The 72089-nt window shown below is 36.2% G+C and overlaps 1 protein-coding gene and 1 pseudogene across 1 annotated transcript; both read right to left on the bottom strand.

The window, feature by feature from the left end:
• Window positions 1-48072: 48072 nt before the first annotated feature.
• On the bottom strand, window positions 48073-48786 carry LOC139182690 (nucleosome assembly protein 1-like 1). Its single transcript, XM_070787676.1, has one exon. It carries the CDS (start codon window positions 48784-48786, stop codon window positions 48238-48240), a length of 549 nt encoding a protein of 182 aa, XP_070643777.1. The 3' UTR covers window positions 48073-48237.
• On the bottom strand, window positions 48073-49413 carry LOC109558083 (nucleosome assembly protein 1-like 1 pseudogene; annotated as a pseudogene).
• Window positions 49414-72089: the final 22676 nt, after the last annotated feature.

Raw genomic sequence — 72089 nt, 5'->3', positions numbered from 1 at the left:
AGGGCACTCTCTTTCAAGAACTTCTCCCTTTGCCATTCAGGGCATAACTTTCTCTTTTTTATACTACCACTTTAGCTGCTCCTTACTCTCCTTGGCAAGCTAAGCTTCTCCCCCACGTCATTAAGTGTAGGAGTTTCTCAAGGTTTGGCCCTATGCCTTGCTTTCTTCTAATTCTATACTCTCTAGCTAAGTAATTTTATCCCAGTTCATGTTTTCAATTACAAAACATTTATAGCCCTAGGCAAGACCTGTGAGCTTCACTGCTTACTTAAATCTATCCTTTGATATAACAAAGGCATAATTAAGCAAAATGTTCAAAAGTGAACTCATAATTTTTCTCCCCAAATTTGATCTATTTCTAGATTTTCCTAATTTAACTGAGAATCTCCAAGCTACTTATGCAAATCATAAACCTGAGTCCTCTTCACTTCCTTTATATTTAATTCAGTACCAGATATATTGACTGGTAAATAAATTGTTTATTTACCCTTTACCTATCTCAAGACTATCTTTTTATCTCCATCACCTTCCTTGGTCAAATTATACCATCTCTAGTCTGAAACAACCTGATAACTGGACTTCCTCCCTATTCTCCAAGGGTCTTCAAACTACTGCTCATAAGTCAAATCTACACTGTTGCCTATTTCTGTATGGCCTTATGAGCAAAGAATGTTTTTTTCATATTTAAGTGGTTTTATAAAATCAAAAGAAAGAGTAATATCTGTGGCACTGAAAGTCCAATTTCAGTGTTTATCAAGCATTAACAGAACCCATGTATTCTTGAGCTTCCCTTGTGGCTCAGCAGGTAAAGAATCCACCCACAATGTGGAAGACCTGGGTTCAATCCCTGGGTTGGGAAGATCCCGTGGAGAAGGGGAAAAGCCCCACTCCAGTATTCTGTCTTGGAGAATTCCATGGACTGTATAGTCCATGGGATTGGAAAGAGTTGGACAAGACTGAGTGACTTTCACTTTCACTTTCTACAGAACACATACACACTCACTTGGTTATGTAGTGTCTGTTGCTGCACTTTTGCTATGCTGGTAGATTTGATAACAGAAATAGAGAGCATAAATGATGCTCTCATCACTTCACATAGTATAAAGTGCAGTAATCCAGTCACAATAGCATTCCGAGTACCATGTTATTTTTTTGTTACCATGCCTACCCATCATGGCTAAATAAAAGAAGAATAAAAATGTGGACTTTGAATGCCATACTTTAAAGGTATGAGGGAGTGGATTACTTTCAAAGCACAATGGATGTGGCAAAGCATTCTGCTTATTATACAAAGTGTTATCTGTTCAGTTCAGTTCAGTCGCTCAGTCATGTTCGACTCTTTGTGACCCCATGAATTGCAGCATGCCAGGCCTCCCTGTCCATCACCAACTCCTGGAGTCTACTCAAACTCATGTCCATCGAGTCGGTGATGCCATCCAGCCATCTCATCCTCTGTCGTCCCCTTCTCCTCCTGCCCACTATCCCTCCCAGAATCACAGTCTTTTCCAATGAGTTAACTCTTCGCATGTGGTGGCCAAAGTACTGGAGTTTCAGCTTTAGCATCAGTCCTTCCAATGAACACCCAGGAGTGTTCTCCTTTAGAATGGACTGGTTGGATCTCCTTGCAGTCCAAGGAACTCTCAAGAATCTTCTCCAACACCACAGTTCAAAAGCATCAATTCTTTGGCACTCAGCTTTCTTCACAGTCCAACTCTCACATCCATACATAACCACTGGAAAAACCATAGCCTTGACTAGAGGAACCTTTTTTGGCAAAGTAATGTCTCTGCTTTTGAATATGCTATCTAGGTTGGTCATAACTTTCCTTCCAAGGAGTAAACATCTTTTAATTTCATGGCTGCAGTCACCATCTGCAGTGATTTTGGAGCCAAAAAAATAAAGTCTGACACTGTTTACACTGTTTCCCCATCTATTTCCCATGAAGTGATGGGACCAGATGCCATGATCTTCGTTTTCTGAATGTTGAGCTTTAAGCCAACTTTTTCACTCTCCACTTTCACTTTCATCAAGAGGCTTTTGAGTTCCTCTTCACTTTCTCCCATAAGGGTGGTGTCATCTGTATATCTGAGGTTATTGATATTTCTCCCAGCAATCTTGATTCCAGCTTGGCTGATAAAAAAAATACAATATATAAAAGAAGTATAAGGCTAAGTATTCATCTCTATATTCCCATTTGACAAAAAACAATGGTCAGAAAAAATGGTAAATGTGTAACAAAATATCTCATCATGACAGCTTTTATTCACAAAGATAAAAATGAAGCTGCCACCAAAATAAGATTCTGAGTGGCTCACTTGTCAAATAAGCAAGGAAAACTATTCACTGATGTTGACTTATTAAACCTTTTAACAATTAAAAGGGAACCTTTCCTTCCAAAAATGAGTACATTCTTCTCAGTAGTATATTTATGTTAAAATTTGTAACCAATTATTAGTATTATTATATTTTAAAATTTAATTTCTTAATAAAAATTTATACAAACTTGTTTCCTTCATTGTTACATAAGCCCAACATAAATACTATTTTTGATCTTACCTTTTAGACTTTAAAACCCAACTTATTTACTATCTGACCCTTCACAGCATCTACTGATACCTATTCTACCTTTGTTGCCTTCAAATCTTTCTCTCCCCTCAAACAGATGGATCTTTTTAAAACACCTATCTGCATATAATATTTCAAAGAATTCCTGCTGCCTTTAGGGGAAAGATCAACATTCTTAAAATGCCTGTATCACCTTTCAGTATTCATTTTGTGTCATAATACTTAGTGATGTCTCATTTTCTGCCACTAAATTTTCAGTTCTTGCCTTGTTCTGTACTGTCTCAAGGCTTTTTACATGTAGTTCCTTCTACATGAAGATACTCTTCCCTCTCTTGTTTATTTACTGATATCAGAGTTTTGATCTAAAGTAAATTATCAGTTCCTTAGAGAAACTTCCCTAAAAGTCTGACTTGATCAATGCCTACACACAAATGCACACACATGCACACACACACATTATGGGCTTTCATAATATGAAAATATCCTTTGAACATTAAGGGTAGTAAAAGTAAATTACTCTGAGGCATTTTCACAAACAAGAGTTTAAATTTATGTATTAAGTTGTCAAGACCCATTATATATATTTTTTTCTGTCCTGCCTTGCTCTTCTTGATGTAAGTCTTTTTAAGAATCTGTATTTCACCTATAGGGATTGTGGGAAAGAGCTCAAGAGGGAGTGGATATGTATACTTATGGCTGATTCACATTGTTGTACAGCAGAAACAAACACAATATTGTAAAGTGATTATCTGCCAAATAAAAAAATAAATCAATATAAATTTGCAAGCCACCCAAGATGGACAGTCATGGTGGAGAGTTCTGATAAACAGGGGTCCACTGGATAAGGGAACGGAAAACCACATTGCATTCTTGCCTTGAGAACCCCATAAACAGTATGAAAAGGCAAAAAGATATGACACAGAAAAGTGAACCCCACAGGTCAGTAGGTACCCAATATGCTGCTGAAGAAGAGCAGAGAAATAGCTTCAGAAAGAATGGAGAGGCTGAGTCAAAGTGGAAACAATGTCCAGATGTGGATGTGTCTGGTGGTGAAGGTAAAGCCCAATACTGTAAAAAAACAATTATGGATAGTAACCTGGAATGTTAAGTCCATGAATCAAGATAAACTGGAACTGACCAAACAGGAGATAGCAGGAGTGAACATCGACATTTTAGGAATTATTGAACTAAAATGTATGGGAATAAGCAAATTTAATTCAGATGACCATTGTATATGATACTGTGGGCAAGAATCCCTTAGAGGAAATGGAGTAGCCCTCATAGTCAACAAAAGAGTCCAAATGCAGTACTTGGGTGCAATCTCAAAAAATGACAGAATGATCTTGGTTGGTTTCCAAGGAAAACTATTTACAATCAAAGAAACCCAAATCTATGCCCCGACCACTAATGCTGAAGAAGCTGAAATAAAACAGTTTCATGAAGACCTAAAAGAAAATTAGAGATATCAAGGGAATATTTCATGCAAAGATGGCCACAATAAAGGATAGAAACAGTATGCACCTAAAAGAAGCAGAATACATCAAGAAGAGGTGGCAACAATACACAGAAGAACTATACAAAAAGATCTTAATTACACAGATAAGCAGGATGGTGTGATCACTCATCTACAGCCAGACATCCTGGAGTGCAAAGTCAAATGGGTCTTAGGAAGCATCACTATGAACAAGGCTAGAGGAGGTGATGGAATTCCAGCTGAGCTATTTCAAATCCTAAAAGATGATGCTGTGAAAGTGCTGCACTCAATATACCAGCAAATTTGGAAAACTGAGCAGTGGCCAAAGGACAGGAAAAGGTCAGTTTTCATTCTAATCCAAAAGAAGGTCAATGCCAAAGAATGTTCAAAGTACCACAAAATTGCATTCATTTCACATGCTAGCAAAGTAATGCTCAAAATTCTCCAAGCTGGGCTTCAACAGTACATGAACCAAGAAATCCCAGATATTCAAGCTCGATTTATAAAAGGCAGAGGAAACAGATCAAATTGCCAACATCCGATGGATCATCAAAAAAGCAAGAGAGTTCCAGAAAAACATCTACTTCTGCTTCACTGACAATGTATGTGTTAGTATACTGTAACCTAACTCTACACCTAAAGCAAAGAGTATCTTTTAAAGGGAGTGAAATATTTTGGATATTCTTAGAAAGCCATGAATCACTAAGGCTATTGAATTAGAGGTAGAAATAGTATTCTTAAATTTGGAAAAGTCACTATTATTGATAGGCAACACTTTTTAAAAGTATGTACCAAAAAATCATAGCTAATGAATTTAATATAAACAAAAACTATTCTGTAACAAATTAATTTCTTTCAATGTTTTGTATTTTCTTTTTCATTTTATGGAATGATGTGTCAATTACAATTAGATCATAAAAAGAAACAGTAATAACCCAATGTAGAACTTCTTTCAAATTGAAATAGATGTTACATATCCCTTCCAAAAAGGACAATAAACAATCTCAAAGTGTGCTGGTAGATGAAACCTACAGGGAATATTAATAGATTTAACCATTGCATGGTTATTTATTATAATGTTTACTAAAAAGTATCTTATAGCCATATTAATAGAAGTGAAACTTAACTGAATAATTCTCTAATTCTCCTTGATCCCTCCAGCTCAAGAAAGATTTTTTTACACCTTATTTTGGCATGAAGAATATAAAGGAGAAAGAGTTCCGGTATCAGTATTGACAATATGTCAATTTTTGGTTCAAGTTAATTGGTTGCACTCATCTAGGGACTCGTGGTTAGACTCGGTTTCAGAAGATAAGCTGGTTTTTCTTTTGAATAGATTTGAACATACCCTTGGAATTCAGACATAAGAGCAAACTAGGCAAAAATAGCAGATGAATCATTCAGCCAACCCACAGAATTTTGAGAAATAAAACAGTGTTGTTTTAAGCAACCAAATTTTTGAGTGATTTATTTTGCAGAAGTGGACAATTGAAATAAGAGGCATACAAAGAGTTGGATTAAGAATTAGAAATACAACCAAGTGTCTATTAGTGTAGGAACATTCATAGAGATACAAAATCAGGAGAGAGAAAATGGAATCAGGCATAGGCCTTGTGCTCGAGATTGAACCAGAGAAGAAATACTGCTGCAAGTGATAGCAAAGAGAGATAAGAAAGTCTTCCTCAGTGATCAGTGTGAAGAAAGAGAGGGAAACAATAGAATGGGAAAGAATAGAGATCTCTTCAAGAAAATGAGAGATACCAAGGGAATATTTTATGCAAAGATGGGCACAATAAAGGACAGAAAAGTTATGGACCTAACAGAAGCAGAAGATATTAAGAATGGGTGGCAAGAATACACAGAAGAACTGTACAAAAAAGATCTTCATGACCCAGATAATCAGGATGGTATGATTCCTCACCTAGAGCCAGACATCCTGGAATGTGAAGTCAGTGGGCCTTAGGAAGTATCACTATGAACAAAGCTAGTGGAGGTGATGGAATTCCAGTGGAGCTATTTCAAATCCTAAAAGATGATGCTGTGAAAGTGCTGCACTCAATATGTCAGCAAATTTGGAAAACTCAGCAGTGGCCACAGAACTAGAAAAGCTCAGTATTGATTCTAATCCCAAAGAAAGGCAATGCCAAAGAATGCTCAGACTACCACACAATTGCACTCATCTCACACGCTACCAAAGTAATGCTCAAAATTCTCCAAGCTAAGTTTCAACAGTACATGAACCATGAACTTCCTGATGTTCAAGCTGGATTTAGAAAAGGCAGAGGAACAAGAGATCAAATTGCCAACATACGCTGGATCATAGAAAAGGTAAGAGAGTTCCAGAAAAAACACCCACTTCTTTATTGACTACACCAAAGCCTTTGACTGTGTAGATTGCAATGAACTGTGGAAAATTCTTCAAGAGATGGGAATTACCAGACCACCTGACCTGCCTCCTGAGAAATCTGTATGCAGGTCAAGAAGAAACAGTTAGAACTGGACATGGAACAGCTGCCTGGTTCCATATCAGGAAAGGAGTACATTAAGGCGTATATTGTCACCCTGCTTGTTTAACTTATATGCAGAGTACATTATATGGAATCCCAGGCTGGATAAAGCACAAGCTGGAATCAAGACTGCCGGGAGAAATATCAATAACCTCAGATATGCAGATGACACCACCCTTATGGCAGAAAGTGAAGAGGAACGAAAAAGTCTCTTGATGAAAGTGAAAGAGGAGAGTGAAAAAGCTGGCTTAAAGCTCAACATTCAGAAAACTAAATCATGGCAACTGGTCTCATCACTTCATGCGAATAGATGGGGAAACAATGGAAACAGTGGCTGACTTTATTTTTGGAGGCTCTAAAATCACTTCAGACGGTGACTGCTGCCATGAAATTAAAAGATGCTTACTCCTTGGAAGAAAAGCTATGACCTTCCCAGACAGCATACTAAAAAGCAGAGATATTACTTTGCCAACTAAGGTTCGTCTAGTCAAGGCTATGGTTTTTCCAGTAGTCATGTATGGATGAGAGAGTTGGACTATTTAGAAAGCTGAGCACCAAAGAATTGATGCTTTTGAACTGTGACGTTGGAGAAGACTCTTGAGAGTCCCCTGGACTGCAAGGAGATCCAACGAGTCCATCCTAAAGGAAATCAGTCCTGAATATTCATTGGAGGGACAGCTGCTGAAGCTGAAACTCCATTACTTTGGCCACCTGATAGGAAGAGCTGACTCATTTGAAAAGACCCTGATGCTGGGAAAGATTGGAGGGAGGAGAAGAGGATGACAGAGGATGAGATGGTTGGATGGCACCACTGATGTGATGGACATGAGTTTGAGTAAGCTCTCGGATTTGGTGATGAACAGAAATCTTGGTGTGCTGCAGTCCACGGGGTCGCAAAGAGTCAGACAGGACTGAGTGACTGAACTGAACTGAATTCATGTAAAAATACATAAAAAGTTCATTTTATGAAACCAGATCAGGATGTATACTGAAATTTCTTCCTGCAGGGAATTATTTCTTAACTAGTGCCTGAAAAATGTGAAGAGGTTGGTCACATGAAGCAAAATGAAGAAGGAAAAAGACATGATATGTGTAAAGGCACACAGGCAGAAGACAGTTTTTGCCTTAGGAAATGCTGCACATATGTGTGTATGTGTGTGCTCAATCATGTCCAACTTTTTGCAGCCCCATGGACTGTAGCCGGCCAGTCTCCCCTTCCTTGGAAATATATAGCATGTAATGGAAAGTGATTCCTTTGAATATGGAGAAATAACAGGAACCACATCTTAAAGAGATTTGTATGTCAATTTAAAGAGTTTGGGTCTTACCTTGAGGGAATAGAACTGTCAAAGATTATAAGTGGAATAGCATTGATAAATGGTAAATGATAGATAGCAAATAATCAGTGCTATTGATCTATTTGTACCTTAACAAGATTACCAACTCAATGAAGGGAAAATTGTTGAATCGGTCTGGAGATAAGAAGACAATGAGGAGGTAGATGCAAAAATCTGGAGAAAAAGTTAATGGGGAAGTAACTTCAAATAGTGATAATGGGATTTGGATGCAATACCAGATTTAAAATCCAGAGATTTTGGTGATAATCAGAGTTGGAAGGTGTGACAAAATGACTCAATAAGTCATGCATATCACAAAGTTTTTTGAAAGGTAGATGGCAACAAATTTATTACATATAAAGGTGTTTGTGATGTCCTACAAAATAGTAGATGATAATTAGAGGTTCAGAATTCTTTGCCTCATTGTTTGACTGCCTCTGCTCCCTAGTTTACTTTAACACAAAAGTTAAAGTAGTTTAGTGGGTAAAAAAACAGTCCAGGTTAGAATAACTAAATTTAATATTATATGTGACTATTTCAGTAAAGTAAATATATTAGTCTGAATTCTAGTCAGAGTGTTTGAGTTTGTATATATACTTGAGTATCATCAGAATATATGTTGTAATTGTAGTCAAGAGATAGATGAGATTGCTCAGAATATGAAGCGAGAGAATATGAAGAGTTTGAAGAAAAGGAAACCTTAAATAGCCTTGAAACACATCAGATCAGATCAGTCGCTCAGTCGTGTCCAACTCTTTGCGACCCCATGAATCACAGCACACCAGGCCTCCCTGTCCATCGCCAACTCCTGGAGTTCACTCAGACTCACGTCCATCGAGTCAGTGATGCCATCCAGCCATCTCATCCTCTGTCGTCCCCTTCTCCTCCTGCCCCCAATCTCTCCCAGCATCAGAATCTTTTCCAATGAGTCAACTCTTCGCATGAGGTGGCCAAAGTACTGGAGTTTCAGCTTTAGCATCATTCCTTCCAAAGAAATCCCAGGGCTGATTTATACATGGACAAAATAAATAGAAGAAAAATATATGTCAAAAAAAGAACATAGAGAAAGAGTTGGAAAGGCAGGACAATCAGAAGGAGGATCACAGGGATGGGGGAAAACCACCAGCAGAATGCAGTGTCATAGGAATCAAAGGATGAAAGTGTTGCAGAAGAATAGAATGCTACTCAATGTTCCAAATGCTAAAGGGAGATTCTGCGAGATGAGGGCCAAATACGGTACTGTATTTAACAATGAGTATGACTGGTACATATGGTGACACGTCTCAGTGGCGTGATTCGTCAAAATGCACACTGAACTTTGTCCAAGAATAAACGGAGGGGCTGGAGTGGTAAAAGTGCTGTAGAGAATTGTTTAAAGATGTCAGGGCAGTTGGAGGAGGAGTGAGACACTTTATAAAAGGTCAAAAGGAAGACAAAGGAAAGAGACAGCAGTCAGGAGTGGATTTTATTAACATGGGTGGGGAGCTTAAGAGACTACTAAAAACTTAATAGAAGGGAACCAGCAGAAAAGAAGAAAAAACATAAGAAAAAAGGATATCAACTCTATAGCAAGATGTCTGAAGAGGGCAAAAAAGTCGAATTCAGAATAAAATTGAACTGAATGGAAGTACATGAAAGCAAGTTTGCATCTTCCTTTATGAAAAGAGAGAAAAAAGAAGTAGATTAGAAAGAACCATCTGTCTACATATATCAATAGAAGAATATTTCTTCCTCATTGCTTTTGCTGCTAAGTCGCTTCAGCCGTGTCCGACTCTGTGTGACCCCATAGACGGAAACCCACAAGGCTCCCCCGTCCCTGGGATTCTCCAGGCAAGAACATTTATTTTCCCCCAAATACAGTTGAATTTATCTGATAAGACAAAAAATTTAACTGACTAGAAGATTTGAGATGAGACTGGAGAACATTTTAAATAGCCAAGTTGGCAATGAAAGAAAATTTGACTAAAGGAATTTTGAAGGATTACCATAAAGGATGAGTCAAGTGAAAGTTAGAGTTAATATGCCATCTTATGTAATTCTAACAATACTCATTAGCCCAGGTGTAGTGGGAAATATAAGCTATTGGATTTATCTCATGTTGAGTTTTCCTGGGTAAAAGGATAGAATAACAACAAGGCAAGTTATCTAAGGATATTATCATGGAGAGGTTGAAAGATGGGTTCTAATGCTATATAGAGAAGTAAAGAGGTGAATAATTGAGAGAAAATAAATCAGTGGATGTGTACCCTTGGTGATGCTGGTGAGACAGTACAGTAGTAAGGATAACTGAGTAAAAGAAGTGAAAAGAACATCAGAGTGAGATGTCCAAGATTAATAGTGCAGAAGTGGAATTGTTCTGGTTGCTGAAAGAAGCGCTGGCTGCAGCCATGGGAGGGTGTGGGTGGAAGTAAATTTTAAAGTCACAAGGCTTTAGGTTCCAAGATTTACACTAGATAATGTAGAGGGGTTGTGCTTGTGGAATGCTGGCTGGGCCATAATGTGAATATTGAAGTAACCTAAGAGACAGTGGTAGGATTTGTTATTGGGAGAAACACAGAGTGATGTATTCAAGTCCCCAAGGCTTGAGGGAGAGTGATTAGTATACTTGGTAAGGAGCCAAATGTCCTGAGCTCCAAATGAGCAAGGGAATTTCCAGAGAGAATTGGAATAATTGTAGGAATCAGCTTGGAGAATGAGAAGAATGCTGAATTCCCACTTGGTGAACCAGAGATATGAGATGTGTGGGTGAATGACTAACATCAGCTTGAGGCATGCTGTGATTGTCCTACAAATAAACAAAGTTCAGTTAAAGCAAGAGGTAGAGAAATGTCACAAAATAAATGGAAAAGAAAGAGACTTATTTGTTTGTTTGTTTGCTGCATAATGGGGATTTCACAATCCATAAATGAAAGGTGTGAGAATGTAAGAAGAATGTGAGGTTAGATTAGGGGAAAGGAAGCCTGGAGTTGTATGGAGATGAAAATAGAAAAAAGAAAAGACGATAAACATATATTTGTTTATCTTAGGGAATTACCAAGGATAGCAGGGATATGAGAAATAGGATACACATTTAAGTATATATACATTAAGTGGATACACATTTTTCATATAATTAGGTTCAGATATTTCCATATTATTAAGAAAGCAGTGTATAAAGATGATGAGGAATTCTTCTGGGATTCTAGCCAAGTTTTGTGATGTCATTCCCAGCAAAGGTCAATTTTTTTTAAAAAAATTTTAGGACCAAGTGGCAGGCAATCAGGAAGCCTAAAGAGGCAGGCATTATTATAGTTTGACTATGAGGAATCAGAGCTCTCCCACCAAAGGAAGTCTTCCAGTATCTTATACCTTGTAGGAGAGAAGTGGAAGGTCTAGGATTATTCAGATATTATTCAAAATTTGGAGATTTTGAGCAAAATCTTAGTTATTAAGAAGAAGTGAGTAGGCAAGTCAACATAATTTAGTATTGACTTCTGAAGAAAGAGGCTGGGCTTGTTATCAAAGTGTGGTACTGTCCTGAGCCACAAGCCTCATTGTCCAGTGAAGTGCAGTTATGCAATGAGTGAGACAAAAAACTGTCTATTCCTGTTTTCAAAACCATTTTCTTAAATTTATAAAAATCATGTCTGGCAATATTTTAACATTTCCTGAGCGTACCACACAAATATATACACAATATTGCCAGTGTTTGAAATGTAGAAAACAACTATGCTATTTTAGGTCTCAGTTTAGAATTAGTATATAGTTAATTGCACTTAGCTAGGGAAATCATGGAGAAGGCAATGGCACCCCACTCCAGTACTCTTGCCTGGAAAAACCCATGGACGGAGGAGCCTGGTATGCTCCAGTCCATGGGGTCGCTAAGAGTCAGGCACAACTGAGCGACTTCAATTTCCCTTTTCACTTTCATGCATTGGAGAAGGAAATGGCAACCCACTCCAGTGTTCTTGCCTGGAGAATCCCAGGGACGGGGGAGCCTGGTGGGCTGCCATCTATGGGGTCGCACAGAGTCGGACATGACTGAAGCGACTTAGCAGCAGCAGCAGTAGGGAAATCATAACCTGAGTAAAGAGCAACCTGGTAAGGAAACAAGTGGACCCTATTTCGGAGGAATTCAGAAATAGCATTTGTATTTATGACCGATCCTGTTTGAATTATAATTGTGAAAGCAAAGGATTTTTTAATTTGGATTTTAACTGAGAGACACCATTCTGCTTTTTCTTTGAACTCATTGAGGACCTACTGCATAGGCCACCGCTTTGGCTCAGGATGCTATGGGCAACACAAGGCACGACATGTATTTCCTGTCTTAACTGACTCATTTATTCTTCCTTTTAAGAAACTTTTCAATTCACTTGGCCAGAATTTTTTTTAATTATTTTCTTGAAATTAATGCAAAATATATATTCTGGATGATTTTTCTCATTACTCAAAGAACACTTTTTCTCTGAAAAGCATAGGATGACTCTCATGACAATTTAATAACCAAAGTTTTTATTTCTTTTGAAAATGTTTGTGACAACACTAGAATTATGAATTAGGGCAGTAACAAGAAGCTTCTCGGGGAATTTTGTTTATATAACTATCTGCAGCAGGTTTTAACCAAGAAATATAATATAACACTTAGGTTTAATTAAATATTTTTCTTTAAACTCTGAATCTTAAAAGCCTAAAATAAATAAATAATGCTGAAATTCATTACTTGTGTCGATGATAAAATCCTTTGTTTTACTCAGAAAGTAATAGACATCAGCATTTCCAGCTACATCCTTGTCATAAGCTCTACTTAGCTGTGTCCCAGGAAGCATGTTTTCAGGCAAATACACTGGGTTAATTAAGAACTGAATTTCTGCTGCAGTATGTGAGAACACTAAAGAGAAAACACAGATTTTTAAATAAAATGAAACATATTAAAATTAACAGCTTTATCAGTAATTATTTCACATATTTGCCCCTATAAATTACATTTACAAATGAAATTATAATTTTGAAAAAAAGTTTAATCTAAAACTAAGTCATTTTTTTTTCTTTTAACTCATTTCAATATTGTTCTTCTGTGGTGTACTATGCAGAGCAAAACTATGAAAAATTTGAGATACCAGCTTTACTACAATTTTATTTTAGACCTTCATTGGAAACTGTAATATAGAATGGTTATTTCTGTTAAAAGCAAGTTTCGTTAATTCCCTACTTTAGCTTATTTATCTTTTCCGTCAAATCATTTTGCATATTTGAAAAAGTAATATTTTTCATGTAAACGTTTGTTGTATTTTATTTTAAAATGCTAGTTGAAAAAAATCAGTGAAACATTCTTTCTGCATTAATTTATTTAGTTATTTTTTACTGCTTTTATTTCTGTTAGGAAAAAAGAGGCTCTGTTTTTGCTTAAGTTGTGACTCATTGTAAATTGTGTTATGCTGCACCTCTAGAGTAAAAAGCAGAAATAGCCATATCCTGTAACTCACTCCCAGAGTATGTAGTGTGACTAAAAGGCAATATAAATGATATTAAAAATAGAACAATATTAAAACAATAGTTAAATTAAATATTTTATATAAATTTTGTTATATAATAGAGTTTTTATATAGCAAATTACTCTAGGGAAAAGAGGACTCTAAAGGTAAAAAATAATACCAAAAGTAGAGTCTTGTTTGAAATAATCAAAGAATAAGTCCTGAGTTTTCTTTTTCATTTAAATACACAAACATACACACACAAGAGACAGAGTGCGAGAGTAAGAGAAAATAATATTCAGTGATTGAAAAGGATCTCAGAAGGAATTCAAATTCCTTAACTAACATTTAACCTCAACTGTCTTAAGAGCTAAGGAAACATCAGAAGTTAAACAAACCTGTGCACATTAATAAAATCTTAAGGATGTTCATATCTAGACCTGCTTGCCTAATGCCCATAGCAATACCCACTAGCAAATGCATGGCTTTGTCTATTTATACAAATTCAGTCTTTACTAGAATTTAAGCCAAAATGTTAATAAATTATTACTCAACATTGAAACCAATAATGTTATTCTGTTTAACTAAGTGATTAAGCACACAGGTCATAGTTCAGCTTCTGTTTCTGTTTCCCATATATATCAATGAGAATACTATCAGCAAAGCCAAGATCATTATGTAACATCAATTTAAATTACAAGTATTTGAATTTGAGACGAGGTATCCTAAGGAGATTTTTTGTCAAGCAGCCCAAGTGATTTGCAATTTAATCCCTCTTTACCTAAGAGAAAATGCTCTATAATAGGATAAAGAATTATTTCTAACAAGACTCTGTATATATTTTTATACCCTAAGACAATTCAGTCCACATGTATTTCTGAGAGGCACTATCAATGGACTCAGTACCTGTTGATGTCTGAGGAGCTCCAGAGATGAGCAAGAACCATTCTTAGGTTTTCTGTTACCTAGCAAAGATAATGGAGTGTTAAAATTGCTACACCACAGCAGAGTGGGTGATATGTTTCAGTAAAATAGTATCAAAATTCAAGAGACAGAGGAGACACTTCCAAAGAGGGGAAAAAGAAGAAAGCTTCAAGGAGGAGGTGACTTCTACAAAATGAGACTGTCAAGCATCAAAGTCTTTTGCTCTTTCTAGTAAAATGGTTTCAGTGGGTATCTATCAATATATGTACTTTTATATATTTATAAAGTATTTATATCAAAAATGGCATAATATATAATATGGTATAAAATATAAATAAAATTTAGAATAAATTTAAAAGAATGATATAATATATTATATATAATGATATAATATAATATAATGATGATTTCCATGTAGTGTTATACATAATGTGTTATAATGATCATAAATATTATTGTAATGCAAAATGACATGAATATGCTACAATAAAAAGCTTTTCTTTCTTTAAAATATTATAAATAACATAAATTACTTTTTATGACTTTATTAATAATATTTCATAATGAGGTAAAGAATCAGCTGGAGAAATCAAATAATATTTCTTTAAACTCTTATTAATCATATAAGATACATTTCACATATTAAACTCTTAATTTTATTTTATATAAACTATACAAATATAATGTTGATTGTTATTTAATAATACTGAAGACTGAGAGCAAATGAATATGCTTCATTATTATTGACAATCCAATTTTTGCATTTTGTGATTATTCAGAGCCAGGGTCAATGTTCCATTTATGTTTAACTTCAGTTCAGTCGCTCAGTCGTGTCTGACTCTTTGTGACCCCATGAACCACATGCCAGGCCTCCCTATGCTATGCTATGCTAAGTCACTTCAGTCGTGTCCGACTCTGTGTGACCCCCATAGATGGTAGCCCACCAGGCTCCCCCGTCCCTGGGATTCTCCAGGCAAGAACACTGGAGTGGGTTGCCATTTCCTTCTCCAATGCATGAAAGTGAAAAGGGAAAGTGAAGTCGCTCAGTTGTGTCCAACTCTTAGCGACCCCATGGACTGAAGCCTACCAGGCTCCTCCGTCCATGGGTTTTTCCAGGCAAGAGTACTGGAGTGGGGTGCCATTGCCTGTCCATCACCAACTCCCAGAGTTCACTCAAACTCATGTCCATCAAGTCGGTGATGCCATCCAGCCATCTTATCCTCTGTCGTCCCCTTCTCCTCCTGCCCTCACTTTCCCAGCATCAGGGTCTTTTCAGATGAGTCAGTTCTTCACATTTGGTGGCCAAAGTACTGGAGTTTCAGCTTCAACATCAGTCCTTCCAAGGAACACCCAGGACCGATCTCCTTTAGGATGGACTGGTTGGATCTCCTTGCAGTCCAAGGGACTCGCAAGAGTCATCTCCAACACCACAGTTCAAAAGCATCAATTCTTCAGTGCTCAGCTTCCTTTATAGTCCAACTCTCACATCCATACTTGACTACTGGAAAAACCATAGCCTTGGCTAGATGGACCTTGGTCACAAAGTGATGTCTCTGCTTTTTAATACACTGTCTTGGTTTGTTATAACTTTTCATCCATGGAGCAAGTGTCTTTTAATCTGTGGCTGCTGTCACTGTCCACGGTAATTTTGGAGCACAAAATTTGAAATCTGACACTTTCCACTTTTCCTGTGTAAATTTGCCACGAAGTGATAAGAAGACCAGAAACCATGATCTTCTTTCATGAATGTTGTTTTAAGCCAGTTTTTTCACTCTCCTCTTTCACCTTCATCGAGGTCCTTAAGTTCCTCTTCACTTTCTGCCATTAAAGTGGCATCATCTGTATATATCTTTTTATTTCTCCTGGCAATCTTGCTTCCAACTTGTGGGTAATCCAGCCCAGCATTTTGTATGATGTACTCTGCATATAAGTTAAATGACCAGGGTGACAATATACAGGCTTGATATATTCTATCAATCCCTTAAAAATAAATGTGGCATTTGGTGATGAATAAGAAAGCAACTGCTTTCTGAAAAAAATTCAAGCTATGAAGATGTGTTTGTAAATGTTTCCATCATTCTGTGATTCAAATCACTGAAAGCATGCCACCTACAAAAGTTCTTATGTCAGCCCACTTGTACAGGAAAACAGAATTTTCTAATCGGTTTAAAACTATTTCACCTGAAAAACTCAGCACATTTTAAAATAATTGACTAAAGAATGTAAAATGCAATACTGTTCTATTAGTTTGAAATATCAGATTTGCATCAAAGATTAAGAATATTTTATGCTATCAATATTCAATCCTTTTGGGAACTGGCAGATAAAACTAAAAGATGCCTTCATATTTTAACTACAAAATTATATACCTCATCCATTTAGTTCTACACATATTTGCAAGGTTACACATATTTGTGAGGCATCTGCAGCATCTTTTCCATCTTTAACAACCACCAAGTTAAGTAAACTATCGTGAACTTCCAGATGTTCAAGCTAGTTTTAGAAAAGGCAGAGGAACCAGAGATCAAATTGCCAACATCTGCAGGATCATCAAAAAAGCAAAAGAGTTCCAGAAAAACATCTACTTCTGCTTTATTGACTATGCCAAAGCCTTTGACTGTGTGGATCACAATAAACTGTGGAAAATTCTGAAAGAGATGGGAATACCAGACCACCTGACTGGCCTCTAGAGAAACCTGTATGCAATGTCAGGAAGCAACAGTTAGAACTGGACATGGAACAACAGACTGGTTCCAAATAAGAAAAAGAGTACGTCAAGACTGTGTATTGTCACCCTGCTTATTTAACTTATATGTAGAGTACATTATGAGAAATGCTGGGCTGGAGGAAGCACAAGCTGGAATGAAGATTGCCAGGAGAAATATCAATAACCTCAGATATGCAGATGACACCACCCTTATGGCAAAAAGTGAAGAAGAACTAAAGAGCCTCTTGATGAAAGTGAAAGTGGAGAGTGAAAAAGTTGGCTTAAAGCTCAACATTTAGAAAACGAAGATCATGGCATCTGGTCCCATCACTTCATGGGAAATAGATGGGGAAACAGTGGAAACAGTGTCAGACTTTCTTTTGGGGGGCTTCAAAATCACTGTAGATGGTGATTGCAGCCATGAAATAAAAAGACACTTACTCCTTGGAAGGAAAGTTATTATCAACCTAGATAGCGTATTAAAAAGCAGAGACATTCCTTTGTCAACAAAGGTCCATCTAGTCAAGGCTATGGTTTTTCCAGTAGTCATGTATGGATGTGAGATTTGGACTATAAAGAAAGCTGAGCACCGAAGAATTGATGCTTTTGAACTGTGGTGTTGGAGAAGACTCTTGAGAGTCCCTTGGACTGCAAGGAGATCCAACCAGTCCATTCTAAAGGAGATCGGTCCTGAGTGTTCCTTGGAAGGACTGATGTTCAAGCTGAAACTCCAATACTTTAGCCACCTAATGTGAAGAGCTGACTCGTTAGAAAAGACCCTGATGCTGGGAAAGATTGAGGGCAGGAGGAGAAGGGGATGACAGAGGATAAGATGGTTGGATGACATCACCAACTCAATAGCCATGGGTTTGGGTGGACTCCGGGAGTTGGTGATAGACAGGGAGGCCTGGTGTGCTGCAGTCCATGGAGTCACAAGGAGTTGGACACGACTGAGCGACGGAACTGAACTGAATACCAGCAGCAAGCATGCATATCCAGTGTCAGTTCCTGCTCCCCCTATGTTTTGCTTCATTCTTGTCTCATTGAATTTAAATTTATTTTTTAATTTTTAAAGTGAGATTTAATTTAAGCAAAATGATATAATTTATAAATTCACTTTAGTCATATTTACGTGATGTGCAAATGATTGCAACATGCCAGATGTGAGCAAATATCCCTTGTTTGTACAATGGCCTTCCTACTCTGGCCTTCATGTGACTTGTGACTGTTTGACATGAGGATCCATAAGAATACCACTGCCTAAATAAATATAAAAACTTTGCTCCTCTTTTATATTTCAGATTTAAATGTAATTAGAAGTTCTAATGTTTCCTTATGGAAGTACAGTAGGTTATTTTCCATATTTCCATGTGGGTGAGAGTACCTCTAAGAGAATGTTATCTTAATTTACTTCATTTATATGAAATATGTCACCAGTAAATATTTGCGAGTTTTTGCATTCATGTAATAAAGGGAAGAGGAAAAGGGGAGATTGAGACATTTGTGGTGAAGGCAGTATGAGCACAATTAGGATGTTGGAAAATATTTTTGTATAACAAAATAAGCTGTGGCATGACTACAGATGCATTTTAGAAATATTCATATAAGGGACACTAAGTGTTGACTAGCAACGTGAGAAAGATGAGGATACAATGGTAAAAAGTCTTTTATAGCTTTCTAATGCTGGGAGGGACTGGGGACAGGAGGAGAAGGGGACGACAGAGGATGAGATGGCTGGATGGCATCACCGACTCAATGGACGTGAGTCTGGGTGAACTCCGGGAGTTGGTGATGGACAGGGAGGCCTGACTTGCTGCGATTCATGGGGTCGCAAAGAGTTGGACACGACTGAGCGACTGAACTGAACTGAACTGACGTAAGATATAATGAGTATCCAAAATAAGTTGTCAGAAATATAGAAAGATGCTTATTCTTTATACTTATAGAATAATCTCTGGTCTGTAGAATATATATTAATATTATAAACCATTTTATATGTACACACATATATAGATAGGTAATTTAAATTGATGAATATTTATTTGATTCACTGTATTTTAAATGAGAATAGAAATGTTTTCTTTGTAAAAGAAAATATATATCCAGATTAGTTTGAATAGTGCGCTTGCTTTCTTCTTATCATATAATTTAAGATACAGAATAGAAATCTTTTCTGTGCCATGGCAAATTGTTCTATTTCTTTCCAGATTGGATCAGCCTCCCATACTTTATCCTATGTACTTCCAATGTCTTTGAGATTTCCTTTAATGTGAAGTTTTTGACAATGTCAATACCTCTGGGACAGTTTCATCCTTTTGGCACAATTGTTGTCTTCATTTATGGTGATAGGTCACCTTCACTGTGTTCCTCTAGCTTCATATCTATAGAGTTTCTCAAAAGGTGGCAGCATCAATATTTCCACAGTCTTTTATTTCTTCTGTTAACTTCATCTATTTTTGATTGGAATCCTGCAGTTATTTGCAAGTGTGGTAAATGTTTTGCCGCATTACATTCATATTCTTTGCTATTCCTTCTTTCCTGGATGCGCTCATGATTTTCCATTCATGCTTTAACTCATATTTTATCCAAAAATCAGATAAGGAAATTGCCTGATCTTCAGTTTTTGTGTCAATAGCCTGTCTGAGAATCCATCTAAGGTTACAGACTTTACAAATTGAAATAATTTCTTGATCTATTGACTGGAAAAATTAAATTGTATTTGGTAGTTAAAAGAAAAATTTCACATTTTCATTCATGACTCTGAGAGAATCAGAGTCATCATCTATATGAGAAGTGCTTTAAATTTTAGATTATTTTGCCAGCAGTGACTATCACCAAGAACAAACACGGTTATATATGATTCAACCAGTCACAGTGCTAGAAAAATTCTTTCAAGCACATTCTCCTTTAATGATGATATCAAAGTCTACCAAGGAATGAGTGTTTTCTATATTAGATTAAAAATCAAACTAATACAATATTGTAAAGTTTAAAAATAAAATAAAATTAAAAATAAATAAATAAATAAAATAAAATCTCTAGCTAAAAAAAAAAATCAATTCCATACAGCCTTATTAATAATGAATTGAAATCCGCAAGTTTCTGTATAGCTCTGGCAGTGGAACTGAACTTGGTTTGGGCTGTGTGTGCTAAGTCACTTCAGTCAGTCATGTCTGACTGTGCGACCCCATGGACAGTAGCCCACCAGGCTCCTCTGTTCATGGGGATTCTTCGGACAAGAATACTGGAGTAGTTGCCATGATCTCCTCCAGGGGATCTTCCCAACCCAGGGATCAAACCACAGTCTCCTGCATTAAGGCAGATTCTTAATCAGCTGAGCTACCGGGGAAATTTTTTAGGAAATGTTTGCATCCCAAAGGTGCCATGGGATTCCAGGTATGTAAGGTAGAAATGGTGGTTGATTAGACTTCCTGACATATACTCCAGCACAGTTGCCTTTTGAGTGAGATCCGAGGAGACTATTCTCCATGGGTTTCTTACACTTCTGTTTATCTTTTAAACTCAGAACTTGACCACCTTTGTTCTAGACTATCTTTAAGGATTTTTGTGTAGGGAACAATTTTGAAAGAATGAAATGGTATATCTAAAATAAGGGATTAGTTTGTTTACTGTCTAGTATAATAAAGTCTCTCTCCAATGCAAAAGTCATGCAGACATAATAATCCTTAGAAAAAACCTGAGATCCCTAAACTCAAAGGTCTTCTCTCATAACCCAACCTGTGGCAATATATCAGGCATCACATGGCCTCTTTGAATCGCTCTTTGAAATTCAGGACTTAAGATCCAGTGTGAATGCTGACACTGTGGCATCTATAGTTCCCTTGAGTAAGTTTCTTTTGTCTCTGACCCAAGAAACTCATGTCTCCTACCGTGAGCAACCATGGTTCTCACAGCAGCAAGCATGAAGCTAGGAGAAGCAAACCTCTCTGCTTGTAGGTGTCGCAAAATCTCATGCCTTTCACAAGTTCTTGCCATGATAAACCTCAGTGTATCTTTCTAATCACTCAAACAGATCTCAGTGCATACAACAGAGCAAGTTCAAAACCTATAGAAAGGAAATATTTCCAATGTGTATTATCCCTTAGTGGCAAACTGCTAGAGATTCTTATACAGTAGAGGTCAGATTTTCCAGGAAGTAGTATAGCAAAGCGCTTGCAATCAAAGGTACCTAATTCCAATAGAAGCTTTACATCTAAGGATGTTATTTAACCTTCCTACTCATCATTTCCCTCATTTATAATATGTGGAAAATTACATAACTACCTCAGAGCTATTATGGAGAGTATATGAGGTAATCCATAAAAGGAAAAAGCACAGTACAGTACAGGATATATGAGAAGCACTCAACAAATATTTTATATTGCTTTAAAGTTACTTAGGATACCTCATTAAATAGCTCAAGATCTAGAACAGAAACATGCAGACCCTCACATTGTACACTCCCTGGGATTGTGATTTGAATATTTTCAGAAGTAATCTATCCTATTCTGAAGTTCTGTTCAACATCAACACTTGCAGTAAGATTCCTATGTAATGTTATAAAGCCTTCCCTAAAGAACGGAAGCATCTTTATACATGTATCTACAGGGATCTCTTATAAACAGCTGGTAAATGTAGAAAGTTGCTTAAATAGTACAATTCATTCTCCACATCCACCATCAAACAGTTCTAATTTATAAACCTAATTATGTTAGTTTTCTACTGAAACATTCATATGAGTCCAAACAACTAAGCATACAGTATTTCACATTTTACTCATTTCTCCTTCCGCCCTCTCATGCACCACATATCTAGTAAAATCAAGGCATTATCGTATTATCTTCAAAATCTCTGTTTTTCCAGATATGATTCTGTGCCCAGAAAAGCCTGTCCCTGCTTTAGTGCTTGTAAAAGCTTACTCATTCTTCAGCAACCAAATCAAATATCACTTCCTCAGTGAAGAAATTCATGATTTTCCCAGGATGGTTAGTCATCCAACTTACTATCATCTAAAAGAGTTTTGTACACACTGTGTTATGGTTCTTACAAAGTTTAAAGATGTGCTTCCAGAAGTGTCTCCTCATTGTCTAACTCATGTTTGTGTTTCCAGTGCTCAGGACAATGAAAGGCATATTACTTATCGTTCGGGCTTTTAAATAAATGAATGAACAAAAGATTCTTGTGTCAACTATGATATTATGGATTAAATTATATCATGAGAATTTACTTCCTTTGCATCTTAAGGATGTATATTCTTACAGAATCTTAAAGTCCAAAACTCTCTAGCACACATCCTAACAGAGTGCTGCCTTTGAAATGACCATTCTCTCTGCCTGGAACATTCTTCCGCTGGATGTTCACATGTCTCGATCCATTATCTCCTTCAAGTTTTTGCTCAATTATCATTTTCTTTTTAAAGTTGGTAAACTTCTGACATAAAGAGCAATTCTTCATTCTCCCCTTCCCCTGTCTTACTGTTTTCTATAGTAATCATCCTTTAACATGTGCAGTTGTTCATATTATCAGTTGTCCATTTCCACTCACTGCAATGTAAACAACATGAGCTCAGGGACATTTTTTCTCTCTTCATCAAGGAGTCATCTCAATAACTGGAAGAACACTAGGATTGAGGATTATTTGAAATAATTACTGTAAGGGACAAACTATAGACAAAATTTTCTCATTTGGTTTTTTTTTTTTTTTCTGAATTCAGCCTATTATAAAAACTGATTCAGAGAAAAGTAAAAGGATTTGGTTTAATATATTGAAGTGAACCTTAGAATGCCTCCATTACAGATTTCATATTTCCTCCCAGGACCAGGATAGATGTATAGATGCTGCTGCTAAGTCACTTCAGTCGTGTCCGACTCTGTGCGACCCCAGAGACGGCAGCCCACCAGGCTCCCCCGTCCCTGGGATTCTCCAGGCGAGAACACTGGAGTGGGTTGCCATTTCCTTCTCCAGTGCAGGAAAGTGAAAAGTGAAAGTGAAGTCGCTCAGTCGTGTCCGACTCTTCATGACCCCATGGACTGCGGACCACCAGGCTCCTCCATCCATGGGATTTTCCAGGCAGGAGTACTGGAGTGGGGTGCCATTGCCTTCTCCAGATAGATAGATAAATATAAATTTATGTGCTTATATAATATTTTAATCTTTCAATGAGTATCTGTCAGTCAACTCCTCAAATATAGTTTAATGTGTGAAAAAACTGTAGTTTTTTAAAAGCATCTTTGAAAGACAAGAACTAAAATAAGCAGCAGACGGGCATGCTGAAAGCAGTTAATTAATTTGTGTGTTTTGGCTAAGCAGGGGAGAACTGAGGAGGTGGAGGAAGAATAAAGAGGACTGGTCTGCATGTTACTCATCCTGTGAGTCACTGGTTGTGTGTCTGAAAAATACAGATCTTTCATGAGTAATTCAAACTCTTTTTAACTAAAAGCTTAAGTAACCCTTGGAGGAAATGAGAGTTTATAACTGGTTTACCAGATCCTATCTAATCTTATAACTGGAGCAATCCCCTTAATACATAAATTCTCTGATACAGGATATCAAACTGACAGATACAGGTTTTACACAGTAGTAGTCTTTATCTTGTTGATCTGTTTATTTAGGATCATATAATTTAGTTTAGTAAGACTAAAAGAAACATTCTGGTATTTGCCTGTTATTTGGTGGTTTGGTGGGTTTTTAATTACCTTCTATTCATAAATCTCCCAAAACATTTTAGTCTTTTTTTTTTTTTTTTTTAATTGCTAATTTAACTGGTGGAAAAGGTGTACAGAAAAAAGGCACTCTGGTTTGGGTTTTGTTTTTCCTGAATAGAATCTTTATGATAACAAGGAGATAATGAAGAGAAAAAAAGCAAGGACAAATTAAGTTTGTTTTTTTTTTTTCTTTTTCTTTCTCTTTGCTTCCTTAAAATGTTCCTTTGAAAGTTTCATTGTTTATATAGTTGGGAGTAGGCAGGCCTTGAAGTCTTAAAGTTATCTACCAGTATATGGGTCATGCCTAATCAATCTGTCACAAAATAAAAACTGGAAAACATTTTGCTGAGATTTAAACAGTCTTAAAGAATCAAAGTTAATTACACTAATCCCTCTATTTCCTAAAGTAGTGATAAAAAATAATTTATTATTATACTTTAAATATATGAACTGAACATATGAAAGCAATCTAAATAAGTGATGAATCTAATAGAATAACATGGGGCAATCTTTTCTGGAACTGGAGAGAATACAATCTTGACTTCCAGAATCTTTTTTTGCACCTAAGAGAACCAAGATCGCAAAGGATATGTTGAATGTTTCACTCCATTCTTGGAGAACTCTATTTATATACAGGGTTTGATTTGAAAAAGAACTGGCAGGCTGCTTACCACTTAATAGCTCTCTTATTTATAACTTCTCCAAACACCCTCACTTTTTTCCTCTTTAAAATGAAGAAATCTTCCTCACAAAGTTTAGAATTTATTATCATATATATATGACATACATATGACATTTCTCAGATCATAGGATATTAAAAGTCTTCATCTCCATAGCTTCTTTCTTTATCTTCCACTCACCATCCCAAATTTGTTCTCTGGAGCTACATTAAATGAACTTTGTTGACTTTCTTTTTATTGCTTGATTAATTTGAAAAGGAATGTCAATATTTTCCTTAAGTATTCAATGGTCCTATTTTGTACTTTAAACATCACTGCTGCTGCTAAGTCACTTCAGTCGTGTCCAACTCTGTGCGACCCCATGGATGACAGCCCACCAGGCTCCCCCATCCCTGGGATTCTCCAGGCAAGAACACTGGAGTGGGTTGCCATTTCCTTTTCCAATGCATGAAAGTGAAAAGTGAAAGTGAAGTCGCTCAGTCGTGTCCGACTCTTAGCGACCCCATGGACTGCAGCCTACTAGGCTCCTCCGTCCATGGGATTTTCCAGGCAAGAGTACTGGAGTGGGGTGCCATTGCCTTCTCCAAACATCACTAGACCTGTCATTTTTTAAGGTAATATAACCTTAAGTGTTCTCCAACATGTAGTTATTTTTTCCAAAGACAGGTCTGAATATTTCTGAAATGTGATATCCTGAACTCTATTAAAACCTGCAAAGGAGGGTTGATTGGTTCCAAGTAGAATGCAATTATACTGTGATGTACATTATACTCAGAGAAGGCAATGGCAACCCACTCCAGTACCCTTGCCTGGAAAATCCCACGGACGGAGGAGCCTGGTAGGCTGCAGTCCATGGGGTCGAGAAGAGTCAGACACGACTGAGCGACTTCACTTCCACTTTTCACTTTCATGCATTGGAGAAGGAAATGGCAACCCACTCCAGTGTTCTTGCCTGGAGAATCCCAGGGGCAGTGGAGCCTGGTGGGCTGCCATCTATGGGGTCGCACAGAGTCGGACACGACTAAAGTGACTTAGCAGCAGCAGCAGCATATATTATACTTTATTAATAATCAGAAAACCAGGATTATGGCATGAGGTCCCATCACTTCATGGCAAATAGATGGGGGAAAATGGAAACAGTGACAGACTTTATTTTCTTGGACTCCAAAATCACTGTGGATGGGGACTTCAGCCATGAAATTAAAAGACACCTACTCCTTGGAAGAAAATCATGACAAACGTAGACAGTTTATTCAAAAACAGGGACAACACTTCGCTGAGAAAGGTTCGTATAGTCAAAGCTATGATTTTTCCAGTAGTCATGTATGTATGTGAGAGCCATACCATAAAGGCTGAACATTTAAGAAGTGATGCTTTCAAACTGGTGCTGGAGAAGATTGTTGAGAGTCCCTTGGACAGCAAGGAGGTCAACCAGTCAATCCTAAAAGAAATCAATCCTGAATATTGATTGGAAGGACTGCTGCTCAAGTTCCAATACTTTGGCCACCTGATGCAAAGAACCTACTCATTGGAAAAGACCCTGATTCTGGGAAAGATTAAGGGCAAGAGGAGGGGGTGGCTGAGGGTGAGGTGGCTGTAGGGCATCACTGACTCAATGGACATGAGTTTGAGCAAACTCTGGGAGACACTGAAGGACAGAAAAGCCTGGCATCCTGCAGTTCATGGGGTCACAGAGTCAAACAGTGATTAAACAACAATAAAAGAAGACAATGCTATTTTATTCTCTAGTAACTTTTGTTTATATTCTTTTATGTTTGAGAACAACACGTTTATAATTATATTCAGAGTAACTTGGGTTGGAACACTAACTGCATAGTCACAAAGCCTATTTTTTATACCATAATCTCTATTATATTAGTTTGGGAAGTACTGTGTTTAAGTTTCTCTGGTCTTTTTCATAAAATGAGTATAATAATATTCATGTTATAGGTTGTGTTAATTATTGTATCTGGCATGTTCAGTTCAGTTCAGTTGCTCAGTCATGCCCGACTCTTTGTGACGCCATGGACAGCAGCACACAGGCCTTCCTGGCCATCACCAACTCCCAGAGTTTACTCAGACTCATGTCCATAGAGTCGGTGATGCCATCCAACCATCTCATCCTCTGTCGTCCCCTTCTCCTTCTGCCCTCTATCTTTCCCAGCATCAGGGTCTTCTCCAGTGATCAGTTCTTTCTATCAGGTGGCCAAAGTATTGGAGTTTCAGCCTCAGCATCAGTCCTTCCAATGAATATTCAGGACTGATTTCCTTTAGGATGGACTGGTTGGATCTCCTTGCAGTCCAAGGGACTCTCAAGAGTCTTCTCCAACACCACAGTTCAAAAGAATCAGTTCTTAAGCACTCAGATTTCTTTATAGTCTGACTCTCACGTCCATACATGACTACTGGAAAAACCATAACTTTAACTAGATGGACCTTTGTTGGCAAAGTAATGTCTTTGCTTTTGAATATGCTGTCTAGGTTGGTCAGAGCTTTTCTTCCAAGGAGCAAACATTAATGAAACACACATTAATTAATTGTGATATTAGCAGGTTACTATCATGTCATAATTTTATTTTTTCATCAACATTATAGATTGTTCTAGGAAGCCTCATGTCTTTTAGCTGATTTTACATTTTGTTTCTTGAAAGGAACTGAACTTGAAATTATAGAGTTGAAATATTCCCTTTCTTTATTAGCCACAAAAATTTTAAGGTGCGAAGTCTTTTTGTCGAAGTTGAGGAAGTTCATACGTTTAAGGTAAAGGAAATGTCTTTAATCATGCTCAGTGCTTTTTGTCTTGGCCATCACACACATTTAAATGGCATGATCATTTTCCCCAAGAAAACATTGTCACTTAATCCTTATTCTTTCATATTTAAATTTAACATAGCAGTTATACTAGTCACTTCTTGTACTTTCTTGAGATAAGAAATAATCTCTAGACAAAATAAAAATGTAATAAGTGCTCATCTTTTAGTAAAGTAAAATTTATATTTGCTGTATGAATTATCAAATTCCTATATCACAAGTAGTTATTTTCTGTGACTCAGTTTTGTAATCAAATAATATGCCAATGAATGTAGTTGTAATGATAAAGATCAGTGTTACTATTTAGCAGTATTATAAGTACTGTGTCAGGTTTTGTTTATTCTCACAAATCTGTATTTTTTGTTCCTACCACTCCCAATAGCATCTTCTGCTCAAGCCATATACAATTTCTGCAGGTTTTACCACCTGTATTCTGCTGTTTTAAACCACCTAGGCTTTCTGGACATGGCAACCCATTCCAGTTTTCTTGCCTAGAGAATCCCATGGACAGAGGAGCCTGGTAGACTACAGTCCACAGGGTTGCAAATAGCCAGACACGACTGAAGTAAATGAGTGTGCATGCAGGCTTTCTATACTATTTTTTCCATGCCTTTTTCTCCCTGGCAAACTCCCACTTATCATTAAATGTCATCCTCAGAGAGTTACCACTCCTTTTATCATTAATGCACTTATAAAAAGGGATTTTAATTGGTTGTTAGTATGTCTCTAACAAGACATACTTGTTATGAGCGCCTTCCAGGCAAGGATGATTTATTTTCGACTTAGTAGAGTGTGTATTGCACATAGTACAAAATTTGTTGAATAATGGAATAGTAAATGAATGTACAAACTGAATGAATGAGTAAAGCCATAAATATATAATGATTATTAAATCTGGAACACAACCAATATGGAGAGTGCAGTCTCTCTATTTCACACCCATAAATATAACTAGAGGGTCAATAGGACCTCACTCAGGCATTGCATATTAGAAACTCAATTTTTAAAAGTGAGTAAAATGACAATAATTAAAAATCTAGAGATTGCACATAAAAAATCCAAATTCCTAACGTCCTTGGAAAATAATAAAATTTGGCAATAGATTGTATGCATTTCATTATGACAACTATTGGCTCAAGTTAGATGGTAGCTGCCCCTTCTAGTCTGGCACATATAATTCCTGTCCCTCTATTCTCACATACAGATTCTCTCATTCACCACTAGTCCATGAATTTGACCCTGGGATTCAGTGGGTTTTATTATACTTTTTAAAAATTGAGAATTTTTCTAAATTGAACACCACTATTCTCAGTAAAAAAAGAATGATAGACATTTTAGAGGGGGGTGGGGAAGAACAGAAAAATATGAAAAGATAAAACTCTCATGTGAAAGATTTCTTCCCTATACCAAGAGGAAAGAAAGCTTATCATTGGAGAGGGGAAGCCAAGAGAAAATTGTATGACTAAACAATGCCAAATTGCTTTTACCTTGCTTTAGTCTTCCCATATATTTTTGTTATTTTTCCACAATCATTACTCTTTTTAACAACCTAGTATACCATTTATAAACACTTGGGTCTATTGTCTTTTTAAGTATTTTCCTGTGGAAGCTTCCATATACATGTAAAAATGTATATGCTTTCATCTTGTTGATCTGTTTTATGTCTAATCCCAAGACCTAGACAGAGACTCTAAAATACTAGAGTAAAATTTTTTCTTCCTTACAAGTGGGTACACCTCTAACAGCCTTTTTTCCATTTTGCAACTGAACATTGTATAAATTTGACAGCACAAAGGTCTGTGCTGTCTTGTCTTTAAATGTGCATAGTTGTCGAGACACAGCACACTCTAGAAGATGACCATCAGTAGATGGTGGCAGAGGTTCCAGTAAGGGGTACAAGATGTTTGAAAACAGTAGAACACAGCAGTTGCTAAGCAGATAAAAAGTGGTGTGGCAGTAGTGGATGTGTTCATGTAGCCTATGACACATTTTCAGAAGCACATTTGAGGGTTAATTTATAGGTAGCTGATATTCTTTGTGAAAAGGAGAGACAAAGTTCAGTGACCCTGTTCTGATATGTGCATGAGATATAATGAAACTTAAAATGCTTTCTTTTGATATTTCAAGAGCTTTCTGTTTAACTCCATTCCTGAGTACAGCAGACACAGCTTTGCCTTTACCAAAACCTGTATACTGTATGTCCTGCTACACAGGTAGATGACAACTTTGAGACTTCCTTTCACTAGGTATGGCCAATAAGATGTGGACAGCTTCAGACCTAGCATGGGAAAATATCCAGCATACTTTTTAAATTCTTTGATTATTCAACATAGAAAAACCTTCAGTAGTCTTTGAGCCCTACAGATTGGAAGAACCACTTGCCTGAAAGAACCTAGATCTAAAAGACAATATAGAAAGCTGCCCACCAACCGGAAACATCTGCATTAAACTTGAGTGAGAAAGAAACTTCTACTCTTCTTCTTCTACTTCTACTTTAAGCCATTGTTATTTGGGGATTACCCACGCTAACAAACGGTCTTTCCTGGTGGCTCAGATGGTAAAGAATCCACCTGCAAAGCATGAGATCCAAGTTCAACCCCTGGGTCAGGAAAATTCCCTGAAGAATGAAATGGCAACCCACTCTAGGATTCTTCCCTGGAGAATCCCATGGAAAGAGGGGCCTGGTGGGCTGCATTTCATGGGATCACAAAGAGTTGAACATGACTGAGTGACTAAGCATGCACGCACACTAACAAACTTAGTCAATCAAACAGTCTTAGATGCTCTCTCTTCACATCTTTTTAGCTGATTATCTCTCTGTGTCAATGTAAAAAAAAAAAAAAAAACTATCTGAAACCAGAAACCACAAGCAGTCTTTGTCCACAAATAAGGAGCTATTTGATCTGCCCCACAACCATCATTATTTCAATCCTTGCATTGTCTACCTGAGAACTATCATAAGCACTGTGTGTCATATTTTGTTCCTTGTCTGGGAAAAAAAAATAGACATATTCAAACTTCCATGGCCATTCCAGTAGTATTGTTTAAAAAAAAATCACTGCACACTTATAAATCTGTACTTTCCTTCTTAAAATAGGGTGTTGACCTCAAACAAAAACAGTTTTAAGCTACATCTACATGGGTGACCATGTGTGGCATAAAATAGATTTTCCAGCATGCGTTTATTTGGCAATGACTTAAAAGTACAACCAGATGTTTTTATGGAGAATAGCTCTTTTACCCACAAATGTTTCCAATTTAAATACGTTTGTTTTGACTCTATTTTGCTACAGATGGAAAGCATCCATTTTCTTTCTTTCCAGTGGGGATAGACAGTGAACACTGGCAAATATCATAGAGAAAGATTACCGGTGTAGACAAAACTTCAGTGAAAGCTTGTATTTCCATAAGGAGAATTTTTAAAAGACAATTTTGCATTTTAAACAGTTGGCTTTTTAAAGAACATTTCCCTTCCTCTAATTTGTACCATAAGTCTTAAACCTTGTATGTGTTTGATCCAAAGGGAACTACTTTACTTTTAAGTGATAAGTTAGACAGACCTATTTGGAATGACAGCATAGCTTCTGGGTGTGCCATCAGTGGCTACTGCAAATACATATTTCAGAATCTCTTATCAAAAGGTGTGTAATAAATAAACTTCTTATCAAATTTTATTTGCAATTCGCAGGCTGAAAAATAACAGAAATTTTAAATATCATTAAAAAATAACAGAAAAAGTTTTTCTTATTTTTTTTCAAAAACAGACTACTGTGTATGTGACAAAGTAAAAAATAATCTTGGCAAAAGTATAGTTTTCTGTTTTAAGAACCTAGTTTTAAGTCATATAGTATTTTCTTTAACCAAATTATTCTTAACATTGCTCTTAACCTATGATTTGTGAGGAGTTTCCTGAAAGACAAGAAAATATTTAAGATTGTATTCCCTGTCTTAGGTATCAAAATGAGTAAAAGTAAGTCTAAATATTCTTTTAAGTAGCAAAATTATAATTATTATATTTCCATTGAAAGAGTATATCTCTGTCATCCACAATATACCTCCATAGTCTGAGCACTGTGATATATAAATGTTATTTTAAAAAAGAAAGCTGTTAAAGGAGATTACAATGCTAAAGTTAACATTGATTTTTTACTTTACTCATTAAATTGATACAGAAACAATTATTAAAAAAACAAGCAAACATTATTTGTTTCTTCCCCCATGCCTTTCCACATTCAAATGTTTTCATTTAAAATATCATTCTTTGGGGAAACTATTTGTATTTATGTTATATAGAATTTTCTTCCAGGTAACATTAATTTGTATATGTTAGATATCTTTTTATTATTCTCTTCTCTCCCTGATTAGCCAATGAAATTCATTATTCAAATAACGGTCATGTTTCTAAAAATACCAGTCTATATGGTAAAAATACCATTGTATGTTAATTGCTTAAGTTTTTGCCATATGATCACTCGGCTTCATTTACAGGATATTGGTCTTTCAATGGCTACATGTTAGGGAAAATCTGGGGCTCTTCTAGAATTCAGTTGAGGGAAAGAACACTGAGACCTTGACCCTGTTCCAAAACTGATCCAGTGGCCCTCCCAGTTTGATATCACTGGGGTAAAAATTCATTTTTCCATATCATAGAGCTGGACATTGTCCTGAGAATGTGGAATAGTTATAGATTATCTAAATGACCTATTGGAACTGGCTATTGGCTGGAAAAAAATATGGATTAAAGGCAATTTTTAGCAGTAGAATGAAATGTATGTTTAGAAATATTTTTGTGTTGTCTAGAAAAGGAAAAACAACACTTCTCCACTTATATTTTTCCTTAATAGCAGTATTCTGTTTTATTTGCAATTTAAATGATAAATAGAAAATATGAACCATTTTACTATTACCTCAATCATATATTCTTGCGTATGTGCAGTCAATTCAGTTGTGTCCGACTCTGTGTGATCCTATGGACTATAGCTTACCGTGCTGTTCTGTCCATAGGGATTCTCCACACAAAAATACTGGAGTGGGTTGCCATGCCTTCCTGCAGGAGAATTGTTCCAACCCCGGGATCAAACCCATATCTCTTACATCTCCTGCATTGGCAGGTGGGTGCTTTACCACTGTCTCCACCTGGGCAGCCATATGTGTGTGTGTGTGTGTGTGTGTGTGTGTGTATGGAAGTTTTAATGAAAGAATAAAAGAATAGTTCAAACAGAATAGATGATTTTATACTACATTTAATTAAGATATGCTACATCTCTATATTTTTTTCTGAAAGTTGTACTGTTTTAAAGTTATAAAAGCCCTCTTGATTAGGAACATTGCATATTATCATGAAATATCATCCCTTCTTTTTAATTTGTTGAAAATTGCTGGAATACCTATCTTGGGTTCAAGCATAGTTTTTTCTGTTTGTTTTATGATATGATGACTTAATACCTCTGTCTATTTTAAAATATTGTTCAGAATATTTCTGTCTTAAATTTCATATGTATCAGCACACACATTTTTATATTAAACCTAGCTTATCTTTTTCCAATTTTATTAACATAAAATTGTGTAAGTTATACAATGTGTTGGTTTGATACACTCATATATTACAAGACAGGTACTGCTATGGAGTTAGCTAACACTTCCTATCATTTATTTTGTGTGGTGAGAAATTTAAAATATACCACCTTATCAGCTTTCACGGAGAAGGCAATGGCAACCCACTCCAGTACTCTTGCCTGGAAAATCCCATGGACGGAGGAGACTGGTAGGCTGTAGTCCATGGGGTCTCGAAGAGTCGGACATGACTGAGCAACTTCACTTTCACTTTTCACTTTCATGCATTGGAGAAGGAAATGGCAACCCACTCCAGTGTTCTTGCCTGGAGAATCCCAGGGACGGCGGAGCCTGGTGGGCTGCCGTCTAATGGGATCGTGCAGAGTTGGACACGACTGAAGCGACTTAGCAGCAACAGTAGCAGCAGCAGCAGCTTTCAAGTATATAATACAGTTTTCTATGTATAGTATCATTCATCTGCAAATAGGGAGTGTTTTACTTCTTCTCTTCCAACCTGGGTTTCTTTTATTTCTTTTTCTTTTCTGATTGCTGCGGCTAGGAATTCCAAAACTATGTTGAGTAATAGTGGCAAGAGTGGGCACCCTGTCGTGTTCCTGATCCTACAGGAAATGCTTTCAGTTTTTCACCATCGAGAATAATGTTTGCCATGGGTTTATCATATATGGCCTTTATTATGCTGAGGTAGGTTCCTTCTATGCATATTTTTGAAGAGTTTTTTTTATCATAAATGTATGCTGAATCTTCTTAAAAGCTTTTTCTGCATCCATTGAGATAATCATATAATTTTTATCTTTCAGTTTGTTAATATGGTGTATAACATTGATTGATTTGCATACACTGAAGAATCCTTGCATCCTGGACATAAACCTGACTTGCTAATGGTGTGTAATGCATTGCTGGATTCTGTTTGCTAGAATATTGTTGAGGATTTTTCATTTATGCTCATCAGTGATCTTAGCCTGTGATTTTCTTTTTTGTGATGTCTTTGGTTTTGGTATCAGAGTGATGGTGGACATGTAGAATGAGTTTGGAAGTGTTCCTCCCTCTGCTATTTTTTGGAAGAGTTTGAGAAGAATAAGCATTAGTGCTTCTGTAAATATTTGATAGAATTTGCCTGCACTGTTCTCTTTCAGTTGCATGCAATATCTTTTTTCCATCTCCTCACTTTGGGCCTATGTATGTCTTCAGGCTGAAGTTAGTCTCCCATGGGTAGAATGTAGTTGAATCTTGCTTTTTTTTTTTTTTAATCCAGTGATTCTGTGCCTTTGATTGGAGAATTCAATCCATTTACATTTAGAGTTTAGAGTAACTATTTATATATAATGAAAGTGTTAGTCACTCAGTCATGTCCAACCCTTTGTGACCCCATGGACTGTAGCCAGCCAGGCTCCTCTACCCATGGAGTTCTCCAGGCAAAAATATTGGAGTGGATAGCCATTCCCTTCTCCAGGAGATCTTCCTAACCCAGGAATCAAACCCATCCCTTTTATGCTTTGATGTCACAATTTACCTCTTTTTATATTGTACAGTTTTTAACATTATGTTAAGATATAACTATTATAGTATTCTTGGAACTTATAAGTTAGTCTCCTGTGAATTAATTTTTTCATAGAATGTTTGCATTCTATATTTCATGTGCATTTAAGAATAAATTGAGATAGATTTTAGGGTTTCTGAATCCATTTATATAACTTTCATTTATTTATAAAAATGTATGTGTACCCTTTTAAAATCAAAAATTCAAAAAGACCCAGTTGGTACTTTAATGTTACAAATGTAGTGAGAGCAAAGGTAAATGACACTTTAATGATTATCTGTGCTACAGTAATCTCTAAAGAACACAGATGTTGAAAGTCAATCTTCCATGCTCTATGAAAATGAAAATAACTTGATTTTAGGAATTTCCAATCAGAGTATACTTGTGACATCATTTTCTTTTACACTAAGTTTAGAAAGCCGTATTGAAATATATGATACCAAAAGACTACAATGACTAATTCATAGACAATAGTTTCCTTTCATAAATGGTCTTATGGGCCTACGGGAAATTGCTAGGTTCTGCATCTGATAAATGGTAACTAAGACTGAGCAAGCAATTTAGAAGATCTTGATTCAATAAAATTGAATAAACTTGAGGAAGTTAAAACTTCTTATAGCAACTCAATGTTAGAACACAAAAAGCATGGTCATATAAATCAAAGAACATTTTTTAAAAAAACTCATTTAATAAGTTTTTAACAAATATATTGGAATCTACAGAAAAACAAAGTCCCTATTACTTTCAGCACAAAGAATTACTTAAAATTCAATGTGTCAGGAGCCATGATCTAAAACATATAAAGTGGCTCCTAATAAATGAAATTTAAAAAAACCCTCAAATGATAATTGAATAGATAAACAATAGACTCTTATTTTATGACTCATCTCATTAATTGGTGATTAATACCTCAGTTCAGTTCAGTGCAGTCCCTCAGTTCAGTTCAGTTCAGTTCATTTCAGTCGCTCAGTCATGTCCGACTCTTTGCGACCCCATGAATCCCAGCACGCCAGGCCTCCCTGTCCATCACCAACTCCTGGAGTTCACTCAAACTCACGTCCATCGAGTCAGTGATGCCATCCAGCCATCTCATCCTCTGTCGTCCCCTTCTCCTCCTGCCCCCAATCCCTCCCAGCATCAGAGTCTTTTCCAATGAGTCAACTCTTCGCATGAGGTGGCCAAAGTACTGGAGTTTCAGCTTTAGCATCATTCCTTCCAAAGAAATCCCAGGGCTGATCTCCCTCAGAATGGACTGGTTGGATCTCCTTGCCGTCCAAGGGACTCTCAAGAGTCTTCTCTGACACCACAGTTCAAAAGCATCAATTCTTCAGCGCTCAGCTTTCTTCGCACTCCAACTCTCACATACATACATGGCTACTAGAAAAACCATAGCCTTGACTAGACAGACCTTTGTTGGCAAAGTAACGTCTCTGCTTTTGAATATGCTATCTAGGTTGGTCATAACTTTCCTTCCAAGGAGTAAGCGTCTTTTAATTTCATGGCTGCAGTCACCATCTGCCGTGATTTTGGAGCCCAAAAAAAGAAAGTCTGACACAGTATCCACTGTTTCCCCATCTATTTCCCATGAAGTGATGGGACCAGATGCCATGATCTTAGTTTTCTGAATGTTGAGCTTTAAGCCAACTTTTTCACTCTCCTCTTTCACCTTCATCAAGAGGCTTTTTAGTTCCTCTTCACTTTCTGCCATAAGGGTGGTGTCATCTGCATATCTGAGGTTATTGATATTTCTCCCGGCAATCTTGATTCCAGCTTGTGCTTCTTCCAAATTTATGCAAATTAAACTTTGGACAAAATAAGAATAAATTAGTAAGCCCATCAGCCAATTAGTAGTAATCTTAGCATATTCATCATATCTTTTCTTGTATCCTCTGCCTCTAAATGGGAAACATAGGAGCTTACATCCTTGAGGTAGGTGATCATTTTGTAATATATACATATATCAAATCATTATGTTTTACCTTTGAAACTAATATAATGTTTTACATAATCTGTATCTCAAAAAGTAGAGGAAAAGAAAAGGTACACAATTAGTTCATAGTAATTTCATAAGCCAGGCATGTGCACAAACCAGTTACTTAAATTGGGCTCAGTCTTTTTTCCTGAACGTAATTCTCTGCAGCATGTGGCTCTGCCTTGTTCGTGTTCACATTTGAGTTTGATACTCACAGCATTATAAACATATAAAGAGCACGATTTATTTTATATTGTGTTTATCCCCTTCAGGGCAGACTGGTAAAATTCCTTTAAAAACATCTCTTTAATGCATGATTCATAATTCAGTCCCTTAGACAAAACTCGTAACTCCAAATTCTTCCACTTAAGTCTTTCACTATTTTAGGCGTCACAATTTTGAGACTGCTGTATGAAAAGCCCTTAGAATTCTTACTCTCTAACAGTATCTGCAGGAGAAGGCAATGGCACCCCACTCCAGTGTTCTTGCCTGGAGAATCCTAGGGACGGGGGAGCCTGGTGGGCTGCCGTCTACGGGGTCACACAGAGTCGGACACGACTGAAGTGACTTAGCAGCAGCAACAGTATCTGCAAGGTCTAACTCTAAGAGTGTTAGAAGACCTTATGACTTTCTGAAACATCTACAAGAAAGCACCTTAAATCTCTCTGGACCTCAACGAAGAAATTTTCTCTCAAACGTTGCCTTCATTTCTACTCTGAGGCCATGTTTTTTTGACAATACTGCAGATTTTATTTTATTTATTTATTTTTTCAATCTTTCTTTCTTTGAGTTCCATTTGCAGGCTATAAAGACTGTCAAAGAAAAGAATTTTTTTTTTTTCCTTGAGCTTCCAATAACATTTTCCTCAGTTTCTTTCAATCTTCCATAGACATGCTCTTTAAGGACTGGTGGGAGTCCATATGTTTACTCCCCAAATCAGCGTGTCATAGGCTTTTTATGAAACTCTCCAAATTTTTGGTCCTGTGCCCAAATTATGGTCTGGTTTTCTACCTCTTAAATGTCAAATCACCAAAACACAATAATTTTATTTTGCTTATGGTATTATGGGTTAAGATTTAAAATAGAACAGGGTGAGGATAGCTTGCCTCTGAATCATAGAATTTTTAATCTCAACTGGAAAAGCCAAAACAACTGGAAGTAACTCAAATGGCTGGAGATTGAAATGATTTGGAGGCTTCTTCACTCATTTATCTGGCACCTGGACTGGGAAGACCCAGTGCATAGGCTTAGCTAAAAGTGTTGAACAGACTTCTCCCTTTGGTTTGGCTTATTCATGTCATGGACTTTTCCGGGTAGTCAGATTTATATGAATACATGTTTCTAAGAGTGAGTGTTGCAGCAAAAGGTGAAAACCATGCAGTCTTTTATTACCAAACTTGGAAATCACATAGAATTATATTTCTGTTATATTCTTATGGATGAAGAAAAACAAACAGACACAAAAGAAAAATTTAGAACCCACCTCTCCATAAGAGAATTATCACAAAATGTGGGACTGTGTTCTAAAGCAAACATAATAATATATAAATAATAAGCAAATAACAATGACTGTTATCTTTGGTAATAGGAAATAAATATTTTTAAAAGTTCTGTATATTAATTCTGAATTTGTTTGCTTCATATATTTTTTAAACTCTAATATAGATTTCTTGTATAAGTATCCGTTTTAAGATGGATATTTAGTTTGTATTTGGTTCGAATGGTTATGAAATATATTTTCTAATACTAAATTGATGAAAATGTGAATATCTAGAATAAAAGTAACTTAATAGAATCATATAAATTATAAGTTGTATAGACTGGCAAATTTATCAGAGAACAAATTAACTTTAAAACTTCAAAAGTTTGCAAAAGATATTGCCTTTTATTTTTATTAATTTTTCCAACAATTAAAGTATATATTTTTTTCTCATACTAACTTATTCAGCAGTAAGTTCTTTTATATTATATTGACAATTGAAAAAATAGAAATTTTAAAAAATAAATTTTGGACCAAAGTAACTTTCACACCAATTTTATAATTGAAATGTCTTATTGAGGCATTGGATAACTAGAATTTCAAGGTATAATACAGAAGAGAAAATAAAAATAACTTAAGAATTTTCTCCTCTCCTCACAGCAAATTTTTACTCTGAAAGCTAAAGGTGAGAAGCTGAGTAGCTAAGCATTTCTTTCAGTAGAATTCAGACCTTCTAAATAAGAAGATACTAGTAAATTCAACATTTTTTTCAGATAAGACCTTTAAACTACATGACAGGAGTCAGAGTATAATGCAATAGAAATTTACCAGATTTCACAAGGTCTAAGGCCCAGGTTTGAAAAATTTTGCTAAATAGAAGGTATAATCACAAAATAGGAAACTTAAAAAATGAACTCACTGCAAAATTAAAAATTGAAAAAATGAAATAACTGAAATTAAGAAATTGATAGATGAGATTATATAAAGTTGAAGAGACTGAGTGAATGGGAAGATAAAGCAGAAGAATATATCCATCCTATAGTCATAGATGAATGTAGGCATGGAAATTGCATGCCAAAAAAAAATACAGAAGACAGTTTTTAAAAATAATACTATATGTGTAATTGTTTTTACAAAGGAGGAGAAAGGATAGAATTGTAAAGAAACAGTATTGCAAGAGATAATGGCCAAGAATATTCCAAAGAAGAAAAAAGATAACAAGCCACAGATTGAAGCTATACTACATCAACCCAAGTAAAGTAACTATAAAGAAAATCATATCTAATTTCATTACATAAAATTCATATACATTAACTTAAAACCTAGATACAAAGAGAAAAGTTTTAGGCAATCAGAAAAAAAGGCATATTATCCTCAAAGAAGCAACAGAAAGCCTAATCAGTAACTTCTTAATAAGAATATTGGACACTACAGTAAAATGCAATTATTGTATTTTCAAAATATACTTCTAAATCATATATATCCATGAAGCTTCTAAAAGAAAATGCAAGAAAATAACTTCATGGATTTTTTTGTAGACATTTTTATAGGTTACAGAAACACAACAATGAAAAAGTTTTAACTGAACTTCATCAAAATTACAAATTTCTATTCATGAATAGATACCATTAAGAAGTGAGTTGACAAGATATGTCATTAGAAAATGTTCATTATAGGTTAATCTTTCAAAGAAATTTTAAGAACAATACATCATAAATGCTAATAGTAAGTAATAAAAAAAGACAAGCAGCACATGTAAAATTGGTAGAAGTCTTGAACACACACTTTATAAAAGATTTTTGAGTGGCCAAAAATCCTAAAAGTGTGATAACAATTTAGGCATCAGGTAGATGTAAATTAAAAACACAATGAAATTCTATTTAACACATTGGAAAGCCCCTCCCCCCCAAAAAAAATCCAAAACAATAAAGAAACCTGACATTTCCAAATGTTGGAAGATGTGAAGGTGCTAGAGTATGCATACATCGTGTGGGAGTTAAATTTGATACATCTTTGAAAGTCTGATCGGAGCTTCCTATAAGCTTAAGCACATGGACTTTTCTGGTGGCAGAGTGGTAAAGAATCCACCTGCCAATGCAGGAAACACCAGTTCAATCCCTGACCCAGGAAGATCCACTGGAGAATGAAATGACAACCACTCCAGGATTCTTGCCTGCGGAACCCCATGGATACAGTCCATGTGGTCGCAGAGAGGAGGACACAACTTAGCAACTGAACAACAATAGCAATTAAGTTAAGCACACATTTGCCAATGACCCAACAATCCTTTCCTGGGTATTTACCCAACGAAAATATATTTCCACACAAACACCTTTTATAAAAGGTCATAATGGTCTATTCATGATAACCATAAACTGGGAAGAACCTAAATGTCCATTATCAGATAACAGATAAATTGTGATATATTCATATAGTGGAATAAGACTACATGCTAAAAAAGGAATAAACTACTCATATATACAGTAACATGGATGCATTTGAATGACATTACATTAACAGAAAGAAGGCAAAGGTCAAAGGATGTATTCTATATCATTCCATTTATATGAAGTCCAAGAACAGGTAAAGTTAATCCAAGGACACAGAAATAAGAAATTTATTGTATCCCAGGATGGAAGTAGGAGAGTTATCAGGGATTGCTAGGAAAGGACACAAAGGAATGCAAAGTTGGATATATAATGTTATTAAAATTCAAGGAACTTAACACTAAAGATATAGACATTTTAGTATGTATATGTTATACCTTAATAAATAAATAAAAATGACATAAACATTTTGTACTCTTTAATCATTAAAGATACTGAGTAAGAAATTACTCCACCTCCAACAAAATAAATTCCAATTTACACACTCTCAACAAAAATAAGAGTAACACTTAATAGCTTGGTTTAAGACTATCTTAATACCAAACCTGACAAAGACAATGTAAGAAAACGTAAGTTCCAGCCAATCTCTCCCATAAATATATAGGTTTTAAAAATCTTAATGTAACATTGGCAATTCAAATTAAATTAATTGTGTGTGTGCATGCACACTTATGTATGTGTATAAAATCACAATCAATTTGGATTTATCCTAGGAATACAAATTTATTTTAACAGTTCATTAATACAATTTACTGTATTACAAGGATACAAAAAGAAAGGTCATTTTATGTGCAAAAAAGGAATTGATAATATTCACATTCATTGCATAATAATGTAAACCAGAAAAATAAAGGAATTTTCTTCAAAACTCCATGGCAAACATATACCTAATGATGAAATTTAATTAATTACTTACTAAATTATTAGCAATGAAATCTTTCTATTTGAGTTCGGAAATTCTCCAGGTCAGAGTACTGGAGTGGATAGCCTTTCCCTTCTCCAGGGGATCTTCCCAACCCAGGGATCAAACCCAGGTCTCCCACATTGCAGGTAGATTCTTTACCAGTTGAGCCATAATGGAAGCCCAAGAATACTGGAGTGGGTAGTCTATTCCTTCTCCAGAGGATCTTCCTGACCCAGGAATCAAACTGGGTCTTCCGCATTGCAGGCAGTTTCTTTACCAACTGAGCTATCAGGGAAGCCTCTCTTGGGAATGAAGCAATACTATATCATATCATTGCTTCTATTTCATATTTTTCCTGAGGCAGTTTCTATCCAATGCCATATATCAAGTAAAATAAATAATCAAAAAGAAGAATAATTGTTATTTCAGATGGCATGAATTTGCATGAGATAATCTATACTGAATTATTCAAATAAATACATAAATTTAGCAAGTTTGCACTGCGGAAAAGTTAATGTATTTACATAAACCAACACAATTAGAGGCTGAAAAAAATGTTTAAAGGTTTATTAACCATTACAACAAAAAGCATAAGGTACCTAGAATGAATCTAACCAATGTTTTGTAAGAGTCCACAGAGAAAACAACAAATCACAGGGATATTGAACTGCAAAAAGTCAAAAGTAAAGAAAAATATCAAAAGAAGGAAATTAGAGGATTTAGTCTACATTATATCTAGTGTTATTATAAAGCTATAATAAGTAATATTTTGTTATCTTGTTAAAATATTAGATAGCTAAGACAATGCAGTATTATAGAACCCAGAAATAGATGCAAATAAAACAAAAGTAGACAGAAGAACAGTAGGGGGAAGGATAATATTTTCAATAAACAACCTAACTATCTGTTAATTAATAGAAAATATTAATAAATTATATGTATCACATAATGAAGTAGTTTACAATACGGTTGTTCTCAGAGGGTAGTTGGGGAAACCCTAATGGGCCCTGAGGTTCTTGCAGGTGTTTTACAAAGGCAAAGCTGTTTTCATAATAATGCTGTGATGTTATTTGGTCTTCACTTCTGTAGTCTCTCAACTATTCAGAATCAGATTCCACTTATAGGAAGTCTGAAACCAGGAAAAAATAGTATAAAGTGGCAGAAATAAAGTGTTTGTTGTATCTAGGGGTGGAAGGGGCTTCCCTGATAGCTCAGCTGGCTAAGAATCTGCCTGCAGTGTAGGAGACCCCAGTTCAATTCCTGGGTGAGGAGATCCCCTGGAGAAGGGATAGGCTACCCACTCCAGTATTCTTGGGGTCTTCCCTGGTGATTCAGATGGTAAAGAATCTGCCCACAATGCAGGATATCTGGGTTCAGTCCCTGGGTTGGGAAGATCCCTGGAGGACAGCATGGCAACCCACTCCATAATCCTTGCCTGGAGGATTCCAGGGACAGAGGAGTCTGGTGGGCTACAGTCCATGGGGCTGCAAAGAGTCGGACATGACTGAGCGACTATGCACAAGCACAGGGGTGGAAGAATGGGAGGTATGAGGGGTGATAGTTTCAGTTCCACATTCTAATGTACCTTTAAGAAATTACCACTTGTAGAGCTTTTCTGTTGTATCAAAGTTAAATATATGCACAATTATTGAAAAAGATATTTAAACATCCTTTCCTTCCAAGTAAATACTTGCATGAAATTACATGTCCTTCAAAATATTCAACTGAATAGCATATAGCAAAAAAAATGGAGAAACTGATATAAAAATCCAACTTGCTTCTACTGATACACTTATTAAGGAGTTTTGGAAAATGTGAAACAGTGACACACTTCCTATATTTTTGTTTAGAAAAATATAGTTATTTTACATAAAAATATAGTTATTTTGCACTATTTATATTACCTTTAATGATTTTATTGTTATATTAATAAATATTTTGTTTTATTTTCAATTTTAATACATTGATGGATATGTATCTGTTTGTAATGTGATGATCCCTGTACACTTATGACATGTGTACTTTTATATCTGTCTACTGTATTTAATTGTTATTCAGTCCCTAAGTCATGTCCCACTCTTTGTGACCCCATGAGCTGCAGCACAGCAAGTCTCCCTGTCCTTCACTATCTTGTGAAGTTTGCTCAAACTCATCTCTATTGACATAGTGATGCCATCTTATCCTCTGTCATCTCCTTCTCCTCCTGCTCTCAATCTTTCCCATTATCAGGGTCTTTTCCAATGAGTCAGCTCTTTGCCTTGGGTGACCAAAGTACTGTAACTTCAGGTTCAGCATCGGTTCTTCAATGAATATTTAGGGTTGATTTCCTTTAGGATTGACTGGTTTGATCTCTGCTTTCCAAGGAACTCTCAAGAGTCTTTTCCACCACCCCAGTTCAAAAGTATCAATTCTTTGGTGCTCAGCCTTCCTTATGGTCCAATTCTCACATTTGTTTGTGACTACTTGACTACTGGAAAAACCATAGCTTTGAATATAGGGACCTTTGTTGGTAAAGTGATGTCTCTGCTTTTGAATACGCTGTTTAGGTTTGTCATAACTTTCCTTCCAAGGAGCAAATATCTTTTAATTTTATGACTACAATCACTGTATGCAATGATTTTGGAGCCCAAGGGAAAAAAACATCTGTTACTGTTTCCACTTTTTCCCCATCTATTTACCATGAAGTGATGGGACCAGATGCCATAATCTTAGCTTTTTGAATGTTGAGTTTTAAGCCAACGTTTTCACTTTCCTCTCTCACCCTCATCAAGAGGCTTTCTAGTTCCTTCGCTTTCTGCCATTAGAGTGGTATCATCTGCATATCTGAGCTTCTGTACGTTTCTCCTGGTAACTTTGATTCCAGCTTGTGATTCATCCAATTCAGCATTTCACATGATGTACTCTGCATATTCCCTGTTGGCTCAGATGGTAAAGCATCTGCCTACAATGCTGGAGACCCAAGTTCAATCCCTGGGTAGGGAAGATCCCCTGGAGAAGGAAATGGCAACTGACTCCAGTACTCTTGCCTGAAAAATCCCATGGACGGAGGATCCTGGTAGGCCCCAGTTCATGGGGGTCGCAAAGAGTCAGGCATGACTGAGCAACTTCACTTCACTCTGCATATAAGTTAAATAAACAGAGTGACAATACACAGCCTTAATGAGCTCCTTTCTCAATTTTGAACCAGTCCATTCTTCCATGTCCAGTGCTAACTGTTGCTTCTTGACTTGCATATAAGTTTCTCAGGAGACAGGTAATATAGTCTGGTATTTCCATCTCTTTAAGAATTTTCCACAGTTTGTTTCCACTAAATCAAAGGCTTCAGTGTAGTCAATGAAGCAGATGTTTTTCTGGAATTCCCTTGCTTTCTCTATGATCCAATGGATGTTGGCAATTTGATCTCTGGCTCCTCTGCCTTTTCTAAATCCAGCTTGTACATCTGGAAGTTCTTGATTCATAGGCTTCTTGTTGAAGCCTAACTTGAATGATTTTGAGTATTACCTTGCCAGCTTGTGAAATGAGCTCACATGAGAATTGAGCTCATTTCACATTGTATTAAAAAAAAAACCACTTTATCAAAATATAAAAATATTTTATTGGCAGTAATGATTTTATGTGATAGGGTAAATGAATCTGGAAATGAATAGAATCTTTACTTTTAAGTTTGGAAACATCAACTTTATTTTCTCATTACTCCTCTTTTCCATATTTAAACAGAGATGGAGACTAAAAAAGTATTTACCAAAGTTCTCATGATTTTTAATGATGTAACTGTTTGGCTTTCCTTTAACCATTCTGTTATCTGAATTAATAAAGCAATCAAACAGTTTTTGTAATTCAATTTCAGACTGGTTGGATAAACTCACTCAAGATGATTACCAGCAGTGAAGATATTATCTCAATACAATAAAAAATTACCAAAGGAACTCAGAAATATCTGCCTAGTTTTTTAGGTCCTAGTCTAAAGATGTCAAGGAGAAGGAGCTGAGGTTTTGGAGAAAAAAAAGAAAGATGAAGTGTTAGAAAGAATGGAGAACAAATATTTGTTATCTCCTACTATGTACAGGAACTGTTGATTTTTATAAGATAGGTGATTTTTTGTTGTTGTTGTTGGAAAATAACATATCAAAGATATATGCTTTCATGTAACAATCAATGATAAAATCAGAGGGCAAAAACAAGTCTGTCTAGTGCCAAAGTTGGTGGCTTTCTAATTATCATAAATGCATCACAATCACCAGAAGTTGTTTAAAGATGGTAAATCTCTATTCATAGAGTTATTATTCCATATTAATCTATTATTCTAGTAGTTGCTAGAATTACACTCCTAGAGAAGTAGAAACGAGCTTGACTGTACTTGACGAAAACATTATTCAATAAGTCAGCCCATTTTAGATATCTTTGGTGTCCCCAAAATGATCCATAGATAAAACATATGAAAAATAGTATTCAAGAAGATATTTCCTTAGCCAAAACCCTGTCTACTTTCATATAATCACATTTCAACAAATTTATCCTTTGGATGAACTAATTCTCTCTGGATATAAGTGACTCTTCACTTGAGTCTCCTGATTTGGACACACTTATAAAGGTCATATATCATATTTCATTTTTAATGTATAGGAACTTGAACAGTAAGATTAAAGAAGGAGGGGTAAAAAATAAAAATAGGAAAACAAAACTGTTCTCCCCACCCCCACCCCCCAAGACTTTCAACTTTTTCTCTCAGGATCCAGTATTAACTTTCACTTTCACAGCAATCTCAAAAGTATGCCTCTTAGTCAGTTCCCTAGAGAAAATGGTAAACCAGTAAAAACAGAGACAGTACAGTCATTTTTGGCATGAGAGCATAACTTATTTGAACGTATCAGGAAGCGTTAATAAAATGTAGTGACACAATATAAATGGAAATGTGATATACTGTAGAGTTATAGATTAAAGAGTCTCTTCTCCTAATATAAATGTCAGTCTAGCAAGGGAATGGTCTAAAGCTCTCTGGTGTCTATCAGGCCAAGGGGTCATCCTGGGAAGATACAGTCCAGTTCGTGCAGAGATCCACAAATAGAACACTGCAAATAAGCAGAGGGATTTATGTCTTTATGCATTTCAAAAGATAATGTTTCAATTGGATAATTATAGTGTTTAACTTTGTGGAATATCAGAGTCCAGATTTGAAAAATATCTTAGTTGAAGCAGCCATTTATGAAAAATAGTTAATTCATTGATTTAGAAAAATTTTAAAAGAAAAGCAAAAAAAAAAAAAGAAAACACCATATATTATACTCCATTTCAAGTAATAGCCAAAATAATAAAGTTCTCTGAGATAATATCTATATGGTAGGTAAACTCTCAAACCCTTAATTTATATCAAAATTATTATTAATAGTTTGTATTTTGTTAAATGTGTTCTTTGTGTCGTTTTTTAAAGTGGAACATTTACTAATTTTATCTTTTGAAAGTAGTATATTTAAATATATAGATTGATAAATAATATTTGGCAGACTCCAATTTCACCTTATTTTTAATATTACAGTATTACACTGTAACATAATAATATACTATTATTAAAATGTCTGTAATCAAAGAAAGAAAGAACTAACAAATATAAAGATTATTCCATTTTTCATACCATTTAAAAAATTTTAAGCCTTAAAGCACTTCAATTGTGCATTTTTCCCCAAGGCAACATGTAGTACATATATTTGTTCAATTCAAAATGCCCACAATTATTAAGGACCCACCACCTACCTCACTACTGAACCAAGCACTTAAGGAAGGGAAGATGAATATGATACCATCCCCTCCCAAAGGGAATTATAATTTCATGGGGAAATGAAAAGACAAAAATCATTTAAATCTATTATAGTAATTTAGGTGAGGGATTAAGTTTAAAAACAATTAGAATACTCCTCCCTCAGTAAGTAATATAAGAGTCAAGTCTAAATGCATTATGTATTCTAACCAAGAAGTGAAAGGAAGTCTGTCCCGGGAAAGGAAATGATATGGACAAACAGAAGTATGTAATGATATAGTACCTTCTGTTCTCCATCTGTGTGTGTGTGTGTGTGTGTGTGTGTGTGTGTGTAAAAAATAGAAAAGGAAGTCAGTTCAAATAATGAATAAAGTGTGAAGAAGGTCATGACAGATGATGCACCTTGAATAGAAGTTGTTAGGTGATGACTTTTTTTCAAGCATGATATAATCAGATGGCAATGGCAATCCACTCCAGTACTCTTGCCTGGAAAATCCCATGGATGGAGGAGCCTGGTAGGCTCCAGTCCATGGGGTCGCACAGAGTTGGACAGGACTGAAGCGACTTAGCAGCAGCATAATCAGATGTGTGTTTTAGCCTCATTGATTTGAGTGTGTTGCAAAGTTTTGAGGGGTAAAATCCAATACACAAATCACATGGAACTCTGTTGTAGTTACTCAAGTGATAATAAAGATCCAAGCTAAGTCAACATAAACACAAATGGAAGAAAGGCAGACAGCCTTTTTTTGTGCTCGGGTTTTCTAGTCGCACCAAGGACTGCCCTGGTGGCTCAGACGGTAAAGCATCTGCCTACAATGCAGGAGAACCGGGTTCAATCCCTGGGTTGGGAAGATGCTCTAGAGAAGGAAATGGCAACCCACTCCAATATTCTTGCCTGGAAAATCCCATGGATGGAGAAGCGTGGTAGGCTACAGTCCATGGGGTTACAAAGAGTCGTACACGACTGAGTGACTTCACTTTCTTTCTCTCTTTCTAGTCGCAGAGAGTTGGAGTTACTCTTCTCATTGTGGTGGCTTCTTGTGGAGCTCAGGCTCTAGGTATGAGGGCTTCCGTAGTTGCAGCAGACTGGTTCAGTGGTTGTGGTGCAGGCCCTAGAGAGTGTAGCCATCAGTAGCTGTCACATGCCGGCTCAGTACTTGTGGTGCATGGACTTAGATGTTCCACAGCATGTGGATTCTTCCCAGACCAGTGGTTGAACCCCTGTCCTCTGCATTGACAGGAGGATTCTCAACCACAGCACCACCACGGCAGTCTAGGAACCACGTTTTTTTTTTTTTGAGAACTAAAATTATATGACATTTTTATTTTAGGATGCAAAAACAAAAATGAGCAAACAAACAAACAACAAAAAACTTGAAATAGGCTTGTCAAATGATATAAATTCATCCTTTCCATGGAAGCAGAAGGTAGATCAGTACAGGTTATCCTCAGGCCTCATACATCCTGCTTCACTGCTGCCTGCACTCTGCTGGGTTTTGATCCTTCTTTGGGTCATAGTCTGGATCATTTTCCTCATCTCCTTCTTCTTCCCCTTCCTCATCGGCTTCTTCACCTTCTTCATCATAATCATCATCATCATCTTCAATAGCTTCTCCAGTAAAGTATAACACTGATCTTGGGATTATATGCTCATGTAAAAAGTGACCAATTTCAAAGTCTGCAGCGAGGATAGCTTCAGAATCATCATCCAGATCTCCACTCTCAGGAACTTCAGGAGGGGCAAAAAAATTACAGAAACAGTCATTAGAAACTGTTTTGGTCACAGTACGAACTGTCCCACGTCCCTTGTGTTTCTGCTTCTTCTTAATCGTTTTCAAAGTGACATTCTTCCCTTTTTTCCAATCTATCTGGCACCCTGTACAACCCATAAATTCTGGTCCCTCAAAAGAAAAGGGATCAGAATCATCTGGTTCTGACCTCATCCTATATGTCTTTGTCAACACTTCATTTGTGAAATATTCATTGGGTTCAAAGTGAAATTCTAAGACAAAACTCATAGGTTGACCAGCATCTGAGAACTTCACTTTAATATCTTTCAAGTGCTACAGAATAGGTTCATCATGTTCCTGAACCATATCACTGAGCAAGTCAACATTCTTAAAAACGGTCAACCAAACCTCAGGAATTCCCTTGGGATCTTCTTTTTCTTCATCCTTTTTCTCATCTTCAATCTTGGCCTTTTCTTTTAGCTCCTCCGAAATTTCATCTTCCTCATCTGGTTTCCATTCACACTCTTCTTCTGTAGGTTCATAAATGGCATTAATTATCTCAAATCGCTTATCAAACAGAGGCTGATAAAGAACAGCATACTTTCTTTCAAGATCATGAACTTCCTCATAGAATTTGGCTTCTATCTGTGCACATTTAACTTGAAGGTTTTTGAGAGCATTCACTCGTCTTTTCACTACCCTAGGCAAGCTTTCAACGTATCCTGTTGGTGTTTCTACCAGACCATCAAGTCTTTCTTGAAGGGCTGCAAGAATCTGAGGATTTTGCATCATCTGAACAGTCAGCTGACGCGCTTTGATATTTGTTTCTTCACCAGTTTCTTCTTCTTCTACTTCTTCAGCATCATCCAAATCTTGATCAAGTTCAGACTGTTCTTTGTTGTCGATGTCTGCCATGTTGTACAAATGCCAAATATCGGTGGCGAGCGCGGAGCCGAGCGGCCCGAGCTGCGCAGGCAGTGACTCAGGGCGGCGGCGGGAGGAGCAGGAGCGGAACCACCTTTTAAATTGTATGTAAATGATGAAATGGTAGATGTGGCTAGCAGGATTAAAGTGTAGCCTGACTGGCTCCACAAAGTCCTATCTTGGGTATTATATAGATGGAGGTGTTATTAAGTAATATGAGAAATGCAGAAAGAACACTGGGACATTGAGAGCAAGGAGAGAGTAGTGAATGAGTTTGGGTCACATGTGAAACATCCAAGTAGTTATTCACTAGGTAATTTGTATAAATATTTTTCTAAAGTTTAGAATAGAGATCAGGTCAAGAAGCAAATATCTGGCATAGAAAACAGCACACATTTTTAAGAATACAGCACACTTAAAAAAAAAATCCACTATTTAAGAAGTCTTACAAAGACAATACCACAATGGAGGATGGTAAAATATGATTTAAAAATATAAAAGACAAAATAAAGAAGGGTGAGCACTGAAGAATTGATGCTTTCAAATTGTGGTACCAGAAAAAACTCTTGAGAATCCCTTGGACAGCAAGGAGATCAAACCAGTCAATCCTAAAGGAAATCCACCCTGAATATTCATTGGAAAGACTGATGCTAAAACTGAAGGTCCAATACTTTGACCACCTGATCAAAGAGCCTCCTCATTGGAAAAGACAACATTGCTGGCAAAGATTGAGGGCAGGAGGAGAAAGGGGTGGCAGGGGATGAAATGGTTAGATAGCATTATTGACTCAATGGACATGAATCTGAGCAAACTCCCCAAAATAGTGAAGGACAGGGAAGGCTAGCTGCTTCAGTTCATGGGGTCACAGAGAGTCAGACACAACTTAGCAACTGAACAAGAAGAAGAAGACAAAATCAATAGAAAGATTGTCAAAATGTTGAATGGGAAGGGTGACTTGTAGATTTCACTCACAAGAACTCCTCTGAAAAGGGAGAGTGGATGAGAGAAGGGCAGAGAACAAGGGAAAGAATGATTGAACAAGCAGAAAGAATTTTGTTTGAAACAATCTTAAAACTGAAGAATAGATACAAAGTTATTTAGAATAGGAGGAACTTGAACAATGCAGCTGATACAGAAGAGCACCAATGCAGATAAGCATTCGTGTGGTGCTTCTTAAGAAGAGATGAGATGGAATCAGGAGCCCAGAAGTAAGAATTGGCATCCTTCTGGAGAAGAAGGGGAAGACCTCTCAAGTATTGAGGATAGAAAGAAAATATAATCATAGGGCAATGTAGATAAATTGACCTGTACGAAGGGAGTGAAGTTCGGTTCTTTGTGATTGTTCATAATTTCTTGAAGAAAAATAGGATGTAAGCTTGTAGGGGTTGAGGAGAACAGGTCTGAGTAGATGGATTAAAGAAGGCAATGAAAAGTATGACAAGGAATCTAACAAAAGATAAGAAAGGTAAAGAAACACAGTATTGTACATTGTTAATTAGAAATTGACTGACGATGTTAAATTCAGTATACAAATTCAGCCCATTCCATCTATCCAAAGGCTAACTGTATATGAAATGGGCTGTAATGTAATGGCTTAGAAAACCTAAAAGGGAACCCTAAGCAATCTGAAAATTTTGAGAAAATGCTTGAAGATGTAAAACAAATGGAATTGAATTACAGGAGAAATGGAAGAAAGAATATTGTAGCTAAAGTAAATGAAACATATAAGAAAAAACAAGAAGCATAGCAATAATTACCTTACCCCAACTTATTCCTAAAATAACAAGTTTGTTCTCAAAATCAAATAACAAATAGTAATGAGAGAGCAGCGTGAGTGACCATTTCACTATACAATATTTTGTTTGGAAAGATTCAATCTCAAAAGATAAAGATTGCATGATTTATAAGATATCCTCAGTAAAAAAATATTATTTTATACAAGAATCCTTTTATAGATATAAAATTATAAAATCTGTAAGTTCAAAGTGAAATTTTTAATTCAGAGTGTATTAAATACAGTTAAAGCTAAAATAATATCTAGTTTAAAAAGGATTAGATGTATGGTAGAGAGAATCTCCTCTAAAAGAAAACATGAAATTTTATCAGCTTTTAAGAATCATTCAGATTATTGTTGCTCAGTCACTCAGTCATGTCCGACTCTACAGCCCCATGGACTGCAGCATGCCAGGCTTCCCTGTCCTTCACCATCTCCTAGAGCTTGCTCAAACTGATGTCCATTGAGTTGGTGATGCCATCCAACCTCTGTCATCCCCTTCACCTCCCACCTTCAATCTTTACCATCATCAGGATCTTTTCCAATGAGTTGGCTCTTTATGTCAGGTGGCCAAAGTATTGGAGCTTCAGCTTCAACATTAGTCCTTTCAATGAATATTCAGGGTTGATTTCATTTTGGATTGACTGGTTGGATCTTCTTGCAGTCCAAGGGACTCTCAAGAATCTTCTCCAACACCACGGTTCAAAAGGCATCAATACTTCGGCTCTCAGACTTCTTAATGGCTATATGAATGGTCATTCAGATAGATCAATTTAAAAATTTCAGAGACAAGAAAATATTGCAAGAAAATTTTAGATGTAAGCAACTATCTTGGATCATTTTCTTACACACTAAAAATGAAGTCTGATTCTTATAATTTCCTTCTTCAAAAATTATTATCTCTCCTGCCTCTAGAAGAGTATTTTTAACTTTGATTTCTTAGGTTCATTAAGAAATACTATTATATTTTATATACTTTACATACTATTATATGTAAAAATAGTACATATTTATGTTTTTCTGTGCAAAGAATGCATGGACCTCCCTAGTATTGTCAGGTATTTGACCTGCACTAAGCACTCAATGGAGAAGGCAATGGCACCCCACTCCAGTACTCTTGCCTGGAGAATCCCATGGACAGAGGAGCCTGGCAGGCTGCAGTCCATGGGGTCGAGAAGAGTCGGACACGACTGAGCGACTTTACTTCACTTTTCACTTTGATGCGTTGGAGACGGAAATGGCAAGCCACTCCAGTGTTCTTGCCTGGAGAATCCCAGGGACAGAGGAGCCTGGTAGGCTGCCACCTATGGGATCGCACATTTGGACACGAATGAAGCGACTTAGCAGCAGCAGCAGCAGCAACATATAATGGAGTTAGAAAAATTTAATTTCACCAAATTATAGATTTATTGTCCATTTAAAATTTGAATGAAATCAGTGAATGGAAAAGAAAAAAAAAGTTCTCATCTTATAATGACCACTGCTTTTAAATAGCATTGTTTAGATCTATGATTTTTTTCGTATAATGTGTATGTAGCAGCACTATGTATTTTGGCAGTGCTATACACTCCCTGTTATATCTCATCACAAAGTACATAATACCTAGTTGTTCCATTTTTGATGATGTTAAGAATGATCAAAGGAATTGGGAAACTGAGACTCAGGTACAAGCCATGCCAATTAAATCTGCATATCCATGGCTGAGAATCCTCAGTGGTTTTTAGAATTCACCAGGTAATGCTGCTAATGTGACAAAGTTTGGGATCCAGTGGATCAAAGTGATGCTAACTTAATCTATGTATTTACTTAACTCTGTTTTAGTATAATGATCATTGCTTAGATAGTCCCTTGGACTGCAAGGAGATCCAACCAGTCCATCCTGAAGGAGATCAGCCCTGGGATTTCTTTGGAAGGAATGATGCTAAAGCTGAAACTCTAGTACTTTGGCCACCTCATGCGAAGAGTTGACTCATTGGAAAAGACTCTGATGCTGGGAGGGATTGGGGGCAGGAGGAGAAGGGGACGACAGAGGATGAGATGGCTGGATGGCATCACTGACTGGATGGACGTGAGTCTCAGTGAACTCCAGGAGTTGGTGATGGACAGGGAGGCCTGGCGTGCTGCAATTCATGGGGTTGCAAAGAGTCAGACACGACTGAGCGACTGATCTGATCTGATCTGATTATTTTATCATGGTACACAAATGATGGCTTTTTAAAATTCTATCATTATTTCTGAGATCATTTGCTGGACTTTGATAAAGAAAATTTTCTCATTAACTCTTTGGTTAAGGTAAAGTACAGTTTCTACAAGAAATCTAGATAAAATTTGTCATATTTATCTTGACTTTCTTTAGAAGTGGTGTTGGTAACTATAGTCTATGTACTGTATATGGCCCATGCCTCTTTTTGTGTGGCCCATAAGCTAAAATTATTTTGTACATTTTCCACTGGATATTAATAAAAATAAAGGAGAACATGCAACATTAAGTAGACTTTTTGAAGAAGAAGGAGGAGGAAAAGAAGAAGGAGAAGGGGTAGGAGAGGGAGAAGAAACAGAGACTGAATGTAGACCCTAAATTCTAAAATATCTACTTTGTGGTCTTTTACAGAAAATTTGCCACCCCCTGGTTTAGAATAAAGAGTGTGTGTCCTAGCAAATCACCAAAGGTAAAGATAAGCAATAAGATTTTTAAAATATATATGTACTCATGAACTTTAATATAACTTGGGGTTTCAATCATTGCAGTTACTGTTTTCTTTGACACTATAGTTTTCCTAATATTAAGCAGTGGGAACACATTCAGTGGTTTCCTAGTTTTTTTAGTTAGTTTTGTTTGGAATGTTAGTGGATTCCAGTGATACTTGATAGTGTCCTTTGTTTCTGGCACAAGATGTTCCAGGACCAGATTGTACTTTTCTTGCTCTAGACTTGTAACCAACCATTTCTTTAAGAGTTTTGGTTCCTTTTAGTGGGGCATCATAATTAGAGATCCAAACCTGGGTGTTAGTGGTGTTAATTACTATTGAATCATCTATGTTTGTAGACTAGCTTGTTATTTTTCTATGCTTTTTCAATAAGTGGAGCTTGAAAGTAGTTATTTGTTTTAGAAATATAAAAATAAAGTATTAAATCTTTCTGATATTCCAAAATAATTTATAAAACTATAAATATTTTTCATAACATTTGATTTTACTCAATATCTCTTTTGTGTTGAAATCTTAATTGATAATATCAGCATAATTTCTTGTTTTATCTATAATATGTTTAAAAATAATACTATTAATGAATATAGTTAAAATTATGTGTCCTTGTTTTATGTGTATTTTTGTTTAAAGACACATTATTTAATGTGTATGGTTGTTTCATTAACACTGAACTCAAAGCCAGCAGCACTATTATGTATCTTAAAAGTAACTTTTCTAAGTTACAGATACATTTTCTCTGTAAGGCACGTAATAGCCTACTTGCACTTAGGAATACTGGATACCACTTTAGCACTATGCTTGGGGTCCATTTTAAACAGCAAATTCACCACCAAAAAAAAGCACAAAAATGTGGACAACACACACTAATGAGATGGTGACGAGAACACATATTTATAGTACCTGAGCTAAAGCAAGGCAGTGCATCACCTTTCTGACCATCACTGAGAATTTGTACATTGGGGAACTCAAAGAACATGAATGGTTGTGAAAGATCTGTGAGTATTGATTTTGTGGTTACAAATAAATTATAGCAACTAGACAGATTCTCAAATATGGAATCTGTGAATATTGTGAATCTGTATGTGAAAGATTCACAGGTAACATATAAATAGGGAAGAGATATGATATAGAAAGTGTAGGAAAAGGTTATATCAGATTGACTCCAAGCTTGGAAATTTTAACCTGGAAGAATCTATGAATGAGACAAGAGCATTACAGATTTTATGCTGCCAAGTGATAAGACTGTAGTTTGGTTTTATAATGATCAGTCTATTTATGTGGTGGGGGAGAGAGGTGTGGTGAGAAAGAAGTTAGAGACAATTCCAAAGCTATAACGCTAATCCTGGTAAAAAATTGTAAGGCCTATCTATAGCAAGGAAGTGGCAGTGGCTCAGTGTGAAAGGGTGGACCTGAGGACTGACGCAGTGAAAGAGAAATAAAAAGGCTGACTTTATGTGTGAGAGGTATGCCATGTATATCCCCCTTTATAAAGAGCCAATTTCTAGAAGAAAAACTGGAGAATTAAGTTTAGTCAGTGTAGGGGAGGACATTTTTTTCTTTACTCTCTTAGTGCTTAAAAGTAAACTGACATAAGACAGATTAACAGAAAAAAACCATTAAAGTTTTTTTTTTAACATATACATGGGAAACTTTACCAGAAATATGAAGATTAAAAAAAGCAGAATTAAAAGCTTACACTGAGTTGGACAAAAAGTAGTAATCTGTGAAAATGTGACAAGGCAAAGGGACTTAGGCTGGGGTAGTTAATTGATGGAGAAGTCACCAGGAGGATAAAGATTAGTTTAATAAGGTTTGTGAAAATTTTTCTTGTTTTTTACCTCCCATCCTTGGTAATGAGAATGTTTCTTTCCTTCTGATATAGAGAGGACACCTTTTACATAACAATTTCATCTACTTTTAAGAAAAATAAGGAAAGTCAGAGTGTTATTCTTGCATCCGATGCTTTGACTCAAAATAGTCAATATGCCAGAATGGCATATTTTGAGATAGTGCATTCTATGCTGCTTCACCATGTTGAGTTTTAGTTGCCTATAAGATATGCAAGCATAGATTTCCAGAAAATACTTAGGCATATGAATTAGCCTTTCAATGAAATTAAGTAATGACAACTGCGCTGAGGGCTGAGTTCAAAAACAAAACAAAAACAAAATACAGCTAAGAGGTTGGATGATATGCAAAAGTATGTGAAAGAGGCAATTTTTTAAAAATTGGCCAGAATGTTAAGAAACATAGGGTGTTTTCATGGAAGCTGAACAGGAAAGAATTTCAACAAAAAAGTAGGTAATGATGTTAATTGTAGTAAAGAAGTTAAATTCAGAAAGGCATCCAAGAGATTTGTGGAGAAGGCAATGGCACCCCACTCCAGTACTCTTGCCTGGAAAATCCCATGGACTGAGGAGCCTGGTGGGCTGCAGTCCCTGGGGTCGCTAAGAGTCGGACACGACTGAGCGACTTCACTTTCACTTTCCACTTTCAGGCATTGGAGGAGGAAATGGCAACCCACTCCAGTATTCTTGCCTGGAGAATCCCAGGAATGGGGGAGCCTGGTGGGCTGCTGTCTTCAGGGTCGCACAGAGTCGGACACAACTGAAGCAACTTAGCAGCTGCAGCAGCAAGAGATTTGGCAATTAGGAAAGACTTGATGACCCTATCAAAGAGAGTTTTACTGTAATGAAAGCCAAATTGGTTTAGATTGAGAGGGAAACAGGTGGTAAAAAATTCTAGGCAGCCTGTTTATGACCAAGCACAAAACAGGCTTCTCAAGGTTCAAATCTCAATTGTGCCACTTGAAAACTGTGTAGATTTGGAAATTAGTTCAGAGTCTCATGCTGTTGTTTCGTCATCTGTTTGATAGATTTGATAATAGTACTTATAGAATATTGTTCTGAAAATAAATGAGTTAATGCACTTGTGTTTAGAATATTGGCATGTGTTTGTATGCATGCTTAGTCACTCTGTCGTGTCCTACTCTTTGCGACCCCATGGACTGTAGCCCACCAGACTCCTCTGTCTATGGGATTCTCCAGGCAAGAATACAGGAATGGGTAGCCATTCCCTTCTCCATGGGATCTTCTTGATCCAGAGATCAAACCCAGGTCTTGCAGGCAAATTCTTTACTGTCTTAGCCACCAGGGAAGCCTAGAATATAGGCATAGAGTATGTGATTAATGAACTAATAAATTGTATTCTGACCCTACATTTTTATATTTACTAAACACTGTTAAAAAAGACAACAATCAAAAGGAGCCTCTATATAATTTTAAATCTATTCATTGAAAACAGAAGACTTGTAAACACTACAAATATCTTTAAAAATTGGGAAAGTCCTTGTTTACTATTAAGCAAAAACAGACTGTAGAAAATTTGTTATACATTGCAGTTTCACAAAACCAAAGTTTATTTCTGACTTTGAGATCAAGTTCTCTTTAAAGAATCTTTACAATATTTCTTATACATATTTAACTTTAGCATTTATCATTTTAAAGTGTATTTTGTACCATACTTTATAATGTTTTACATCTTAGTTCTACTTAGGCTTAAAAATATATTAAATTTCTGTATTAAAAATTAGTAAGAAGAAAAAAATGTACCTTTATTTTATTTGATTTCCAGTTTAATCAAAATGTTATGTTTTATTTATTTATCCTTTCACATCATGAAGTGTTGAAAATTTTTTAATGTTGTGGCTTTCTTGGACGTTGCATTACCATGAAACTGCAATGTTTTAAGTGTGAAAGCATTAGAGTCTCAAGTTTGATTTGGCAGGAATACTTTTCTTTGGCAAAACTTCAGCTTCAAATATATACATGCCTATTTGTGGTTTCTTATGGTTTTAGGCCTCTGGGGAGAAAGAGATTGGCTTAATATGGTTAAAAATATCTTTGTGGATTGCTGGCAGGTAAAAAGGGAAACAGACAAGAAAAAAAACTGACTACATAAAGGATTCTCAAAAGATGTCCCCAAAGGAAAAAAAAAAAAAAGTATTCTGTTAACTATGTTAAACAAAATACCCATATTAGGTATAGTTCATACTTGACAAAATTGTGCTAGATATTTATTTTAGCTAGATTTGCCTTGGTATTAATCCCAGCTATTCAGTTTTCTATTTCTGGAACTTAACTGTTAGAATTGTCTTTACAGTAGAAAATGTCTCTTCTCTCCTGAGCAATTCACAGTCGTCTCACCAGATCCTCAAGCTCAATTTCCCCAAATACATAATTATCAGTTCTCTACTATCATTCCATTTCCTCCTATATGAGTCGATTTTTATCATTTTGGAGGGTCCAGGATTCCTTTCATTGTTCTAGCATAATTCAACAAAAAGTTCTGGGTAGCTAATATGTGCTGTATATTATTTATATGTTGCTGTGACTGAGAAATGAGGAAAATATGTACGAAGATCCCAGTATGAGACCTTCAAGTTAGAGAACAGTCAAGTCTACAGTACTTATTTGAAGTCATTATAATCAAATATTTCTAATGATAACAATTAATTAGAAGGCTTAAACTCTCTTGAAATCAGAAAATAAAGCCACACACTAGAATTGAAAGCAGAAATCAGTAGATGTGAGGTCTTTAGGGAATAATGTTCTCATGGCATTTACAAAACTATAAAAAGACCAGTAAAGCTGGAGTTTGGTGAAGGAAATGGTAACCCACTCCAGTATTCTTACCTGGGAAATCCCATGGACAGAGGAGCCTGGTGGGCTACAGTCCATAGCGTCACAAGAGCCAGATACAATTTAGGGACTAAACCACCCCCACCAAGGCTGGAATTAAAGCTTGGTTGGAAGGCAAGCATTTGGGATAGCTTGTGAGATGAATATGAAGATGAAGGAAGGGGTTATACTATGCAGAACTTAAAACTTGTTAACGTATTTTTTGAGTGCTTTGTATAGATATTGTTTTAACTTTACTATTATTTAAATTCATTCAGTTGTCATAATCATTTCATAGTGTTGATATATATACAGTGTGACTGTATAGTACTCAAGTCATACTTTTTGCTGGTAGAGCCCTGGAAACAAAACACAGATCAGTGTATTCTTTTGTCTTATTCTTTCAACTGTGATTGAGTTGTTTTTAAAAGACAGATTCTCCTGCAGTGAATAAATATAAAAGCTATAAACATTTTTTTTAATAGCTATTGAGAGGCATTAGAAAAGCACCTGAAGGCAAACAGGACTTGAGGAACTAGGTTGTTAAGACAGGACATAAAGATAAGTCCTAAATTCTTCACTGATTTTAAACCCAAGGTGTTAGCATATGTATAACTTAAGCAGGCTGATGTGTAACTTATACAGGCTGATCAGTAGCTCAGTGCTTTTGTTAAACTGAAGAAAGTGGGTAGACAAAACAATGGAGTTGAGGATTATAAACTGTTTCTACAAATTATAACTACAAGTTACAACTAAAGGGCTGACGTCACAAAACAAAACTATAGGGAAATAAGTGTGGAATCGTGCCATGCTTTTTCTGGAGTATTTCCTAATCCCTCTGTTGCATAAGGTAAGTGACCAAGAAGCCAAGTTAAGCAGAAGAATCTGAAAAACTAGCACAACTTCAACAGAAACATAGTGCTTCTTTTTCTGTTGTATTCACTCACTTTTGTGTATTCTTTAGATTCCACATATTAATGATGTCATACAGTTTGTGTCCTTCTCTGTCTGACTTGTTTCACTTAGTATAATGAATGCCCTCTAGTCTATCCATGATGCTGCAAATGGTAAAATTTTGTGTTTTGTATAGTTGAATAGTATTCCACTTTCTATATAAGCCACATCTTCTTTATCCTTTTTTTCTGTTGGACACTTAGGTTGCTTCCGTATTTTGGTAATTGTAAATAATGCTACTATGAATATTGGAGTGCATGTATCTTTTCAAATTAGATGTAAATTAGAAGTAAAAACCTGTCACTGTTTGCAGGTAACATTATACATTAAAAATATATATATCCTACAGATGCCACAAGTAAATTACTTGAGCTTAACAATGAATTTGGTGAAATTTCAGGATACACAATTAATATACAGAAATCTGTTGCATTTGTATATACAATGAAGTATCAGAAATTAAGGAAAGAATCTCATTTACCACTGCATCAAAGAGAATAAAATGTCTATGAATATAGCTACCCAAGGAGGCAAAAGCCCTAAACTCTGAAGAATGCAAAACACTGATGAAAGAAACTGAAGACAATGCAGATGGAAAGATATACCATGTTCTTATACTGGAAGAATTAATATTGCTGAAATGACCATACTACCCAAGGCAATCTACAGATTCATTGCAATCCCTATCAAAATACTAATGAAACTTTTCACTGAACCAGAAAAAAATGTTCTAAATTTGTATGGAAGCACAATAGGCCCAAAATAGCCAAAACAATCTTGAGAAAGTAGAACAGAGCTAGAGAAATGACTCTCCCTGACTTCAGACTACACTACAAAGCTGAAGTCATCAAAACAGCATAATACTGGCACAAAAGCAGACACATAGATCAATGAAAGAGAATACAGAGTCTAAATCCGCACACTTATGGTCAATGAATCTGGGACAAAGGAGGCAAGAATATACAATGAATAAGACAGTTTCTTCAATAAGTAATGCTGGAAAAACTGGACAGTTGCATGTAAAAGAATGAAATAAGAACAATCTCTAACATCATATACAAAAATAAACTGAAGATGGATTGAAGACCCAGATGTAAGACTGGGTACTATAAAACTGCTAGAGGAAAATAGAAGTAGAACATTCCTGATGTAAATCACAACAATATTTTTTGATCCATCTCCTAAAGTAAAGGAAATAAAAGCAAAAATAAATGAAAGACCTAGTTAAACTTAAAAACTTTTGCACAGCAAAGTAAACCATCAACAAAATGAAAAGACAAACTCCTGAATGAGAGAAAATATATGCAAAAGGTGTGACTGATTAATATCCAACATATATAAACAGCTCATGCAACTCAATGTCCAAAAAATAAGCAACCGAATTAAAAAATAAGCAGAACAATTGAATAGACTTCTTCACTACAAGGAAATGCAGATGATCAACAGGCACATGGAAAGATACACCTCACTAATTATCAGGGAAATGCAAATCAGAACCACAATGAGATATCTTCTCACACCTGTCAGAATGGCTATCATCAAAAAGAACACAAATAACAGATATTGGTAAGGATGTGGAAAAAAGGGAATGCTTGCACACTGTTGGTGGGAATGTACATTAGGCAGATGCTGTGGAAAACAGTATGGAGCTTTCTCAAAAAAGACTAAAAATAGAGCTATCATATGACTTAACAATTCTACTTCTGGGTAAATATCTGAAAAAAGAGAAAACAATAAAAGGTAAGATTCTATAACTAAAAAATAATTTGTAAAAATTTAATGAAGGTATTTTTCTCTTTGAAAATAGTTATCTGTCTCCATCCCTGTGTTACTAAAAAAAAAGTACCTCATGATAAAAGATTGAAAGCAAATGAAAGATGTTTTCAGGGAAAAAACAAAACAGAGAATTTAGTTTAAGCAGAGGCTTCCCAGGTGGCCCAGTGGTAAAGAATCTTCCTGCCAATGCAAGAGCCGCAGGAGCCCCAGGTTCAATCTCTGAGTCAGAAGATCCCTTGAAGGAGGCAACCCACTCCAGTATTCTAGCTGGGATAATCCTGTGGACAGAGGAGCATAGTGAGCTAAAGTCTATGGGGTTGTGAAGAGTCAGACACGACTGAGCATGCACACACTTCTAAAAGAGCTCTTCAAGTAGAGGGAAAATTACCTATAACAAAAGCGTAATATTTGCAAAGGAAGAAGAACATCAGAATGAGGAAATAAATAGGCAAATGTGAATTCATATTGATTGTGTAAAATATTATGAGTCAATATATTTTAAAAAGCACAAAGAACAAAGAGAAGTAAAAGAAGATCTTACTAATCTAAGATCCCTGCACTGTCTTAGAAATGATGAAAATACTAATGTACATTACACTACAGGAAGTCAAGGATGTATATTGCTATCTCCAAAGTAACCATAAAGAAGTTGAGAGAGTATCATGATAATCAGAAGAAAATTGTTAATAAAAGATGAAGAAAGGCAAAAGAGATATAGTAAAATGGATATAAAACCATTAGCTGTAAAACTAAGTGTATCACTAATTGATTACAAGTAAATAGATTAAAAAGTACCAAGAAAAGAAAAGATTGCCAGATTTCATTAACAAATCAACAATTACGTACTGCTTAAGGAGATGTGTGTGAAATCTAATGATGTAGAAATATTAAATTTTTTTTATATTTAAAAGTTTATTGTATGAACACTACCCGCAACTACTAAAATGTTGAATAGCCATACAATAACAGACAAAGACTCTGGCAAGAAACATTACTAGAGATGAAATAGATATTTAACTGTGATAAAAGACTCTATCGAGACAATATGAAATCCTAAATGTGCTTATATCTGATAGCATAGTCACAAATTATATAAAGCAAAAATCTATGTAATTATAGAAACATAGAAAAGTCAACAATTATTGTGGAAATTTTTAATAAATATTTCAAATAACTAGTACAAGATATAGAAGATATAGATTTGAATAACACCATTAACAAACTAGCTCTAATTAACATGTATAGGTTCCCATGTCCAATAATTGCAGCAAAATGGCTATTTTCGAGTGCAAATGGAACATTTACCAAAATGCTGGAAGGAAGTCTGAATACATTTCTAGGGATAAAAATAATAGAGAATATATTTGTAAACTAATTGAATTAAACAAGAAAGCAATAGGAACAAGATGACAAAAATATTACGTAAACTTTTCAAAGAATGTAAAAAGAGGGGAAACTGTTATTCTTCATGACATGAGCATAAGCATGATACAAAACCCTGACAAGAAATACATCAATAGAAAGGGAGGTTATGAGTCAGTGTTTCTCATAAGCAACATCACAAATGTCAAAATAAATATTTGCTAATTGAATCCAGATATATATATATATATATATATATATATATATATGAGAATTTCTGAATATTCAGAAACAAGCAATTAAAGAATATATTCTTAATGTGAGATAAAACATCTGCAATACAAAAACCTTCAGAAAATGTATACCACATGACCGAGCAATTCCAACCCTGGGCATTTATCTGGAGAAAACCATAATTTTGAATAGATGCATACACTCCAATGTTCATTCCATCACTATTTACAATAGACAGTATAATATATAAAATAGATAATTAAATGAGTACTTATTGTATAGCAAAGGGAACTCTACTCAGTGCTCTGTGGTGATCGAAATGGGAAAGAAATCTAAAAAAGAGTGAGCACAACTGATTCATTTTGCTGTACAGCAGAAATTAACACAACATTGTAAAGCAACCGTACTCCCATAAATACCAGAAAGCGTGCATACTTAATTTTTTTGAAAAGAAGACATCTATATTTTTGAAATACTGGAAATATCCCTCACACTCCAATTTATAAATAAGGCAAGAATATGCTTTATCATCATTTCTACTGATCATTGTTCTGAATATCTTAGCCAGTAAAAAATAAGAAAGGTAATTTTACTACTAAAATAAATAAATTGGAAAGGTTAAAGATAAAGATTAATATGAAAATCAAATGTATTTCTATGGTGTTATGTATTGATTACATATTTGTAAACAACTGCTGGGAAAGATTGAGAGCAGAAGGAGAAGAGGGCATCAGAAGATGAGATGGCTGGATGGCATCACCAATGTGATGGACATGAACCTGGGCAAACTTTGGGAGATGGTAAGGAACAATGAAGCCTGGTGTGCTGCAGTCCACGGGGTTGCAGAGTCGGACATGACTGGGTGACTGAACAACAGAGAAGAACCTTAAAAAGTGATAATATATACAGCATGTCAGTAAGATATTTACAATTTCCCAACATTTAACCTTTATATTACTTGCTGCTGCTGCTGCTATTGCTAAGTCGCTTCAGTCGTGTCCGATTTTGTGCAATCCCAGAGACGGCAGCACACCAGGCTCCCCTGTCCCTGGGATTCTCCAGGCAAGAACACTGGAGTGGGTTGCCATTTCCTTCTCCAATGCATGAAAGTGAAAAGTGAAAGGGAAGTCGCTCAGTCGTGTCCGACTCTTAGCGACCTCATGGACTGCAGCCTACCAGGTTCCTCCGTCCATGGGATTTTCCAAGCAAGAGTACTGGAGTGGGGTGCCATTGCCTTCTCCGTTATATTACTTAGGAAAACTAATTATACAGAATGTACAGTGGTAATAAATATATGTAATAACTAACAGAATCTCCATATTTGTTTCCAAACCCATGGAATAAGGACTCTTGTGATAGGAAACAAAAAGCATCATCCCCTGGAACCACTCCCACCCATTCCAGTTAACACTGAGTTAAAAAACAAAAGCAATACCATGTCTCTGGGCTGTGCAAATCAGGCTATTAGGTTACACCTAATTTCCATATGAGCTATAGGACACTGTGTCTGAAGTTCCAGTTTCAATTGTTAGTGCCATGTTGTCAGGCAATGCTAGACTAGTTGCTTGTTACTTGGAAGAAAAGTTATGATAAACCTATACAGCGTATTAAAAAGCAGAGACATTACTTTGCCAACAAAGGTCCCTCTAGTCAAAGCTATGGCTTTTCCAGTAGTTAGGTATGGATGTGAGAGTTGGAACATAAAAAAGGTTGAGCACCAAAGAATTGATGCTTTTGAAGTTCATTGATGGAGAAGACTCTTGAGAGTCCATTGGACAGCAAGGAGATGAAAACAGTCAATCCTAAAGGAAATCAACCCTGAATATTAATCAGAAGTACAGATTATGAAGCTGAAGCTCCAGTAATTTGGCCTGATGTAAAGAGCTGACTCACTGGAAAAGACCCTGATGCTGAGAAAGATTCAGGGCAGGAGGAAAAGGGGACAACAGAGGGTGAAATTGTTGGATGGCATCTTAGACTGAATGGACATGAATTTGAGCAAATTCCAGGAGATAGTGAAGGACAGGGAAGCCTGGTGAGCTGCATTTCATGGGGTCACGAAGAGTTGGACCTGACTCAGCGACTGTAAAACAACAACAATGATTTCCTCTGCTATATAAAAGCTTGTAAGTTTGACTAGGTCCTTTTTGTTTATCTTTTATTTTTATTCCCATTGCCTTAGAAGACTGACCTAAGAAAACATTGGTATGATATGTCAGATAATATTTTGTCTATATTCTCTTTGAAGAGTTTTATGGTGTCATTGTCTTGTACTTGTCTTGAATTCATTTTTTTTTTTTTTTTTTGCTTTAAACTTTAATTTATTTGAAAAGTCTGCAGCTGCTCCTTGAATTCATTTTGAGTTCATTTTCTGTATGGCATAAGGGTGTGTTCTAACTTTATTGATTTATATGCAGCTGTCAAACTTTCCCAATACCACTTCCTGAAGATATTATCTTTTCTGCATTGTATATTCTTGCCTCTTTTGTTGCAGATTAGTTGATCATATATGTGTAATTTTATTTCTGAGCTGTTCCATTGGTCAATATGTCTGTTTTTGTGCCAGTAACACACTATTTTGATTACTGTAGCTTTGTAGGTTTTTCTGAAGTCTGGGAAGGTTATTCCTCCTGCTTTGTTCTTTTTCCTCAGGATTGTTTTGGCAGTTCTGGGTCTTTTATGGTTCCATATAAATTTTAGGATTATTTGCTTTAATTCTATGAAAAGCTTATGGCTATTTGATAGTGTGTGTGTGAATGTTTAATCACTCAGTTGTGTCCAACGCTTTTTGACACTATGAACTGTAGACCACCAGGCTCATCTGTCATGAGATTTTCCCAGCAAGAACACTAGAGTGGGTTGCCATTTCCTCCTCCAGGGGATCTTCTAGATCCAGGGATTGAACTGGCATCTCTTGTGTCCTGTGCATTGCCTGTGGATCACATTAAATCTGTAAATATTATGGCCATGTTAGCAACTATTAATTCTTCTAATCCAAGAGGATGAGATGGCTGGATTGCATCACTGATTCAACTGACATGAACTTGGGTAAACTCCAGAGATGGTGAAGGACAGGGAAGCCTGGCATGCTGCAGTCCATGGAGTCTCAGAGTCAGACATGACTTGGTGACTGAACAACAACAACAATCCAAGAACATAGGATATATTTCTATTTCTTTGAATCAGGAATCAAGGACATTTAAGTCTCAAACTCAGCCCAGAGAAACATTATACTTGTCATCTTGAATTCATTTTGACATGAATTTGGGCAAACTCCAGAGATGGTGAAGGACATGGAAGCCTGGCATGGTACAGTCCATGGAGTCACAGAGTCGGACATGACTTGGTGACTGAACAAAGAAATATTTTTATTTCTTTGAATCAGGAATCTAGGACTCTTAAGTCTCAAATTCACCCAGAGAAACATTATAGCTTTCCTCCATGAACAAGTAAAAGGAATGTAGATAAATATTATAAAGGGAATATACAATTTTTTGGTTAAAATCAAATGGTTAAAATTACTCAATCATACACATAGAAGGGTAATTAAACAGGGCTTTGATAAAACACTGCCTAGCAATCAGGTTTCCTCAAAGAGAAAATATGGTGATTTGCAAAAGATGCTCAACTGAAAAGGAGTAGTAGATGAATAAGATAAAGAGAGAACAAGTAAGAGAAGGAAGGAAGGGGCGGAAGATGGAAAGGAGGAGCAAGAAGGAAGATATGATTCAACTGGAAGAAGAAAGATATCGTTTTAGAAAAGATCAATCCAATATTTAGAGATATAAATTGGAAAATGATATATTAAAAGGAAAAGTTAATGCCTTCAGATATAATTACTCATAAAGAGATATATAAAGGAGGAAGATATATTAGTTGTTACCAATTCATATTGAGTCTCCAGTGGAGCAAATTCTGGAAGAATAGATTGGATCATTCTTCCAAAGCAAGCTAAGATTCAAAAAAATAATTGAGAGATGCTTCTTAAATTTCCATAGTAAGAGTAGTTTGGAAGCTGTCTCCTTAAAGATTGAGACTTTAGGCTACACAGTTATAAAAAACAATTCACTGACTTGAGAAGGGATGACTGGAAATATTGAAATAAAATATTCAGGCTTTAATAATTGATTTTCAAGATATTATAAGTGGAGCTACAGATACTGCCTGTGCCTAAGGGATGTGTAAAATAAGACTTCGAAGGGAAGGTCCACAAAAAGAGACACATTAAACATAGACGACAGAAATGGAAAGAGACAGATTGATTCCAGGCCTGGGTAAAGTTTTGATGGGAGAATATCCTCTGGGTGTCATTTTTCCAAATCAAGAAGAATTTAAAGGCGAAAAGATTTACTTGGACAGTGAATGGTTTGGAGAGTCAATGAACTAATTTTTTTATTATTTGCAAAAAAGCAAAATGGCTGTCTGAGGAAGCCTTACAAATAGCTGTGAAAAGAAGAGAAGCGAAAAGCAAAGGAGAAAAGAAAAGATATACCCATTTGAATGCAGAGTTCCAAAGAATAGGAAGGAGAGATAAGAAAGCCTTCCTCAGTAATCAGTGCAAAGAAATAGAGGAAAACAATAGAATGGGAAAGACTAGACATCTCTTCAAGAAACGTAGAGATACCAAGGGAACATTTCATGCAAAGATGGGCTCGATAAAGGACAGAAATGGTACAGACCTGACAGAAGCAGAAGATATTAAGAAGAGATGGCAAGAATACACAGAAGAACTGTAGAAAAAAGATCTTCATGACCCAGATAATCACAGAGCCAGACATCCTGGAATGCAAAGTCAAGTGGGCCTTAGGAAGTCTCACTATGAACAAAGCTAGTGGAGGTAATAGAATTACAGTTGAGCTATTTCAAATCCTAAAAGATGATGCTGTGAAAGTGCTGCACTCAATATGCCAGCAAATTTGGAAAACTCAGCAGTGGCCACAGGACTGGAAAAGGACAGTTTTCATTAAAATCCCAAAGAAAGGCAATGCCAAAGAATGCTCAAACTACCGCACAATTGCACTCATCTCACATGCTAGTAAATTAATGCTCAAAATTCTCCAAGCCAGGCTTCAACAATACGTGAACCATGAACTTCCAGATGTTCAAGCTGCTTTTAGAAAAGGCAGAGGAACCAGAGATCAAATTGCCAACATCTGCTGGATCATCAAAAAAGCAAGAGAGTTCCAGAAAAACATCTATTTCTGCTTTACTGACTATGCCAAAGCCTTTGACTGTGTGGACCACAATAAACTGTGGAAAATTCTGAAAGAGATGGGAATACCAGACCACCTGATCTGTCTCTTGAGAAACCTGTATGCAGATCAGGAAGCAACAGTTAGAACTGGATATGGAACAACAGACTGGTTCCAAATAGGAAAAAGAGTACATCAAGGCTGTATATAGTCACCCTGCTTATTTAACTTATATACAGAGTACATCATGAGAAATGCTGGGCTAGATGAAGCACAAGCTGGAATCAAGATTGCCAGGAGAAATGTCAATAACCTCATATATGCAGAGGACACCACCCTTATGGCAAAAAGTGAAGAGGAACTAAAGAGCCTCTTGAAGAAAGTGAAAGAGGAGAGTGAAAAAGTTGACTTAAGCTCAACATTCAGAAAACGAAGATAATGGCATCTTGTCCCATTGCTTCATGGCAAATAGATGGGGAAACAGTGGAAACAGTGACAACTTTCTTTTTTTGGCTCCAAAATCACTGCAGATGGTGATTGCAGCCATGAAATTAAAAGATGTTTACTCCTTGGAAGGAAACTTATGACCAACCTAGACAGCATATTAAAAAGCAGAGACAACTTGGCCAACAAAGGTCCGTCTAGTCAAGGCCATGTTTTTTCCAGTAGTCATGTATGAATGTGAGAGTTGGACTACAAAGAAAGCTGAGTGCCAAAGAATTGATGCTTTGAACTGTGGTGTTGGAGAAGACTCTTGAGAGTCCCTTGGACTGCAAGGAGATCCAACCAGTCCATCCTAAAAGAGATCAGTCCTGGGTGTTCCATGGAAGGACTGATGTTGAAGTTGAAACTCCAATACTTTGGCCCCCTGATGCAAAGAGATGACTCATTTGAGAAGACCCTGATGCTGGGAAAGATTGAGGGCAGGTGGAGAAAGGGATGACAGAGGATGAGATGGTTGGATGGCATCACCGACTCAATGGACATGAGTTTGGGTGGACTCTGGGAGTTGGTGATGGACAGGGAGGCCTGGCGTGCTGCAGTTCATGGGGTTGCAAAGAGTCGGACACAACTGAGCCAATGACCTGACCTGATCTTACAGGAGGTAACACATGACAACAAATAGAACATTATGAAAGTAGAGATCTATGCAGATATTACAATAAGAAAGAAAAGGGGAAAGGAAAATGAAAGAAAACATAGACTCAATTTTATTCCAAGTGCAGTAAAGATGGAAAGGAAAGAACTGGAACTTGTACTCACTCAATTAAATTGTCGTAAAAAGGATAAAAATATAGAGATTTTCAATATTGTAGGCATTATCTACTCCTGCTACTCAAAGCCTTAAAGCTACACAAGGCTTTAAAATGCTGAAGAAAGATAGTGCCTAGGAAAGTACATGTAGAGCTACTGGTTCTGATTTAACTAAGCAGTTCAAGAAGTATCAGCTGCAACCTCAGTTCAAAAATTTCTTGAGAACAAATATATTACTGAAACAAATTTGGAGGTGAGTCCAAACCTTTCCTAGGATTCAGGTGTCAAGTGAAAGCCTATGGAAGACATGTCATCCCCAGAGACCATATCCAGCTCAGCATAGGAGGAACTTATCAAGTAGGAGAGTTTGACATGTTGGATGTGCACATTAACTCTGGGCTGGCCAAAATGTCATTTTCTGAGAGGAGAGAGAATATGTATCAATGACTTCTCCCTCAACAGGAACGTGTGTGTGTGTGTGTGTGTGCACGCTTGGTCACTTGGTCGTATGCAACTCTTTGCAACTCTATGGAGTGTGGCCCACCAGGGTCCTCTGTCTGTCTATGGGATTTCCCAGACAAGAATACTGCAGTGGGTTGCCATTTCCTACTCTAGGAAATCTTCCCAACCCAGGGATCGAACCCGTGTCTCCTGTGTTTCTTGCATCAGCAGGCAGATTCTTTATCACTGAGCCATCTGGGAAGCCCCCAACGGGAACATGCACAGTGCTAAACTGACCACTTGAAAGAAGTTTCCCAATTAAGTCTAATACCTCAAGTTGTACACTCTGGATGACTAGCACAGAAAAGCTAGCATCCATTGAGGCAAAGACAAATTTTCTCCATATACTCTCCTTATGTGAAACACCTCTACATCTCCATTCTATATATTAGAGTCATTCTCGAGTCCTGTGTTTACCTGAAATAATTGCTTTGCTGGCTAGGGCTTGACATTTTTATTGTTGTTGTTGTTGTTTTTAATATAGGGGTGAGGGGCCAGTGTATGATCCTCTTCATCATTCTGCTGATGCAATCACTGAGGATATGGTCAGAAAAAAAGAGCAAGGTCTCTGCTCCCCTAGGGACTACATTCTAGAGAGGAAAATGCATAGTAATCAGGCAAACATAATAATAATTTTTGTTAGTAAATACTTTTTAACATTAGTTTTCTTTGTTATGAATTAAAAATGCTGCCCTCTTTATGGCTATTGCTGTTATGGTTTTTCCAGTAGTCATGTATGGATGTGAGAATTGGAAGATAAAGAAAGCTGAGTGCCGAATTGATGCTTTTGAACTATGGTGTTGGAGAAGACTCTTGAGAGTCCCTTGGACTGCAAGGAGATCCAACCAGTCCATCCTAAAGGAAATCGGTCCTGGGTGTTCATTGGAAGGACTGATGTTAAAGCTGAAACTCCAATACTTTGGCCACCTGATGCAAAGAGATGACTCATTAGAAAAGACCCTGATGCTGGGAAAGATTGAAGGCAGGAGAAGGGGACGACAGAGGATGAGATGGTTGGATGGCATCACCGACTCAATGGACATGAGTTTGGGTAAACTCCGGGAGTTGGTGATGGACAGGGAGGTCTGGTGTGCTGCTGTTCATGGGGTCACAGAGTCGGACATGACTGAGCAACTGAACTGAACTGAACTGAACTGAGATTAAATAAGATAATATGTGGAAAGCATTTACTGCAGTAAAAATTATAGCTCTACTACAACTGTTTCAATAGGAGTGCATGTTTAACTTCTGTTTGACTCTCTCTGTAGAGTTTTTTTCCTTGCCTATAAAGTAGCACGTGCATACTTTAACAAGATTTAAACAACATAATAATTTCTTGACCGTAACACAATGAGAATTTCAGTTTAACTTCGAGAATCTAGGCCTTCAGTATCCCAGGGTTTGCAATATTCTATTGTCTGTGTAAAGTCTTTGCCTTCATTAGTAGCTTTAAGGAATTTAAGATAAATATTTGCATACGAAAGAGTATTTGTTGAAATGATCCCAAATCAACATATGCTTTGTTATTTGCAGTATTCCCCCTAGGAAGTAGGATGAATAATAAATGGCCAGACAGATGTAGAACTTATTTAAGTACTTCAAAAATGTTTATGTTTCAGGCATTTAACCATAACCTAACTTCAGCTGTGTTTTTGTCTTGAGACACATTTTTTTTTTCCTAATTGTATGCATACAAAGACCTTCAAACATCTACTGTCTATTTTGATTCCTTTTTTTTTTTTTGCTCTAGCAGAATTCGGTAGTAAGAATAATTAAATGGGGTAAAGAATACAATTTTGCTTTCATCTGATAAATTGTGTTGCTCACAAGGAAGCACCTATAGGTAGGTCAGTGGTTGATTAATATGAGTATGAAAACATTGTAAAATAGTCCTTAACCTTACATACAAAATATTCTAAGTTTATACACTAAAAACAAGCAGATAGTTTTACTGTTCATTTTTAAAAATAAATATACTGAAGGCTTTAATTTAACAGCCATTTAGTGGCACTTACTGTATGCTGGGCAATGTTTAAAGCAATTTACAAATATTAACTATTTGTAATACCTAGTAAGAACTAATGAATAAGCTTCTAATACAGCCTCTATTTTGCAGTTAAAAAAACTAGGGCAATAGAAATAAAGTAAATTTCCAAGTTGCACAGCTAGTAAGTAACCAAGCCAGATTCAGCACCAGCAGATAGGCGTCTGAGTCAGGGTTCTGAACCTTAGG

The sequence above is a fragment of the Bos indicus genome, chromosome 4 (genome assembly GCF_029378745.1).
Source record: "Bos indicus isolate NIAB-ARS_2022 breed Sahiwal x Tharparkar chromosome 4, NIAB-ARS_B.indTharparkar_mat_pri_1.0, whole genome shotgun sequence".
Lineage (NCBI taxonomy): Eukaryota > Metazoa > Chordata > Mammalia > Artiodactyla > Bovidae > Bos > Bos indicus.
The sequence above is the reverse complement of the archived record's forward strand: the minus strand, read 5'-3'. Positions and strand labels throughout refer to the sequence as shown.

What these genes read in the sequence shown, in the direction of transcription:
- LOC139182690 (XM_070787676.1), bottom strand. Translation starts at nt 48,786, where the DNA reads ATGAGTTTTGTCTTAGAATTTCACTTTGAACCCAATGAATATTTCACA.